Below are 72,089 nucleotides of genomic sequence, written 5' to 3'. Positions count from 1 at the left end.
TTAAACAACCGAAATCTGTTTCTCACAGTTGTGGAGGTTGGAAGTCCCAGAGGATTTGGTTCCTGGTGAGGGCTCTCTTCCTGGCTTGCAGACAGCCACTTTTTCTCTGTGTTCTCTTGCTGTGTCTCACATGAGAGACCCCCCCCCCCTCTTTTCCTATAAGGCCACAGTTCTATCAGATTATCTCCCTACCACCCCTTATTATCTCATGTAACTTTAATTACTTCCTAAAGACCCTATCTCCACATATAGTCATGCTGGGGCTAGGACTTCAACATACAAATATGGGGGGGGGTGGGGACACAATTCAGTCCATAGAAAGTATGCCTAGGAGAGATCAGCCTGGATTCTAACATACCTTGTGTTTTAGTGAATTCACTTTGGTCCAAGGACTTCAGGTCATCGGGTCCTCAGATAAGCTCAGTCTTGTATATGCTCCAGATGTGATCAGATATTGGTTGCTGACACACCTTACCCAAATACAAAGTTACACATTTCTTAAGGTAAACCAATTGTATTACAATCAAATTTTGCAGCCTTAAGAAGTGGCAACTTTATCTCCAATATCATCTAGTAAGTGTTGATTTGTATTTACTCTCAGAACTATTTTATTTCTGTTTCTTATGGAACATTTCACTGTCACTTCCATGCATCACTTATATGGACCAAGAGCCGTATGTTCACTCTTAGTTAAGCTCGATTTTTCCTCTCTTTGTTCCAGTTCTCCTAGCATTTTTGAGGATCTCATTGATGTCCATGGACTCTTCATTTCTTATGTCAAAGAAGACATGCTATGCCTTACCTTCTGCATTATGTTAATGTAAGGTTCTTGCTTATTGTTTCCATGAAAAGTCAGACTCAACAACCTCTTATTTCCATTTTAATTTAATAACAATTTTTGGGGGAGACTTAATTCTGGAAACAGAAGGAGCCTAACACAGTGGTAGCTTTCTTAATATACATTTCTCCAAACTCTGCCTGAAATTCTCACTTTGTTTTTCTTATATTGCCTGTAAACCTACTGATTTCAGATTCTACTTTGAAAAATGTGAAACTGATACAGGCCAAATATAAGGGCGTCTCACTATAGAAAATCTTTTAAGTTTTCTTTCTTTCGTGTTTTAACTCCATTAGTTTCTTAATCATAAATAATAGATTGTTTTTAACCTGAATCATAGAAATCTCCTACCCCCTCCTTTAGATAATTACTCTGAAACTTGTGATTTGTGCTTGTTGATTGTAATCATTGAAACCTAGTGTTCTCTCCTACCCGTTCCAGGCCTAACTCCTGGACAATTAACGACCCCTGAATAACCGGTTAAGTGGCCACAGGCCCTAGAGAACTGACAGATTTTCCATCATGTAGCCACCTCACATTAATAGCTTGGAGCTCTGCTCTTTATGCCAACACTTTTAAATTTATTAATTAAAATCTATTTTTCCTCATTCAGGGGTATTAGGGATACAGATGATAGCACAACAAGATTACCAGTCCCAGCCAAAGAAGCCAATGTGGTCTTCTAGGTGGATCTCAAAACCCCTTCCTCTCATCTGAGATCAGATAGGGCAAGAGTTCCGTGAATCCCTCAATAGGTAGGGACAGCTCTACGCCCCTACCCAGCAAGAAGCAGATACAGAAGAAAAAACCTCCTGTCTCTCAACTGCCCATAGAGATTTTAAGGGGATCACGTCTCTCAAGAGGAAAACAAGGCAGGCAGTTAGAGATAGACATCGGGTCTCTACATTCTTGTACATCCAACAAAACTCATAGAATGTGACTGCCCAAAAGACATCCCCTCTCTGCCCAAAACTTTCCCTTTTCACTGTAATTATCTACCTCTATGAGGAAACAAATGGGTACAAAATACCCAACTAGATTAAACAGGCCACTCATACCTTCTCAGTAAAGGCCACAACGACTTTAATTTCTCCTGGACCTCATTATACCATATTATAATATCACACATATGCCCAGAAGTTCATTAATATCATTATAACAGACTGAATTCTGGGAAGGAACATGCACAGTCTAAAGAAAGGAGGTAATGGCCCTTTGTCAATCACAGGTGTCAATCAAGTGGTCCCACGCCTGGAGAAGAACAGCCCATTCTAGAGAAAAAAAGGGATAAAAACTCCAAGTCCTCACCAGGGCCTTTTGAGCCCCTTCTTTTGCTTGGCCTGCCAGCTCCAAACTCTTTGGAGTGTACTTTTTCTCCTAATAATGCCACCTTTGGCCCTTGAGCTATTCTCTGCTGCTCGGGCCCACTTCTATTTTTTTGGAGTGTACTATCTCTTCTAAAAAACTACTCTTTCACCTCTTTATTTCTGTGCCTCATTCAATTCTTTGCTTGAGATGCCTGGAACCTGGACACCGTACCGAGAAGGGCCCACCCTTCGGTAACAAAACTGATTGAATCAGTTATTTGTTCATTAATTCATTAAACATTTGTTGAACACTCTATGTGCCTAACACTGTGCTTTGTTTGCTTTGTGTATGCTGAGGCAAGGAAAATCTTTGTCCTGTGAAAATGTAGGCTAATGTGGGAGCCAGACAAATGAACAGCTGCTACAACAGTGTGAAAAATGCTACGATAAGCATTGTGCAAAGTAGCCTAGAAACATTTGGGGATATAGATGGGATGCACTATTCACTAAGATGAGGGATGTAAGAAGAGGATCATGTTTCCCACGCCAAAGGTGGGGATGGACGAGTAGCTCAGTTTTGACAAACTGAGTTTGCAAGTGCTAATAAAAATGTTCAATAGACTATCAGTTATGTGGCTCTTCCTGAATTTAGGAGAAAGTTATGGATGGAGCTAGAGATTCAGGAAGCATTAGCTTATACGTGGCAGTTAAAGGTGTGGGTGTAGATAAGGTCACTTAGGAGGAGTATGTAATATGAAAAGAGAAGAGGGGAGAACTGGGAGAAGGTACGTAGTCCACACCGAGGAAGTGTTGGAGACAGTAGACGTAGGTGAAGAGGCAGGGGCATGAAGAGACTGAGCATGGAGTCTGGGTGGGAAAGCCTGAAGGGAACACTAAATGGGTTTGACAGGCTGGAGAGGGTGGGTGGGATTCAGAACTGGAGGTGCCAGTCTGGTTGAATTGTGGCTATATTGTGGTGATCTGGAAAAATAAGATGTGGTCAGGAGGTGGGTATTTGAGTCTGAGATTTCAGAGACGGAGCAATTGTAGGGAGTAAAGTCAAGGTGTGGTCTTGAGACATCAAGCACTATGAGACTGGTAGCTTATGGATAGTCTTCTGCATGGAGATTAAAGTTCTCCAGGAGAAAATGGTGATACAAGTGCCTGAGTTTGAGAATGAATGTGTAGTGAGGTGAAAATGACGATGAGGTACTTAAGGAAATATTAATGATTTTGGAAGTGGAAATGCGAGAGGTCTGCACACAGCAGAGCTTGAAAATACAGAACAGCTTCTATGCCAGATGACTGCAGAAAATGGTAGCCTCAGGGAGAGTGAACTTTCCCTCTCTGCAGGGAAAGTAGAGGACATAGAGGGCAGGGAAGCTCTTTGAACAGGTTGAGAATAATAAAGGGGTTTGTTTACCATCAAATGGGGAATAACAACCAACAGTAAGTCTTCAGAAGGAGGAGAATAGTGGGAAATTGGATTTGATGAGCACATCAGGAAAGAGGATAGATGATCAGAGGGGTTTGCAATGTTGATAAAGTCCAAAGTTGGCAGTGGGATTGCTGGAACTAGGACGAAAGTTGGGTTAACATCGATGCTTCAGGCCTGGTCATTGTCCATGCACAATGGCCTTTGCAATTGTTTGTCCTTCCATTGTGCAAAAGTGAAGTCAACTGGGAGCAGGAAACTGGGACTTTCATTTCCTCCCAAGGCAGTAGTTTTACACTTTCATCTAAAGAAGCAATAGTCTCATAGTGCTTGATGTCTCAAGACCACACCTTGACTTTACTCCCTACAATTGCTCCGTCTCTGAAATCTCAGACTCATACCCACCTCCTGACCACATCTTATTTTTCCAGATCACCACAATATAGCCACAATTCAACCAGACTGGCGCCTCCAGTTCTGAATCCCACCCACCCTCTCCAGCCTGTCAAACCCATTTAGTGTTCCCTTCAGGCTTTCCCACCCAGACTCCATGCTCAGTCTCTTCATGCCCCTGCGTCTTCACCTACGTCTGCTGTCTCCAACGCTTCCTCTGTGCGGACTACTTACCTTCTCCCAGTTCTCTCTTCTTCTCTTTTCACATTACACTCTTCCTGAGTGAACTTATCAACTCCCACAGCTTCTTCTAATAGGAATTTCCACCAAGAAGTATTAAGTGTGAATCTGAAAATTTAATACCATATCCATTTTAAACATTAAGCACTTCTCAACTGTTTGTCTTTGCTACAATCTATAACTGAGGTCAGGTACAAATGTGTTTCTGTGAAAATGGTTTTCTGAAGAGTTTTTATTAAATGTGAGTGTGTGTATATATATATATATATATATATATATATATACACACTTATCTATCTAAACATTTTTTTTCTAAAAAACATATGTATAGTAGTCTCACGACAAGGAGAAAGAATTTTGTCAGTGTGAACATAGGGCTTATTTGATCTAAGTTGGCAAATCGACAGAGAACATTTTTCCATGCTAGAGGATTAGGAAAGACTTAAAATAGTTATCAAAATTGTCAAGTCAGGAACATTTTTGTGCAGCATAAAAGGTTCATTAGCCTACGCACAATGATTTTCACATAGTCTTCTCTTTGTCATCCAGACCTACTCCTATATCAGCAGGTGAAGAGAAGTCAGAAATCCTTTGCAGAAAACCCCAATTCTCTCACAAAAGATAAGAGGCTGCTGTCCAGAGAAAAAGAGCTGAGGATTCCTGAGCTAATGACTAAGTCCCCGAGGCCACTTCTAGTTTGTTAATTCTGACCCCTAGGGGTTGGTTTCTGCAAATACATCTGCATGCTAGGGCTGGAAATCCATGACTATGAGGACTGACAATTAAGTTCGCGAACTTGTTGCAATGATGATGCTAATTTTTATTTGTATCACAGGGATTCTTCATTATGAATTTGTACCACTGGACAGTTAACCAAGTTTACTATTTGGAAGTGCCGAAAAGGCTGCGTGAAAAAGTTGAATGACCTGAACTTTACTCCAACAATTCATGGCTCTTGCATCACCACAATGTCCCAGCTCACAGGGCACTGTCTGTGAGGGAGTTTTTAGCCAGTAAACAAGTAACTGTACTGGAACACCCTCCCTACTCACTTGATCTGGCCCCCAATGACTTTTTTCTTTACCCAAAGATAAAAGAAATATTGGAAGGAAGACATTTTGATGACATTCAGGACATCAAGGGTAATACAACGACAGCTCTGATGGCCATTCCAGAAACAGTTCCAAAATTTCTTTGAAGGATGGACTTGGTGCTGGCTTAGTGCATAGCTTCCCAAGGGGAGTACTTCAGAGGTGACCGTAGGGATATTCAGCAATGAGGTATGTAGCACTTTTTCTAGGATGTGTTCGCGAACTTAATTGTCAGAACTTCGTATACACTTTGTCTGGCACTGCCTTTAAAAGAACCTTCATTGAACTGGAGCAAGATTGTGGAGCCATCTATTACCAAACTGAAGAGAAAAAGGGTATTAAAAACCACCTAAATGCAAAAGTGAATGCATTAAAAAATAAAACAAAATAATGGACTTTGAAACTATAATTGCCCTGAAACAGATGCATTATTTACAAAATCATGAAAATGTCACTGTCCATATTCTTCATAAAAACAAAATGACTGGTATTAACAGTACTTTCTTCATTAAAGTTGTTTTTGTTTCTTTTGGGGGTGAGGGCATATATATGTGAATTTAGTGTATGATAAAAATATTTCAAATTAGTGAAGAAAAGATATAGTATTAAATTATTAATTATTTTTGGAACAACTTGGCAGCTACTTGGAAAAATAAAATAAAACAAAATCACTAACTTACTTCTTACAGCAAAATAAATTCTAGGTAGGTTAAAGATTTAAATCTATAGAATGAATGTAATAGAAGAAAACTATGGATGAATATTTTTATAATAGGGGATTCAGATCAATTTATATTTACCTCATTCTGCATGAATCCCATATCATTTTACTTAAAGTGGCTTTATTTTCTTTGTTTTCATATGGTAGGGCTAGTCATGCCTGATTACTTTAAATTTTCAGCTTATTACACATACATTGTTACACATGCATTCTTATGGAAGATTTTTGAATAGAAGACAACTATTCAAAACAGTAATGATGTTGATGATGACAGTACATTTATTCTATGCCTATTAAGGGCCAGACCCTATTCTAAGTGTTTTAATATTACTGGTCAACTCAATCTCTGCTGTGTTGTAAAGGCTTTTATTACAATTCCTATTATGGACTTGAGAAATGGAGAGAGTTAGGTGCTTATCCTCTCATCATCTTAATATTTATCAGTTTAAATTTCCAAGATAAGGTCTCATTAACTTTCCACATCAAGATACTTCTTAGGTTACTAGCCAAGCTATAGATTGGCTCCTATTCATCTGTCCTCGGTGAGGTCACAGCATCTCAGAAGAAAGCAGAGCTCCCTAGCATGGACTGTGGGGGGGCAGATACCATGGCTGATGTATTTGGTGCCTCCCCTGAATTACACATGTGGGCAGTACTTTCTCTGTTTTCTTTAATGTCTGCTCTTGGAGAAAAAACCCCACATCTACTTAGGGGTTCTGAATATGAGCAAATGAACTGCATCAAAATTCCTTGGGGGAAGACTCAATCGGTCATTTGAAACACAGGTGAATTCATATGGGATCAAAGCAGTGCAGCTAAGAATAGTTAATAAGTTCACTAGATTTGCTGGGCAAACTTACCAGTGAGTTTTATCTGGTTGGCCTATCAAAGACTAAACTTTCAGGTTTAGTAAGTAGTTGGTGTGATCTTAGGGTAAGCAGTTGAAGCATTAGAGAAAAATGAGAAAATATAATGGATATGACATATACTGAAAATAGATGGCATTCACACCCTGAGAAAGAAGTCTTTATAATTATCTTTGAAAAGGAAATGTATTTCTGTAACTTTGCCAAAGAGAAACCTCATTGTTTGCTTTAAGAGAACACTCCATTAATTCTGCAGTGTGGAAAGGGAGTTGGAGTTTTGCATTTGTCTGTGAATGTCTCAAATATTTATGCATAACACTGGCAGATTTTAAGGTGTTATTATTAAATGTATTTTTTTGTGAGAGCTAGCTAAAGAAAAATCCAACCGTGAGGGAATCTAAGAACACCTGGATCTTTTAAGATCATAAAGAAATAAATGGTTTCCACCACAGTCTCTGGCTTACTTTTGAAAGCTTCCTTTGCTTTTCTGGTTTGTCATTGTTATTTCTTTTAGAAGATACAAACCTCTCACTGAAAATAGTTCTAAATGTTAGCACATTAGAGGGCTTGAATGTTGTTTTTACCAGGACAGCAAACTGGAAGCAATGTTGTATAACAGGAAGTAGAGGGCCTCATATTTGGGTGATTGTTTAATATTTGTATTTTATTCAAATTCTTAGGAGCTACTGTGAATTAAACATGGAAGGGAAGCTTTGGGAAATCATCAACTAAATACTGATGCTGATGGACAACACCTGTTATGTTCTGTCTTGTATCAAAGTTCTCTGTGCTCTTTATCCCCTCATTAGACTCTAGGATCGTTGAGAGTTGTAGCTAAGTCATCTTAAACCCCACACTGCTTCATATGGTATTTAATACTCATTGTGCCGAAATTGAATTTTATTTAAAGACAAAAATTTCACTATTTTAAGGAAACTAGGATCCCATCAGCATAGGACTTTGAAAAAAGCACAAATTAAACACAACATAATCTGGGGAAAAGCCTGTCTTAGTGTGGCAAGCTCTTATTGCATTAAAAAAACATATAGTTCTTCCAGTATCCATTATTGAACTTTTCTAGATGAGGAATATCTCAGCCAGAACTCTCTAGGAGAGCTTTGGAGACAATCTAATATGAAGTATAACCTAACAGCTGGTTACCATCTTAAAATGCAGGGTAGAAGAGAGAAAAACTGATAGATCGCCAAATGAGAAGCCTCATATAGTTTTTACCTGCCATTTCTTCTCTTCCTCCTTTCTGCCTTTTTGGAGAGCTCCTCTCTCCCAAGAATAATTCTTTGCAGCCCTTTTCCTCACACTATCCAGTCACTGGTTTCAGATTTTCAGAAGGCTGTGGTATTTTAAAATCTGCTGATACTAAATTGTCTAAGGCATCAATCAGGAAATGAGAAGTTAATAACCTTAAATTAAGACACTTAAAAGCACCCGTGGAAAGAAGAAAAGGATCTTTGGGGTTTGGAAAAACTGTAAAATAGTAATCAATATCATTTTTTAAAAAATGATGCTATTGCTATTTGGTATTCTTTTCTATCATTCTCTTGCATATGACTTATTTGTCACACACTATCCATGAAATTGATAGGGTTAGAAACCTCATTTTAGAAATAACAACAGGGAGAAATGAAAGCAGGGAAAAACTAACTCATTTGTGCAGCATCACTTTTGTCTTAAATTATAGTAAGATATGAGGTTTTTAAAATCAGCATTTGCAATAAAGAACCAAGCCTGAGATTACTACCAGAGTCTTCGTTCAAGAATAGAAAATGAAACACCCAGAAAAACAGGAAACAGTAATTACTGTATTGATTCTTTTCTCCTCAAAGGAAATTAATCTTAGCTTAAAATCTAACACATGGTTGGTCTTAGGGAAGACTCTGTTGATTCATGGAGTTGTTGTCAGAACTAGAATAGTTTATTGAAGTACCTGATGGATGCTCCTTTTGTTAAGGGCCAAAAAACAGAACAGATTTTCACCTGGTGTTATTACAAAGAGATTGTACCTAAAAGAAAGATAGGTAAGTCGACTTAATAAATTCTTGTTCACTCTTCTGATATTAAGGTTCAAGGTTAGGAGAATTGATGTTTCCTGGTATTGTCTCTGATACTTTTTTTAATATAAAAGTTTTATTGAGATATAATTCATATACTGTACAATTCACCCATTGAAAGTATACAGTGTTAATACATTCACAGAGTTCTATAAGCATTATCACAATCAGTTTTACTACATTTTCATCACCTCAAAAAGAAACCCCATAACCATTAATAGTCACTCCCCATTTCTTACCTACCATTCCCCACCCCAGGCCTAAATAACTACTAATCTACTTTCTGTCTTTATAGATTTGCCAAATCTGGACATCTGATATAAATGAGATCATGCAATGGGTATCTTTTGTGACTGGCCTCCTTCACACAAACTTAGCATAATGTTTTCAAGGTTCATTCATGTTGTAGCACATATTAGTACTTCATTCTTTTTGTTGATGAATAATGTTTCATTGTGTACCACATTTTAATCCATTAATTAATTGGTCTTGTGTTGTTTCCAATTTTTGTTTATTATGAGTAATGCTGCTACAAACATTTTGTACTAGTTTTTATATGGATATAGGTTTTATTTATCTTGGTATATACCTAAGAGTGGAGTTACTGGGTCATATGGTAACTCAATGTTTAATATTTTGAGGAACTGCCAGACTGTTTCACATAGCAGCTGTGCCATTTTACATTCCCACCAGGAGTGCATAAGGGTTCCAATTTCTCCACATTTTTGCCAACACTCATTATTCTGTCTTTGATTATAGCCATCCTAGTGGGTAGGAAGTAGTATTTTATTGTACATTTCATTTACATTTCCCTGATGTTCAGTGATGTTGAGCATCTTTTTTATTGACTATTTAATATTTACTATGGAGAAATGTCTGTTCAGATCCTTTGCTCATTTTTAAATTGGACTTTTAATTCTAGTCCTTTGATCTATGTCTGTTCTTATGCCGGAAGCACATGGTCATGGTTACTGTACCTTTGTTCATATTAAGGTTTGAACTCTGTGAGTCCTCTAACTTTGTTCTTCTTTGAAATCCTTTCAGTTATTCTGGGCCCCTTGCGCTTCCATACTTGGATCAGTTTGTCAATTTCTACAATGAGGAAGCCGGCTGGGATTTTAATGATGATTGTGTTGATCTGGTAGATCAATTTGGGGAGTACTGCCATCTTAACACTACTGTCTTCTGACCCATGGACATGGGTGCTTCTCCATTTATTTAGTTCTTTCTTTCCATGTTTTGTACTTTCAGAAAATAAGTTTTGTACTTCTTTTGTTAAATTTATTCCTAAGTATTTTATTATTCTTTTGGATGTTATTGTAAATGGGATTTTTTCTTTATTTCATTTCCAGACTGTTTATTGAAAGTGTATCGAAATGTAATTGAATTTTATATATTTCATTTACTTTTGCTCTAAGATATCACTTATTCTGGTAACAGAAAACAACTACAAGAAATACTGTTTGTTCTAAATAGATTATGCTAATGAAATAGCACATGATAGCCCAAGGATTGGCTTTGTTTTGTTCTGAGGACTGAAATATACCATCAAAAATCAGACGCATAACGCAAAGGCATTTAAACATCCCATAGATGGCTTTGGATGCTCAAATATCTTGGGAACAGGTGAATAGCATTGTCTATTCTTTATATACTTAACTTTCTCCAGCAACAGCTAATAATTAACTAGTGGCAGCTTAATTCTCTTCCTTTAGGTCTTAACATGATGTCAATTCTCAGAAGGTCTTTCCTGACCCATCTATGGATGGCTGCCCTCTTGCATTTATTTGGTAATACATCACCTACTTTATTTCCTTAATCATACATTACAATATATAATCATCTCACTTGTTACTATCTCCACCACATAGTATAAGTCCATGAAAACAATGACTTTCCTTGTATTTGTTTACTACAGAATCCCCAATAACTAATAAATACTAATTTTTGGTGCACAAGTGAATAAATGGATCTCTCAACTACAAAAGCATGACAGACAACTACTAAACATGTGAAGCAATAAACAAATGACACTGACATCATACTTGTGTATGCTTTTGATGTATACTTAAACGAATTGTAGAGAGATGAATATTGATGGGTCAGAAATAATCCCTCATTTACTAAATGCCTCAACTCCTTACATGCATCTCAAAGCTTGGATTCAAAGTTGGTTTCCTACAAAAAATGATCAGTTAGTACATATCATTGTAACCAGTGTTGGGGTCCTTGGGTTTCCCAAGATAGAAATCAAGAGGAAACCCCAGAAAAATTTCCAGACAAATTTTATTAAGCCTATGCTAGAGCACAAGGGAAGCAGCACAGAGGAGAGAAGGCCCTCTGAACGGACTCAGGGGCCAGCTCTGCTTGGCTGCTTTTATAAGCTGGGGACAAAGTGGGCTTGTGCATAAAGGTGGGCCTTTTGAATGTGAAGGGCTTTTTGAAAAGGCAGGCTTTCTTCACTGGCTACGTTGCCTGGTAACTATGTTCCCACCTGCACTCCGGGGCAAGATGGTCAACTGCTCATTATCACCACCCCAACAAGGTCATACAGAGGTCAAACCTTGATCAACTGTGCATGTGGAACAGTGGTTTCAACTTGTATAGAAATAAATGGTTAGAAGGGAGATAATGATCAGCTATTTCTACATTTTTAGGTACAGGGTGATGGGGCGGTGGCATTCTTGTGGTCAGCTTATCCGGCATTCCTCCTGGCCATCCCGCCTTCCTTCGGCCCTGAGCCCAAGTACCTATGCTGTCTCACTATGAACCTTCAGAGGTGCCCTTCAGTAGTTGAACTCCTGGATGCTAGATCTGCAAGTGTCCACAGTATACTGTGTGGTTGTCTCAGGAAAATTCATGAAAGGACTTTTTAAATATCTGAGTATATTTAGATCCTAGTAATTTAGTTGTCACAATATCAGTCATTTGATGATTTAGTCCAATGAATTATACACTCTAAAATCTCATTCTATTCTGCAGTTTTTATAGCTAGATCTGTGTAACTTCAAAATATTCTCAAGTCAATTGACATACTTGGTAAAGACAAAATATTCCAGGAGTTCAAAATATACTTATATATTTCACTAAGTATAAAATTTTAAAAGAGCTCTAGAATTTTTGAGGAAAAGGGAATGCAGCTTTTAGTTATAAATCATCAGTATATTTCACTTGCAATTTACAGAAACAGAGGGTTGAATTTACAGGGCAGGGCCAATAACAAAATGATGAACCTTTATTGAATTTTGTAGGCAAGCTGATGGCAATTCTTGCTTACACAAATTCTATGTTAATTTGGATTGCTGGCTACATTTTCCCTCAAAGAGCAAAGGCCAGGAAGGATTTATTAGATTGCTGATTCATCAGCAATCATTCCTCAGTGATAAACATTTGAAGAATTTAAATTGCTTTAGAAAATTAAAAAAGCCAAGTTGATTCAAGAAAGTTTTTCCTAAACACAACATGACTTTTCTCTAAAAGTGAGCCAGGAAAAAGTACCGGCAGGAAATTTATTTATTCCGTCTCTGAAGGAATTCTGAATTCCAAAGATTTCACATGGTTCCTGGCACATAATTGTTTGATAATCACATTGAAAGAGAAAGGACATTATCTTGAAAGTAAGTTAGTTTCTTTCAGCATTGACCTCATGGCATGCTAAATATTGAGGATGTCGTCACATGGAAATGGGACACTTTTGGAGGCCTTGCTCTGTAAGGGAATCTGGAGTAAGGCTGGTTAATATTTCTATTAATATTTCTAACCAGTAAGTAAGTAACCAGTGAGTAACTGGTTAATATTTCTAACCAGTAAGTGCTGGTTAATAAATTAACCAGAACCAGTAAGTTCTGGTTAATATTTCTTTTGTCTATCCAAGACTAGTCAATATTATAGTTGTACTGCCTGTCCTAACCTATTAAATAGTCATGCAGTTTCTTCCATATCTTACAATGATACCCTCTTTTCCTATGTGTTTCATTTGATTTTTATTTGATCTATTGATATTGGACATGGGGGAGGACCTTGAAACCAAGATATTGAACTGATGCCTTAAAATGTCAAGAGTTTCCAAGGAAGAAATAACCTGTACCTCCCAAAATAAACATCCCTAAATTAGAATAAAGGCTGAAGAGGCAGGCTGATTTCTTCTTGATTAATAACCCTGGTTGTTATGGAGATGGAAAGGGGGAACAGGCAGAGGATTGTGAATGTTGCAATGGAAGAAGGGCACACTTATATAAGTCTAGCAGCTCATAATACTGTGTTTCCCCGAATAAGACCTAGCTGGACAATCATCTCTAATGTGTCCTTTGGAGCAAAAATTAATATAAGACCCGGTATTATATTATACAAGACGTGGTATTATATCATATTATGTTATATTATGTCATGTCATGTCGTATCGTATTGTATCATATCATATTATATTATAAAGACCCAGTCTTATATTGTAATAAAATAAGATTGGGTCTTATATTAATTTTTGATCCAAAAAAAGCATTAGAGCTGATTGTCCGGCTAGGTCTTATTTTCAGGGAAACACGGTATATATCCCTTTAAGCCAGGTGGGAATCATTCTCAACATAGGTCCCATGGCACTTTGGAAATCAAAGTAATTTCCTCAAATTCTGCAAACCTGATGATTTTCTTTTCTTTGCTTTGTTTTGTTTAGTAACCTTACCCTAAAACTGTTAAGATCACAGCTATTGAAAGAGATCCTAGAATTGCACAAATACGCATGGCCCTTTTCCAGGTTATTTTTATTCTAATTGAAACACAAGTTGAGGGGGGGGAGGGGGGGTGACAGGCAGGGTCTCAGCTCCTGCTCCCCACATAAGAACGCAGGACATGATGAGGCCAAAAAGGAACACCCACGGAGCCATAGGTAGGGGAGTCACATCACTATAGTCTCACTGACTACTGGGTTGGAGACACAGGTAGCAGGAGCCACACTGTTCGCAACCCTCACTGCACCGCTTGCAGGCTCAGCCACCATCTTCTTGCTAGCCCCCATTTTCTGCTAGCGTAGCCACGGCAGTTATATTAGTGGCCAATGGCTCACTGGTTACAGCTGACGGTCAACTAGCCACAGCTGATGGCCATCCAATCAGAGTTGATGGCCATTTACTACCTGAGCCAGCACCTTTCCATGTGAGGCCAAGAGCCTGGAAACTGCTTTCTGGGGCTCTGTCCCCACACAAGTGCATTGAGAATTCATATTCAAATAACTAATAGTAATCAGTAAGCTATCTCCCCTTATTCCTTGAGGAACCCCCATCACCCATTCTGATATAGGATTTCTTCCACAAACTTTGATAGCCAGAACTTGCAAATGCTTCAAAAGATGACAAAATTACCTGGGCATATTTACTCACAGAACCACAGAGAATTGATACTCAGTAATCGTAAACCAAATAAGCCCAGTAGCGGCTCCCAGAGCTATAGCTGAGGAGCCCTGGCCTTCACACTTTAATGGATGGCCTGGAACTGGGAAGAATCCCCAGGCTGCAGCGCTGGCTTCTTGAGAAGGCACATGTGCAAATTTCTTTAGAAAAGGTTTCCAGGGAAACCATATAACTTCTATTCCTTTTTTCTTAAAGGTATTAAGCACTAAACGTGCCTGCTAGTTCTTGAAGCTCTTATTAGAAAGAGCTGCTGAGGAAGAGTATTTGTATGAAACACACCCACATTTCTGTATGAAGCACAGAAATCATTAAGTGCTTCCTTCACTAAATGTCAGCATGCTCAGCTGGGGAGAACTAAATGACCTGGGTTCATTTGTGGGGTGAAAGATAGGGACAGCTAACTCCACGCGGTTGAACTGCTTTTTTCCCATGTTATTGGTGATGGTTACTAATGAACGACAGTGATGTTCAGATTGAGCACTGAGATCCTATACATTCTAGACCATGTAGAAAACGTGAATACCACAGAATGTCTTTGTGTATTTTTTTAATATACGGATAAATATTTGAGGGAGAAAAATCACTGAAAATTTGGCCAAAATGTTCTTATACCTGCCCATCTCCATTCATAGCCAAAGACTTGCAGAAGCTTGGCCTCTTGCCTTGCCCGTTTCCAGCGTAGTAAGGGTAAATCCTGGCACCACGTTTTCACTGTCTGACTCTGCCTCCCTAATCCTAACAGACGGATCTTGATTTGAACACCTGACCAGAGAGCTGAGCTAATCACAACCTTCAATGCAGTTTAACTGGAACGCAAAGATGCTGGCCATTTGAACTAGACTATCAATCCAGAGAAAAGCTGGGGGCAGCCCTGTGTAGTTTCTGCCTAACCAACACGAGAACAGTTGTTATGCAGGGAGACATTGAAGCACACACAAAAGAAAAGTCAGAGAGAAGAGACAGAGATTGGAAGGACTTTTGGTGGCTTTTTAGTTCCTGGTTCTTCGTCTGGGAGGCTTGCTGTACTTCTTGATCCAAGGTTTTATGAGATAGATTTATATCCTTAAAATAAATCCCATTATGTTCTTAAGTTAGAGTGGTTTTCTGTTGCTTCCAATCAAAAGGCTCCTCATAAAACACCCAGCTTTGTTAGAATCGGTTTTTACCACATTTCTTTCCAACTGGTCCAGGTTTGTTGGCTGTTGGTCTTGTTGTTTCTGACCTGCTCCGGGGCTGTGGCTGATGCCCTCTGTGGTACCACAAGGATGCTGACCTCCTGCACGGGCCATTTGAGGGCTCTCTGTAGACTTGCTCTTCACACTGGATGTAGTTGGGTGATCCACACAGAAACGCTGCTCCATCATTATGTGCTGGTTGTGGTGGAATTGTCAGTGAGGCTTTTTATAGAACTATAGCAGGCTGACTGGAGGAGATTCAGAACTTTCCCTGGGAGGGAGACTCCTACGTATGGGGGGGCTTCTGGGTTTAGAATCATAAACTGGTAGATACGGAAGGAAACTCATGCAGAGTCCAGCTCCACCTCTTCTGCGTCCAGATGAGAATCATGAAGCTGGGAAGGCTGACTAGTTTGCGCTGAGGGGGGAGCCAAGACTCCCACCTCCAGAACAGCGTTCTTGCCCCAACCCCATTCTGCCTCTAGAACTTTCTTAATGAAAGGAGGGTTTAGATTTCTGTTTAGGGGAGGAAAAAAATTCTCCTCTTCCCTTTTAGGATCACTGGCTGGGCCTAGGAATTAAACTGGAACAGATTAACAGAAGAAAAGCATACAAGTTTTATTGAGATTTTACATGTACATGGGGACGTTTGCAAGAGAATAAAGACCCAAAGAAGTGACCGGAACAGAAGCCTTTTGTACCTGTTAGACAAAGAAACAATAGGTTTTTGAAGAAATGACAAGACAAAGGGGTTAGGATTAGGGGCAGTGATTGTGAGGAAGTGACTAGAAGATATGTGGGGGAGGGAAGCTAGTGGAAGATGAGGGCTATTTTAGTGTGTTTGTACAGACCCATTTCAGCAGCATTTCTCAGTCTCTGGTGATAAGGATGTTCTCTTCCTGGTACAAAGAGCACCTCTCTCATGGGAAATTTTATGGCTTGTTTTTAGGTAGAAAACGGGAGGTCAGAGAACTCTTCCCACGTCTGCTATTTCTCAAGTGCTTTCAGCGTAAAATAATCAGTATGCCAAAGCGGCATATTTTGGAGTGGCATGTCCTGAACTTCACCTGGGTTCTCCCTTCTGCACTGTATTTGGAATATTCATAATAAGATACCAATACCACACATATGACTAAGGATTTTATGGTCTTGTGATGATATTAAGTATATTTATTTTATTTTTAAAGCAAATTGAAGAATATGAGTCCATAAGTAATGTGAACGAGTAAATGTTTTTCAGTGGACCCATATGTCTGGTGTTCCTCTAACTTTAAGCTACGTTATTTTAGGCTGTGCATGTTCTGATATCAAATTAACCATGAAAACATACCAAGGTCACCTAAACTTATTTAACATGGGTAGAAACAAGATATAAAAGATGAATCTAAGTTTTGACTTTGCACCACAGGCCCCCTTAAATCCTATTCATTACACAGATGATTCCCAAATTTTCTTCTTAAAATGTCTCTTCTCTCTTGACCCCGGATACTCTGTGTGAGGTATCTCACAACTGTCTAACAAACAACTGCTCTGTTCATGTTACACTCATGTCACACTCATGGCCCATGATATCTGCCCTGGTTCCATTTTATCTTTTGCCCCGTCTGTTGTAGAGGTTTTCTTGCTTCTGGGGAATCTCTCTCTCCTCCAACAGACTGCCTCTAGAATGGATAGTTTTAAAATTTTACGTATGTATGTATGTATGTATGTATATACTAGGTGTGACCAAACAATAAGGTGAATGTTTAAATTAAAAAAAAAATTATCACAGTAAAAGACACATTGCCATTAATCCCCATCAAAATACTCCCCCTTGCTTCAAACACACTTATCCCATCATTCTTGCCACTTTCTGAAGTGGTTCTAGAAGTCCTCTTCCGTGAGTGTCTTCAGTTGTGCTGCCATAGCCACCTTGGTGTCTTGAATCAATTCAAAATGTTGACCCTTCATGGTCATTTTGAAGTCACAGAGTGCCAGATCAGGTGAATAAGGTGGATGAGGACAAACTGTAATGTTTTTATTCGACAGAAATTGCCATGCCAGAAGCAGTGTGTGACATGAAGCCTTTCCGTTGTGATAAAAAAATACGGTGAATGTTGCCGCTGAGTGCCATCCAATGGAAAGGCAGGGATCTTCAATATGGGAGGTAGAACATTGAACCTTAGTAACAGTGTGTGACATGTTTCAGCTTGTTCAGTGCAGTCAGTTGGGTGTGAGCTACAGTTGAGAGAAAGTGTGTTTTAAAGTGTGGTGTAAATCATCCATCATGACAATGTTCTGTGTCACACATTGCTTCTGGTATATGGCAATTTCTGTCAAATAAAAACATTGTGGTGTGTCCTCATCCACTTTATTCACCAGATCTGGCACCGTGTGACTTCTGGCTCTTCCCCAAAGTCAAAATGATTCAGGACATCGAGGCAGCCAGAACTGCTTCAGAAAGTGGCAAGAATGATGGGATAAATGTGTTCGAATCAAAGCAAGGGGGAGTATTTTGAGGAGGATTAATGTCAATGTGTCTTTTCTGTAATAATTTTTTTATTTAAACATTGACTGTATTGTTTGATCACATCTTGTACATCTACACAGCAAGAAATGACTAACACGCAGCCTTTATAAAGTCAGGTCCTGTGTCTTTTACTTGACTTGTAGAGAAGAAACTTGGTATTGGAGAGCCGTGTTAGTTCCTTGTTTTATGAGTATCTATGAGTTTGTTTCTCTTTTATTTGTTTGTTTGTTTTTGTTCTTTAGATTCCACATATAAGTGAAATCACATTGCATCTGTCTTTCTGTGTCTGACAACCACTCAGCACAACACCCTCCAGGTCCGTCCATGCTGCTGCAGATGGCAAGAACCCATTCCCTTCCCTGGCCGAGCAGTATTCCATTGTACACATGTACCACCTTCTCTTTACCTATTCATCCATTCATGGACACCCAGGCTGCCTCCACATCTTGGCTACTGTAAACAATGCTGCTGTGACATATGGATGCCCATGTCCTCTCGAAGTAGCATTTGAGTTTCTTTGGATGAATACCCTGAAGTGGGATTACTGGTATTATTTTACTATAATACTGGGTCTATGATATAATATAATATAATATAATATAATATAATATAATATAATATAATATAACATAATATAATACTGGGTCTTATATTAATTTTTGCTCCAAAGGACGCATTAAAGCTGATTGTCCGGCTAGGTCTTACTTTCGGGGGAACTTTTCTGAGGCCCAGGACCCAGGGACTAATTTGCATTGATAAGATAACTCATCAGAGAAGGATGCTATTTAAAAGATTTCTAGTATCTCATGTTGACACTGAATGGAAATTATTTCTCCTTTGATGTCCTGCTGGGAAGACACCATACTTAAAAGTTGTTAAGATTTCCATCATTTAAAGTATTCCTAAAAGGCACACTTGAAGGATGATGCTATTGAACTTTTCGTTTTGATTTCACAAGATTCTTCAGCATTTCTTCAAAAGGAACATAGAAGTGGTAGTTTCCATTTATTGAGCAATAACTGCAGGCCAGACTTTCTACTTAATGCTTCATTTACATTAGTTCATTTAATCTGCAGAGCAATTCTGCAAATGAGGTACGCCCGTCCAGTTTACAGAGGAGAGAGCTGAAGCTTGGAGAGATGAAGCAGCTTTTTCAAATGATCATACTTGAAGTTGGGACAATGAAATGCTCAAACCGTTCACCTACTGTCTTGTACAGCCTTACTTACTCTAAATCGCTCCTGTAAAATCTCATTCAGACTCTCACATAAATTATCCCTAAGTTCCTGGCTAACAGTCCACCCTTTATCCACATCCATATATGCTTACTATGTATTTCCACCAGGATCTCTCAAGTCCAGACTCCTTTAAGTCTAATAAATTAAATAGACAAACCACATATCTGCCTACTAGAAGCCCGCAGAATGTCGTCTGCCACTGTAATCAATTACTTCCTATGGAAAGAGTTGCTTCCAAAATGAGGAATTGTCTTGCCTGGTTTCCAGAACCATTAGCTTGGAGAGAGGAGAGGCTGGGAAAAGTCAGGGATTGGCAGTGGTTTGTGGCCGGAGGACTTCCCCGTTGGAAACCCTCAGTAGTCACGGGGCTGGTTGTTTTGTAGCACAGGTGCTTGGTGATGATGCAGGAAAGGTGCAAGTGGGAGGTGCAAGGGACCAGTATGGCTTTGATCACCAAACACGTCTGGTGATTGGAGGTGCTCTTCAGCCACAAACCTTGCACGTGGCCAGAACTGGTAGGAAAACTGGTGAGTGCATCTCTGCAGACATTAGGCACCCATCTTAACTCTGAAGTGTAATTAAAAGAATTCTGAGTATGATTCTCTGAGTAAAAAACTTTTTAGATGGCTGTTCGTCTGCTGTGAGTTAAGAGAAGTGCTGCTGAAATGCTACAAATGGATTCCTTGGTATGTCCCCATCCGCATTGCTCCCTCTAAGTCACATGAGAAGTGCATTATGAAAATAGACTCAGAGCCCAGCTCTCAAAAGGGAAAATTCTTACCAAAGCAGCAAGCAGTGAGATTTAATCCGTACTAATGAGTGAATGCTTAGAAAAAAACTCCGACTTTCATGAGAAGTGAAAATGAGGCAGTTTGTACCTCCGATCGGGATCCTAACTGAATAGGGAGCCAGCATGGCCACATGGGCTGTGTGAGGTTTGCAGAATGAGAGCTGGGCCGGGCAATGCATCCCTCACTGACTTGAATAGACAGCATCCCAGGAGGCCCTCTTCCAAAAGCATCATCATCTGAGGGGATAGATCAGGCCAGCCTAGGCATATAACAGATCACAATCAGGTAGGTCAGCTGACGCAGGAAGCTTTGAATAGTCATTTTATACCAGAAGTTCCAACAACAGCTTTGATGCCAGTGCCTGAAAATTACTGACTTCACATGATTATTTTCTGTTTGAGAAAATTTTCTGAGTTTTAATGAGGCTTGATGGAAGCTAAAGAATAGTTATCATGCAGACTGCATTTTTTCCCAAAATGAAGAGACTTATTTTTTTCCCTTGTTGAGAAATTCAAATAATAGAAAGTCAAGTTCCCCAAAACCCAAGAGAAAAAATAAATGCAAAGTAAGAAAATAACTATTAACAGTTTGGTGAGTGTATCCTCCCAGCCTTTTAATACATATGCAAACCTACATTTTATTTTATTTCTTTTTACTTTCTAAAATTTGTTACAGTTGACATTCAATATTATTTTATATTAGTTTCAGGTGTACAGCATAGTGGTCAGACATTTATATAATTTATGCAGTGATCCATCCAATTAGTCTAGTACCCACCTGGCACTATATATACTGTGTTTACCCGAAAATAAGACCTAGCTGGACAATCAGCTCTAATGCATCTTTTGGAGCACAAATTAATATAAGACCTGGTATATATTATATTATTATATTATGTTATATATTATATTATATTATATTATATTATATTATATTATATTATATTATATTATATTACACTATACTAGACCTGGTCTTATATAAGACCTGCTCTTATATTATAGTAAAATAAGACCAGGTCTTATATTAATTTTTGCTTCAAAAGATGCATTAGTGCTGTTATCCGGCTAGGCCTTATTTTCGGGGAAACACGGTAGTTGTTGCAGCATTATGTACTATATTCTCTATGCTGTGCTTTACATTCCTGTGACTATTTTGTAACTATCAATTTCGTATTTCTTAATCCCTTCACCTTTTTCAACCAGCTCCCCATCCCCCCTTCCCTCTGGCAATCATCAGTTTGTTCTCTGTATCTACGAGTCTGTTTCTGTTTTGTTTGTATGTTTTTTCTTCAGATTCCACTGAGAACATATGGTATTAGTCTTTCTCAATCTGACTTATTTCACTTAGCATAATATCCTTTAGGCCCATCCACGTTTTCTCAAATGGTAAGATTTCATTCTTTTGTAGGCTGAGTAATATTCCATTATATATACAGAGGGTGCCAAAAAATGTATACACATTTTAAGAAAGGAAAAAAACTGTATTCAAATTGTAATACTCAATATATACTGTTAACAACAGATGAATACAAATCATGTGTATACATTTTTTGGTACCTGGTATTGCTTCTGTTCAAATCGAAATACCTCATTTCTGTGGCTGTGCATTAGGTCCTACAACACTGGCCCATTGCTTTTGGATGAGAACTATGGCCACTAAAAGTAAAACATTGCAGATATTTTAGACTTCGTCCCGCATTTGACTGGCTTTGGTGAAAGTAGGCAGAAGTGGAGATATTAGAGATAAAATATATCAACTCTTAGAGAAAGTTCTTGACTTCAAAAAATTAATTTTATTAAATATGTATTTTGATCTGGGCACTTTATCTGCACTCATACAGATATTGTCTAAATGTAAAACAGCACCAAAGCCCTTCTTCAGATACATGCAAAGCCAGCTTCATGGGCTTGTGACCTGTGCGACCCACTCTCAGAAGGGGCCATGTGCTTGATTTAATGTTCTTCTGTTGCCATTTTGAATTTCTTAATCATTTTTGAATGACAGGCCTGGCATTTTCATTTTGCACTGAGTTCTGAAAATTATGTAGCCAATTCTAAATACACGTAAAAATTGTTTTGACCTGAGTCATTTGACTCGTGATCTCTGTTTTCATTTGGCATTGAAGATAGAGTTGTGGGTAGTTTCCCAACATTTCCTCTCAATAGCGAGATGACCCTAATTCTAGGACATTTTCAAAGTCATAAAAGTTGTAGATCATGTGATTCACTGGGAACAATGAAGGAAGGAAACACACAAAGATGATTTTGTTTATCTGCAAGTGTATAGAGTTAAAATTATACCTTCATTGGAATATAGAAGAATCATGCCCAATGTGAGATATATATATGTGTGTGTATATACATACATACATATGAGTGTGTGTGTGTGTGTGTATACAGAGGGTGCCAAAAGAATGTATACACATTTTAAGAAAGGAAAACTGTATTAAAATTGTAATACTCAATACATACCAATAACAAAAGATGAATACAAGTATATTTGACTTCTGCAATTATAAGAGGTACTCAATCAAAGTACCATCAGCTTAATTTTAATACAGTTTTTTTTCCTTTCTTAAAATGTGTATACATTTTTTGGCACCCTCTGTATATATATCAGCATAATGAAAGAACCTGTTCATCTGAAGAGTAAATTTGTATGCACATGTGCCAATAAGCTAAATATAAATACATTCCTCTGTAATTCTTCTATCATGAAGATGATTATTTCAGCAATTCAAATAAAAAGTAGAATTTGTGCAAGGTCTGAGTTTGGCTATTCTCTATAAGAATAATGAAAACACCCTCTTCTGAACTGGAAAGCATAATTCTTCCTACTCTTCTTTAAAAGAATGGTAGGGAACAGTTGGTCTAAAAATACCATAAGATGTCTATCCTCCATTATCACTGAGGAATAAACATTTCATTATAGGGCATGGTCTTCTGTACAGGGAGACAGAACATGATTTTAAAAGACGAATTGCCAAGGAAGAGGAGTTCTTTCTGGATACGTTATGAGCTATGGGGAAGGCTCAGCAGGCAAGGAAACAGTGTTACCTCTACCTTCCAAGGTCAGGCAGGACTTCTGAATCCTGTTTGCTAGATTCACCCAGGGTACTTTGAAAAACACTGATGTCTGGGCATAATCCCAAACTCATTAATTTATAACCTGAGATTGGTGCTCAGGCAGGGTGTTTTTAAGTATCCCTGGTAATTCTTATTTGCAGCCAGGGTTAAGCACCACGGGGCTTTTGCATACACACACACACACAAAAAGGTTTGGGCTACACCAAAGTCAAACAGGTATCTATTTAGAAAATTTTAAATTTAATCTACATTTATATCTGATATACTTAAATATACACACTGTTAACAGATAATCCTATGTAAAGTATTAAGTGTAGGTAATTTAAAAATATTTTATAAATAGTTTAATGATATTTCTCTAAGGTTAAACAACACTTTCAATAAATAGCAAAATATTTAAGAGGTGAAAATAATTTTTAAAGAAGACATTTCAATAATTTTAAGAAATCTGAAGAATGTGTCAAAGTTTAAAAGTCCTTTATACTGATAGGTGGGTAGGCAAATAGTGTTCTTTTTAACTTGGATACTTTCTTAGATATCTAACATCATTTTCCATTAAAAAAGAAAGAAAAAGCTTCTCAAAACAAAATTTAAAATTAACACATTTGGATTAACACATATGGATTAACACATATGGATTAACACTAATCCGTAATTTATAGAATGTCTCCTTTAATAATATACTTTAAACAAAACAAATCAAAAAACTCCTCCAATCATCTTTACAAATAAGTGTTTAAAATTCTAGTAAGCCTAGAGGAGAAATTTCTTTTCAACTAATTTTTGAATCCAGGGTAAAAGGGTTCTTGAAGATTTCACAACTCTGGGTAAAGAGTTGTGGGAGGGTGGCAATTGAGGAAGAAGGGAGGCAGGAAGGAAGGCAGGGAGGAAAATATAAAGGCCAAAAAAAAAAAAAAAAAAAGAGTGCCTTTAGTTACTTCCTATTTCTATGCTGGAGAACGCTATACTACTGTATTTCCCCGAAAACCGGGTCTTACATTAATTTTTGCTCCAAAAGACGCATTAGGGAGTATTTTCAGGGGATGTCTTATTTTTTCATGTGCAACAATCTATATTCATTCAAATACAGGCATGTCATCTTCTTCTGGAACATCGTCATAACGTACTAAATGCGTCCATCTGGCTGACGATCTTAACTGGGGCTTATTTTCGGGGTAGGTCTTGTTTTCAGAGAAACACGGTAGTAGTTGTACTTGATTGTACTTGGTAATTAACTCTGTACTCAGAGTGGAGACAAATAGCCTCATCTCTCTTTTTCCTATTCATAACCTGGAACCAGAGAAGCAGAGAAGGGCCAGGGCACAAAGGTTCATATTTTCCACTTTGCATCTGTGCATCTCAGTTGTATACTGTAAAAGAACCTGATTGCAAAAGACACTGAAAAGATGAACTTGCTTTCTGTGCTTGTCGCACATCACTAACATCTGAGGGGATGTTTGGATTAGCGCTTAAGGAATGAGACAAAGGTTACAATGATGACGCCTTTTTCTGTAAAGAGCTGGAGGAAGACAGGGATAACCAGAATTGAGAGTAAACCCAGATGAAAATAGATGTCACCAATTATTCTAGAGAATTTCCAGAAGCATTCAATAATGCGACAGTCAAAACATCAGGCACAATGAGGAAATGATTAGTCTGTTTAAACTTAGAACTCCAAAATCACTGAGATAAATGAGAAAAAAACAAACCTGCAAATAGCCTAGAATTGAACATGACTTAAACAGTCAGATATGCCAATATTTTTTTCCAGTGAAGAGTTCAGCGGGAAAAGAGCTATATTTTTGAAGTGCCAGCTTTCCTAACGTCCCATTACATTTTAAATCCATGGCTGATGATTGACATGCTCATTTACAGCTCTGGAACATTAACTTGTTTTTAATTCTAGCCCCAAATATTAGGCTGAATGTTTCTCTCCTTGTTTGATGCCAAGAACAAGATGTAGGAACCAGTTAAACTGCACAGTCCATCCTTTGTCTCTGCAAACTTCAATCTGATCAAGAAAGTACTTTTTAGCATCTTCCTCATTTTTGCCCACTGTGAGGGCATCCCGAATATATTCGATGTCTTCTTTGCTTGTTAGCTGCGGCATTCCTGTCATCAGCATCATGGAGAACAGGATGATCAGTAGGTTTGTGTGATGACGAAGGGCTAGATAAGCCTTAGCGCAGACGTCCTGGAAAGAAGAAAAGGCTGTCACTGTTGTTCCAGTAACTAAGTCGGGTGGAGACGACTGGGCTGTATTGGAATTTACATGACATTACTCCGTTTGTGAGAAGAAACCGTCACAAACACAGTTAGGTCCCCTGCCTCAGATGAAAAGCTTGATGAGAACAGAAACTGTTTTTGTAATCTCTTAAGTACTCCAGTGTACTGCATATATCCAGGGTGTGCTCAAGGAAAACTAGTTAAGGTTCTTCCTCTACCTTTTTACTTCAGTTCTTTCCTAGGAAAGGGAGGGTGGAAATTTCTGTTGTCTCTGAACAGGAATGAATCAGTTTTTGAACACTATACTGGAATCAATACACTTTATGTAAGCATAAATAAGCTTTGCCAAGAGCTAATGGAATCCAAAGAAATGATGAAAATGTGGTGTCTTTATTTTACAATTTGCCCTATTCTAAGAAAACAGATGAATTAGCTTTTCGTTGTCTGACTCCCAAAACTGTTGAATGAACTTTAGAATTTTAATACAAATTCTGAATATTGAGTAAGACAGAGGCTTTTGAAAAAAATGCTATAGCTGGTGTCTCCTCCAAAAGCCTTGGAGCAGATGATACAGGTGAGTTAAATTCACTTATTAGGCAACAGGCATGTTTATAACAATTAAGTAGTTTCAAAGGATAGACAAATATACAAGATTCCCAATTGCATAACATGAGAATAAGTCAACATTAATATCATAACTTGGCAAAGATAGCATATTAAAAAAACTGAAGGTAATAATTACGGATATAAATATTTCAAATAAAGTATTGAGTAAAATGTTAAAAGAATAACACACCATAGCCAAATACAATTTATTCCAAAATTGCAAAAGTAGTTCATCACAAATTACTGTATTAAAATCACTTTTGAGTTTTATAAAACTAATATGCAACTTAATATGTAACTAAAGTATAATAGGTGAAACATTATCTGAAATTAGCATGCACAGTCATTGTGAATAATGAGTACAGGAAAAAGAAATAAAGAAATAAAATCAAAAAAATGAAGGAAAAATCGTTAATATTTACAAATAACTTAATTATCTTCTTGGAATACCAAAGGGAAAAAAACTAAATACTATTTTAACTAGTTTTTTAAACAAGCTTTTTATAAAATTAATAAATAGGATGCTACAAATGGGAGCCACAAGTTAGAAAGTATATTGAAAAGACAGATGTATGCATAATAGTAACAAAAAGACCATGATTCCTGGGGTAAACACATACACACAACATGCATAACCCATATTTCAAAACTAAAAATTACTGCAGCATATAAAAGAAAATTTGAACATGTGGAGCCACTAGCATGTTCCTCAGTGATGATTGTTTATTATCAAGATGGAATTTCTTCTCAGATTAATCTATAAATATAATGAACTCTCAATAAAAGTTCCTATTGAATATTTCAACTCAGATATGGTTTAATTTCATCTGGAATAATTAGGGCCGGAGAGAAATTTTGAAAAAGTGTAGTAATAAAAAACACTGCTTGCCATACTAGATATAAAACATATTATAAAACTGCAATATTATAAACTGTGTAGAATAGCACCTATTCTTTTCCAAAAAAGATAAGAAATTTTGTGGAACAGAATGGAAAGTTTAGACATATAGCTAAGTACATATTAAATATAAGATATGATAAAGGTGACTTATAATTAGTGGGGGAAAGATCTGTTATTTGATAAATGGGGCTGGTACAATTGGGCTCATCATTTAGGGGAAAAATAAAGTTTATCCCATGTAATATACCAGCATAAGTTCCAGAAGAATTAAAGATTTAAATGTAAAAAGGGAAAATATTTAAATAATCATGAAGTGGGAAAGGACTTTATGAAGATAACTTCCAAAGTGGAATCCATGAGGAAAAGATGGAGAGATTACGGAAAGTTCAAATTTTTGAGAAAAGAAAAAGCCATAAATTATTAAGAGAGGCACATGACAAGAGAAACCTACTTGCAACATTATAGATCACTTCTTCACCTTAATCCTCCAATAGCTCTCACAAATCGATAAGAAAGAGGAAAACAGTTGGCTAGAATACAGGTTAAGGATATAAATAAGAATTCATGTAAGACATAAAAACAGATAAACATATGAAAAAGTATACAACCTCATTAGTAATCAAATAAATATAACTTAAAATGAGGTGGAAACATTCACTTACTAAATTGGAAAGTGTTTTAAAAAAATTTTTTTAAAGGTTAATACTCAGTGTTCACTTTTCATAGGATGATGGTAGATAGGAATAGGTATGATTTTACTAGAAAATAATTTGATAACATGCATCAAAAGCTTTAAAATACTTATAAGTGTTATATGAATTAATTGTGGTGGTGGCTACATGACTGATACATTTGCCTAAAAAGGCCCAATTATGCTGTATGTGAATTATGCCTCAATAAACTTGACTTTAAAGATGTCTATATCCTTTTGCCCAGAGATTTCCATGCTAGGAAATTTACCTTTTTAAAAAAACTGGGTAATTTTGTACTGATTTATCTACAAGAATGTTAATTAGAACACTGTTTAAAATTGTGGAAACTTGAAAGCAAACCTCAATATCCTACAATTGGGACTGATAAAAAGAGTTTATGAAAATACCTAACATTGTATGCTCTACAACTACTAGAATGATACCGTAGAAAAATATATAGTAAACATGTAAAAGTATTTGAATTAAAAAGCTGGTATGAGACAACACATAGTATACTCCCATTTTGGTAACTGAACTTAAAATATTTAGATAAAAAAAGGAATATAAATTTATAGGCCAAAACATTAATAGCGATTTTTTTTTTTTTTTGCTTTTAGATGATCTTTTCGGTGTCATTTGCATGTGACAGGGTGACTGCAGTGACGATGAGGGCCATGCCTGTGTCATTGTGGGTGCCAAGACGAGACTGTATGTGTCGTGCTGTCCGAGGACAAAGATCCACGGCTATTCTGGCATTTCTAAAGTGAGACAATACGTATAAAATGCCTGGCCCAGAGGACGGATGGTACAGGCTTCAGTAAATGTGAGTCCTCTCCCTTCCTGACCTGGAAATCCGAGGGAGACTCCACAGGCCCAGAAGACTGAGCAGTTCCTGCCGCAGCCCAGGTACCTCTTGTCCCTGGAAGTGGCCCCAGTGCATTAGTGCCCTTGCATTCTTGGTGATTCCACTTATGTCCAGAAATCATTTTCTTTTGCTCACCCACAGGACCCACTGAGGTCTCTCTCATTTCTTGCTAATCACAAGGCTAAGGGCAGACTTCATCCCAGGCAATAGTCTCATTAATTTGCCAACTCACACAATTTTCACAAAGGCATAGATGGGGATGCCTTCTGATTTTGAACTAGATTACATTCCGATTTTTAATTATTTTCGATTCTTTCTGCACACTGGGGGTTCCAGGTAACACCCCACTGTCTGAACCCATGTGTGGTCAAACCCGTTGATAGATAATTTTTGAGGAGGGAAATTAATCTGGGGCCAAGTTATTATGACACCAATCTGTAGGTGCTCAGTAAGTATTTGTTAAGTGACAACACAGTGATTTACCAATTGCTATAGCCCAAAGAGATGTTAAAGAAAAGGAATGTTTCTCTTGAAGGCCATTTCACCTATGTAAGGAATTTCTGCTGGCTCGAATTTACTCGGTTAGTTCTGATTTTCATATACAGGGGTCACTTCTATGAAAAAGAAGTTTCATTTCCAAATTTAACTGCATGCTCTGTACTTGTCAGAGGCAATGTCTAGATTCTGACTGGCCGTGCAGACTTAGAGACTTGGTGTGGATTTAATTATCTTTGGCTTAAAGGTAGTATGGAACAGTGGTTAAAAGCACAGATTCACGCCTCACTGCCTGGATTCAAAACTTTGCTTTATTACTGAAAAGCTGTTTGTCATCTGAGAAGTTACTTAACTTCTCTGGACCTCAGTTTCCTCATTATAGAATAATAATAATAATAACAATACCCATTTCATATGGTTGTGGTGAGATTTAAGTGCTATGTAAATGGTTGCCTATTATTAATAATAGTGTGAAAAATTGCATTTCTCAACGCTGAGGTCACCTTCCCATCTGGACCACCTGTCCCAAATGTCTCCTTGGACAGTAGAGACCAGATGGTGAGGTGGGAGATCACCTCCCTCCGACCAATGTGGTGAGGGAGCGTAGTCTTGGTGCTGGCCCGCTGGGGGGTAGGAAGATGGGAGCACAGCACGTTTGCTGGGTGCATCTGCAGTGGGCTGTCTGGCTATGAAGGCACTGTGAACGCTCACTCCACCCACTCAAGCCCCAGAGGTTTCATTTCTGCCCTTTGTACTGAGCCACAGGATCTGTGAGAGCGTTCTGACCATGCTGCCGCAGCCCAGAGGCCTGTGGTTTCAGGGACCATGCGGATGTGGCTTGGGGAGCTCAGGGGGAAGCACAGAACACAGAAGTTCCTGGCTGTAGCAACAGAATTTTCCCTTCTGCCAGGGCTGCCCAGAGGTGGCCTCAGATGTCCTCATTCTGGCCTTCTCCACGGCGTGTTGAGTTCTCTGTTACTGAATGGAGGAGAAGGGGCTAGGGAAGAATCTGAATTCTGTGATTTGGGTTAATGAGTGCAAAGCGGGAAACACTGTAGTTTTCTTCATGTCATTAGCTGGAACCCTCTCCTTTGGTAGCTCATAAACAGATTGAGCTTCCATAGTACAGCTGCTCTGAACTTCACAGTTGACTTAAATGCCTTAACTATAGCATCTAGTACCCAACGAATGGATTGCTTGTACAAAACTACCACTCCATACTTCTTGGGAACAAAGGAATTCATTACCATTTTGAGCTCAAAACTTTGACTTGATTTGTAAACTGGCATAACTTATCAGTTCATTAAACTGAAAAGAAACTACTTTCTATGCACAATCTACTAATTTCATAACCACCAATGAGCTGTGGCTGCTTTCAACTGCCCACGGTCATGTGAAATAGGCCTACTTTTTTTTTTTTTTAAAAAAAACTAAACTCTTCCATTCTCATCTAGAAACAAAGTGGAAGTGAAATATTACTATACATAATGCATAAAAATGAGGAAGTGATTTCAGGATCATAAAACAGAAACTCGGAAAAGAATGTAGGCAGAGGAGAGAGAGAAGAAAAACTCACAAATATTCATCAATAAAGAAATGTTCTCACCCACTTTTCCTAAAAAGTCAGGTTGATTCTGTCTGCTAGAGGAAGGAGTGAGTGGAGAAAAGTAGTATTTCAGTCAAAGACAGAGGATTTTATTTTTTATAAAAATCAATGAATTGGCAAGGTAATGTGTTTAGAAGTTATTTTGGCAAAACAGAGAAAAGGGTGACCAATTAATAAACCTAGTAATGCAGGAAGAAGCACTTTTTGGTAAATCTGAAAGAAGAGTGTGTTTGACACTTAGCTATGCATTTGTTGAGTTTGAAATAGTAGTCTTACCTCTAAGGTATTCTTAAAAATGATTCTCAGACTAGCTCTGTCTACCAGGGGCAGGGCTAAACTGTCATCTTCTCAAATATTTACCGTGTTTCCCTGAAAATAAGACCTAGCCGGACCATCAACTCTAATGCCTCTTTTGGAGCAAAAATTAATACAAGACCAGGTCTTATATTACACTAAAATAAGACCCGGTCTTGTATTAATTTTTGCTCCCAAAGACGCGTTAGAGCTGATGGTCCGGCTAGGTCTTATTTTCGGGGAAACACTGTAGCTAGAAGTGCATTATAAAAGTAAAGGTTAGAATTAAACTACTCTACTTTAGTCAACTATTCTAAATAGACTGTATGTAGAGGTGAGTGTGAGTATGTGTGTGTATGTGTGTGTGTATTTATCTTCGAGCCTTGTTCCAAAAAGGACTGAAGGTAGATTATTTGGATACACAAAAGTCATTAACGAGAAATGAGTAGATAAAGGAAAGGGACCAACAAAGGAAATGACCCCACAGTGAGTTTGGTAAAGAGACGAATCCTACATGTCACAAATACTGGCTATGGCGGTCTTCAAATATATCTGCAGCCCAAAGGAAAATCGAATGCATTATTTCATCCAATGTTCAGAAGATTAAAACCAAAAACCAAAAACCAAAAAAGTGTTTAGGAGAAACACAGCTTTTCTAGAGACTAAGACCTGAGAGACTTTGCGAGAGGATCTTTATGAAGAGTACACTTTGCAACATGAGGGATAGTGTCTTTGATAATATTCTTATGGTAGACAAAACAAATCTCTAAGCGGCGCTGAACATTGAGAGGATGAAGCCATTTGGAAAGTTATTCCTGATAAATATTTAAAAGTAACGGTCTAGGAGGCACTGGGTGGTACTGCATGCTGGTAGATTAACACATAAGCAATCCAAGGCCGCCTGTCAGTTTTGTGTTCATGTCTTTTCCAGAGAACTGATGAGATTCAGCAAGCTTATCCGTATCCGAACAATTCTACAGCCCCAGGGAAGTCTGTATCTGGGGCAGATGTCACACCAACATATTTTTACTCCTCCAAATGGCCGATGCTGGTCCTTGTCTGAACACCCCTCCCAGTGGGTAGCAAAGGCAGCTAGTGAAGAACTGAGAGCCTCAGACTTGGGCAGAAGAGGCTAACCTTGGCCTCGTTAGTGGGCCAGGGAGCAAGTCTTCACAGAGAATTCTTTCCCAACTCAGCACATTTTGGGCAATTTGATAGATAACTCGTCATCTCCCTGTTGACCTTGATAATAGGCCTTCATTATAGTAATTTGTGATGAATCAATTGAGTTTTAAATGACTTGCTTTGTTCTCTACCCCCTGGTCTAGCCCTCAAATTCACATTGCTCAAACTTGGACCCACATTTCCTTTCTTGACTCAAATTCCACTACACACTCCCATGTATACCTATGTTCTACCCATATTGACAACTCTACTTTTGTTCCTAAGTACTGATACCAAATACCAACGTCATGCCCTTGCTCTTGTTATTCTTTCTGCCTGCATGTTCCTTCCCCTCTTTCTTTACTCGCTCCACAGCCCTTTTCTATCCCCAGGATTTAATTGCTGCCTCTGCAAACCGTTGTTGAAATCCTCACAGACCTCTCCATGTCTCTCTTCTGCTGTACCCTGGGGCTGTGCCTCTGCTCTGTGTGTCACCTGTGCCCAGCAGTGTCTGGCACCATAGATAATACGCAGAATCCTTTGTATGCAGAAGCCAAGTTCAATCAATGTTGGCAAGATTCATTGCTTTAAAATCCAGATGAATTGGGGAATAATCGTATTTGAAGGGGATTAAGATGTAACGACATCTTGCCTCCCCAAGAGCAGTGCTTGAGGCTTCTCGGCCCCTGAAATGTAGTAGGTAGTTAGTGAGTGTGCACTGAATAAGAGTGTTCTCTTGGATACGGGAAGGACAGGGCCTGGTGACACCATAGGATGGAGCAGGAGGATGCGAAAGCCCCGCCTGGCAGGTCACAGGCACAGACAGTTATAGGTGGAGATAAGCACACAAGAAAGGGGAGTCAGAGAGCAGGAATGTGGAATAACGGTGAGAGTCAGATGGTCTCTGACCGCTGGGGCCTGCGGCTGGGCTGAGGGAGAGTAGGTGAGTCTCCAGGCAGAGAGATGGCAGGTGAGAGGAGGGTCCCAGTATTACAAGCAGGTTAACAAGCAGGGCACTGGTGGAGGACCTGAGGCAGAAGGAGTTAAAACCACCTGGGATCTGACATGACAGCTAAGTGGCAGCAGAGATGGATTTGAAATAAAGGTTCTGAAAAACCCACATCAGGACTCAGCATAGAGGCTGGGCCCAGCGCTGGGTCTGAGGTCGAGGGGCCTGGGATACCACTGCCAGGAGTGGAAACCGGCCGGCCAGATAAAACTGGCTTCCTAGCCTAAAATAACAAACACACAGCCAACGGTTCCCACTGCTCTCCTGTGACGCTTCTTAAGAGTGACATCTAGGGGCAAGTGCCTTGTAAGGCTGCTCACCAGGCTATCTTCTCTGTCCAGATGGGCATGGGAAGGTGCTCTGTGGCTGCCCTTACTTCTCGGCTTTACCTGACACACACTTGCTCAGTGTCTACTGTGTGCAAAGAACACCTTCAAAATGCTTGTCTATACAAGGCCAAACGGTCCATGCGTCCTGAAAACTATCCTATACTGAATGTGCAGGTATGCACTGCAAGTCCTATTCTTGTTGTATGGACTGCTGCTCTCACTGGGGAACACAGGAAATGTTTGTCAGTAAGGAAATCATCACAAAAATGTGACTACACCTCGTATGACACATATTTGTATTATTTAATAAAATATTAGATTTCATAATTAGGTTTACTTCCTCTTCTGATATATAGATATTTAACCTGTACCCTGAAGGCTTATCGATGTCCAGGGGATGGTAGTTTTCAATCTGTGCTATTACTACTTCGTAACCTCATAGAACACAGTGTATTATGGGGAAGGAAGAAAGCCACGGGGGTAGCTGGTCTCATGCACCTCCTACCGATGCAGGCGTTGCCCCTCCACCTTTCACTCCTTCACTCCCCAATACCTCCTGAGTGCTTGTCTCAGGCCCCACACGAGGGATGCAGGCCAGACACTGCCCCGCTGCACAGAGCTTACTCTGGGAAGGGAGAGACAAACAGACTAGCACAAATAGTTACACGCTGTGACAGATGCTGTGAAGTCAGCATGCAGGGGGCTGTGGCAAAGAACGCAAAGGTCCTGGTGCATTTAAGCGGGGACCTAACGGGCACTGAAGGGCGTTCCAGGGAGAGGGGCTGGGCGGTGGCACAACTGGAATGGGGCAGATGTGAGGATGGCCACCGTGACCTGAGTGAGAGAACGTAGGGAGAGTGCCATGGGACGGGGGGCGGGAGGGGGGGACAGGGCTCCACGGCACAGGGCCTGTAAGGCAAGATTAGACACGTAGATTTTAGTACAGATGATATGACAAGACGCCACTGAACAGTGTCAAGTAAGGGAGCAACACTGTTTCTGTTTCTTAAATTCACTTTTGAACGAAGCTCTGATTAATTTACAATTTTCTAAAAGACCAGATACTTCATAGAATTGAAAAAACAAAAAGCGACAAACATGAAAATGTTGACTGTTATTTTTGGAAGATGGGATAATGGGTTTTTTAGACCTTCCTGATATTTTGCTGGCTTTTTCTTTTTTAAAAAAGCACTTACTACTTTTAAAATTAGGGGAAAACCCCACATTCTTATATAAAAATAAATAGGAAGTCAAATTTAATTTGCCAGTGATATAGTGTATTTATATGTAATATGGGTTCTATAACTGTTCAGTGAAATTTAAAACAAAGTGGTTCGAAAATAAATCACCAGTGGGCAAAACACTGTTTTTCTTTTTTCATCTCTTCAGGAAGGGGGAGATTTTTCTAAGGAAAATTGATTTATTGAAATTGTCCTCATTGAAATATATTTGTTTGGCAGCCTGTGTGCCAGATGCTGCTCAGAAGCTAATGGACATTCTTGGGTACAAATGGTAGGCCTTGGTTTGGTGTCTCTGTCTGATTATAGTTTGCTCCTGAACTCTCCCTATTCTCGAAATCATTTATGAATATGACCCTGGGCTAAACTAGCTACCCTGGAAAGAAAGGTAAAATAAAGGACTGCTTCAGTTCCCCCAACTTGCATCCTCCGGCCACTCCCTGATTTTTAAGTCTTTTCTGGAGAACGTTCCTCTCATCCTGAACAAAAACTGGGTCAGCATTTTCCACCCTTCCTAACAGGTATTCAAATGTGCTGCATGCATTAATTAATCATATCAATTCAAAACTAGCGATTCACGGGAAATGAGAACACCTTTAATTCAAAATGTAAATATATACAACATTTCCCTGCTTACCTAAAAATGGCAGCTTTATTTTACAAGATCCGGAGGTGCTATTTAGAGAGTTTAGAGATGTGTTCCCTGAGCTTGAAGGAGTTCATCTCAAAAAGGGAACACAGAACTAAGAAACAGAAAAATCCTGTTGAAGACTTAGTAGGATGTAAAAAAGTTTTGTTATAAGGTCTGAGTTAAATGATGAAGAAAACTTGCCACTCATCTTTGTCAAGCTAGAAACTTTAGAAATTCCACATATGTATAACTGTACACATATATGTATAAGTGTTTAGCTTTTTTCCTGTTGTGAGTGAGGGTGGGGACAGTGCAGAGAGGATGAGCAGACAAGGGGGCAAGTAGAACTCGGATCCCACTTGCTCTTTCACCAGAACAATGTCACTTTTCCATGTTTTACATGTTACATGTTGTGCTGGAGATGTCATTTCAGAATGAACTTCTCAACTGAAAAGTTTTCCAAGTGTGAAGACCAATTGTGATGTATCTAACAAAGGGCTCTACTGTCTATTGAGTTTCTGCTATGGTCTGGGCACTGGGCTAAACATTCTACATATTTAATTTAAATGATCCCTAAAAAAACACATGAAGTAGGTCTTAGTATTCCCACTTTATAGACGAGGAGACTGAGGTTCTGAAAGGATAAATAATTTGTATCACATACACAGCAATTAAGTAGCAGGGCCAGGATTCAAACTCAAGTTTGTCTGCTCCAGAGCCCATCCTTCCTTCCAACCACAATGCCATGCTGGATCTGTTTAATGCTCAAAGCGCATATATGCACAGGCACTTAAATAGTATGCAATACTCCAAAATGTAGGTCTCTCTATATAAGTATAATAAAATTTATAAAGGTGTGTTTCTAGTGGTGTACACTGCCCAGATGTCACTTTAGTGAAAGAGGTTTTAATGGCTTAAGACACCAGCTTTGGTCACAAAGGAAGGAGAAATACTCCCAGACTGAGAGGACAGCTTGTACAAAGTCTCCCTGCAAAGATTTCTTGCTTTGGGTGGAAGCTGCTGGAGGGGAGGTAACCTCTGCTTGGCCTCCCCACACCCCAAATCTTTTCACTAAAGAATGTTCTGAAACTTAAAACAACAACAAAGAACACTAAAGGCAAAGTATTCCTGAGATTTTAGGGGTGACATGGCACTCTGGGTCTTTGGGAATGCTGTCAGCAGCAGGACAGATGGGCCATCAGTCTGGGGAAAACCACCAGCACAAAGGAGGGGAACATACACACAGAAACAAGGAGAACCTATTAGTGAAGCCAAATGCCTTGTGTCTCAGATTCCTTAAATGACAGTATTGCTGCTGTTTGTTCATAGCTAGTCAGATAAGCCCCACCTCTAGGAGAGGAGAACTGATCATTTTCCCTCCTTTAAATGGTGAAATTCTTCCAGGTGTGTGTGTGTGTGTGTGTGTGTGTGTGTGTATGTGTGTGTAACATGGTGAAATTCTTCCAGGTGTGTGTGTGTGTGTGTGTGTGTGTGTGTGTGTGTGTGTGTAACAATTGTTCCCTTCCAGGAAGTTGTCAAAACATATGATTTTTAACTTTAAAGGAAACCAGGACTGAAATGTGTCAAATCCCTGGAAATAGTCTGAGACCCGGTGCAGTTTACACAGAAAAATACACACTGAAAATGCTAAGACCGTCTGGCCACAGAAATCTCAGTTTCTCTGACAACATTCCTGGAACTGTGGGAGGGTGTCCTGTAATCACCACAGCGAAAATCAGCCAGGAGAATAAACAAGGTTTCAAAACAATACAGTCTAGTTCCTGTTCCACTGAACTTCAGAAACCATATTGCCTCCTCAGGGTAACACAGACTCAAGAAGAGACTCAGGTAAAAGTCTTGTTCCTGAAATGCTGAGTGCAAATCAAGCCATGCTAAAGGAGGGGGCTATAAGGCAAAGGGACTTATAAAGTAATCACTCGTTCCCTCTATTGAAGTGCTTTGTGTTTGTATAGCTATAAAACCGTATATCACAGTAGTAATTACAACTTCTCAGAGTTACTTTCATTCACAGTTATTAAATTTGCAAGTGTGAAAATTTTTACTCATTGGGTATTTGAAATACTTGATAGCCAACAGTGGATGTAGACCAGGAAGGGATGAAAAAAAAGATAGAATGTGAAGCTCCCAGGGAGCTGGGCAGATGCATGGAGGAGCGTTACAGGTCAGCAGTACAAGGCGCTGCTCTTTGAAGGACCTGTAGTCAAGCTGACAAGAGTTCAAATGAGACAAGGGACTCTCTTTTGCAAAAATGAAACAAGCCCACAGTGGTCTAACAAGAATTCCTATTTTAGTAATTTGATAACTACACACCTGTAGCAAAAATCAAGAGAAGTTCACAATTATTTAAGAGTCCTGAAAACAGATGTAAACCTTAGATCTTCTAGGCAACGTCTTAGATAGATAAATACTCAGAGGCTACACCTGCTTGCCAGGCACTCTTTCTTAAAGCTCCCTCTTCTGTGTCAGTGTCATCCTGACGTTCTAGATTTGCCAGGCCCACAGATTGCGGAAGACTTTTACTTGCTGTTTGGTTTTTAGTGGAAGGATTTCTGAGAAGCCTCATTTTGCACTTGGGGAAGGAATGGAGGAGATGGGGAGGAGGTGGGGTGGTCATGCCAGACGGGGTGGGCAGAGGTGAGAAGAGCCTCAAAGTGGAGGAGAGGTGGGGGCAGCTGTGAGCTGCAGGTACCATCTGGCTATTGTTCACAGTAGGTGATCAAAAGGGAGGCCAATTACCTGAAATTTCTGGAAGTGGAGGCTCATCTTCTTTCCAGAAGTTCCCATCACAAACAGGAAGTCTGGGGTTAGCACAAATGGCACTCTCTCTTTATTAATGCCCAGGAAACTTTTGTAATTCCCAAGAATGTGCCCAAAGTCAATATGAAATAGATTTCCTTAAAAGAAGAAAATGTCTGACATCATTACACTGACGTAAGTGCTCGTAACAATACTCTTGTTTGTTTATTTCTTGAAACATTTTTTTAAGTTGGCTGAAAATGAGCTATCTTGGGCGAGAGAGCTATTTTTACACTGTTTTATCAGCTTGTGCTATTTTTCGTCTTAGCAGGTGTGTGTAGTAGTAGCCACAAAGCACTCTTTGAACCAAGTATGTATTTTTATCCTTCCGGTGTTCTTTAAATGACAGCCAAATGCCATTAAAAAATTCTCATCTCAGAATTATTCATAGAAATATAAATCAAAACTCTCTGGCTAATATGTCATTATAATGCCCAAGAGTCTCATGCCCTTTGTGTAACTCAGGATTGACTGATGTTTCACTCTGTTTGGGGGAGGGTCATTCACCTTTTCCTTTTGAGTAGCATGATAAAAATCAATCATTTTGAATCTCCTTTGGGTCGATTTCTACCACTGTCACCATCACCACCACAATTACCATAATCTCTTCTCATTTGTATAGCCCTTTATCACATGTATGATCCTCAAGTGCATTGTCTCTTTTGATTCTCATGGAGAATAAGTGATTTTTTCCAATATGGTACTTTTTCCAAACTCTACTCTTACATTGGTCCAATTTTTTTGGGAAAAACTCATGGCATGATAGCCAACACTAATCACTGTGACCAGTGAGGTGAGGTAGGTAAGGAAGGGACAGCATTTTAGATTTAAGGATATCTACGAGTTCTTTTGGTTACTTCTTTGCAACATCTGATACAGTTGATCACGCCCACCTTTACTAGCTTCTAAGGTATGACCCTATGGTAGCTTTCCATCTACTCTGACTTTTCCTTTTTAAGTCTCATTTCCTGCATCTTCTACCATTATTCACTCCTGGGTGATCTAGGGTGATCACAACTTCTGTGTCCCTACACAGACACACACACACACACACACACACACACACAATAATAATAATGACTTCTAGATATGTACTGCAACCTTGGACTCCATTTAAAAATTACTCTATGCTGGGAGGAGGTATGGGGAGTTAGTGTTCCATGGGTACAGGGTATCAGTTGGGGAGCTGACAAAGTTCTGGAGATGGATGGTGGTGATGGTTGCAAAGCAATGTGAACACACTTAATGCCACTAAACTATACACTTATAATTCATTAAAATGGTAAATTTTATGTTATCCATATTTACCACAATCAAAAAGAAATGACAATAGATAAACTTACCTGTCTCTGTGATCATAATGTTGTCATTGTGCCGGTCTCCTATTCCAAGAACAAAGGTTGCCACACAGTAGCCGGCACAGGAATACACAAATCTCTCCACTGCTGCCTGAAACTAATTAAAATGCATCTGAATATTAGTTGTGTTTTAACTACAAATTGCAGCATGAATCTATTACAGATGACTTCCAAAAAGACAATATTCTGGGAACCATTTTCAGAGAGCAAGTGAGTTGTGCCTGATTTCATTAACATTCTCTCTATGAAGTGTCAACTTCTTATTGCTCTACTTACTGTAGGTTTTAGGTGAAGATTCAAGGAATCACAAAAGCACAAGCAGGAAACAACAGTTAAAGGGCAATAGTAATTTAGTCAAAGGGTTCACTTCCTCTTTACACATCACTTGCCAACAGTTATCCAGAAGCCATGAAAATTTCTCCGTGATTGGTGAACATTTGTTTTGCTCGTGACCACTTAAAAGGATACATGGGGTCACGAATCCACATATATAACAGATTAATAATTGCTACTAATTACATTTCCTCCCCCAAAGGCTGCTAATCATGCAAACAAGAAATGCTAATCCTGTGCGGCAGAACTTTAAATGACAGCTAGACAGCCTACCACACAGCTTGTGAATGATTCAGCAGATGTACTTCCGAGGAATGGTGAAACCGACAATTTCAGCATCCATAATTTACCATTCAGATCAGAGTGCAGTGGTAAGTTAGAAATTACTTTATGGGATATGTGGTATTTCCCAGGTAGGAAACAATTTATATATCGTAACTAATTTCTTTTTGGCTGAACAACAAAAATAGACCATTATAGAAAGTGCTAACAAATTATTCCACAGAACTGAATTTTATGCAAAGCATGCCTGATCATCAATAGAGAAGCAAATTTTCATGGAGTTCTGAACAGAGTGCCTGCCTCTGTTTTATACAGATATGTGAAGCCCCCACGGTGGGCCGCATGAGTAAAGGGGTTTCACCAAAAGCCGCAGGAGCTCACCTTTTCTTCAATAGGGCATTTTTCTCTGAGCCAGTGATTCAGGACTTCATCTTTAAATGCGCCCGTGTTGCCCACTGTGCTTTGCTGAATTTTGGCAATAGTTGTGGCATCTTTCACGATCTCGATCATTCCTACAGGGGGAGGCACACAGTTTGATGCAGACTGGGGACTAGGGCCTGACCAGGAGAAAGGATGGCTATGTCTTTGCTGAGTGGAGGGCAGAAAGCTATTTTTCATGTTCATGCTGTTGGTTTTCTTAGGAGCAAGAGAAACAAAAGGAGAAGGATATGGAAATTGTGTGGGACACGCTTTCAATATCCCTGATGAAAAAAGGAAAAGGGTTGGTTTCGAAAGGTAATAAGGAAGAGCTTTTTTTACGTACTGAGTATATCCTTCCTTACTTGGCAACCTGTGCCTTTTCCTTTTTTAAATTACAGGGTCAAATGTAAATGGCTTTGTACACTTCTCAAATCGGAAACTTGAATAAAAATATGTTTGACTGAAATTAAAATGTTAAATGTTTGTAAAAGCACCTAAGAGGAGAATATGCAATAGCTATGATAATGTGAATTCTGGGATATTAAAATAAGTGACAGATCTTTCTATTTTTAAATGTTATTTGCGAGGGAAAAGTTTAATGTGCAATGAAAAAAGTTCAAGTTTAGAGGTGGAAAAGTAAAGAGGAGGGAACAAGTTCTTACTAACATCATTTCCATGTATAGTCTCAAGGTTTGAATCATGCATTCATGTATCTTCAACATATCCATATTAAATTGAGAGTCACATCACCAGCCTTGGAACACGTTCTTCCTTTTTATATGGATTATGATTTTAAGGTTTTAGTTACTAAATGCCTACACTGAAGGAATTATGATCCTTTAAAACTAGCTGAGTGGTATATCCATCTCCTGAGGTAACCACATACCTATTTTGTCACCAGTTGAAATGCAACCATATGGCAAGAGGCACAGATCCAAAGATTCAGTCTCCCAAATAGACTCCATGATTCGTAGGATCTGGGCATCAAAACACAAAAATATTTCCATTATAAATGTATATATTTCTTCTCCTTTAAAAAAACAATTGTCTTAGCTGGTAAGACAAAATATATAAGGAAACATAAAATACATAATTAACAATTGTACTTTTATTTATCACCCTGGTAGGCTAAAGATTCCCTTCCTTGGGAGGCTGTTAATTTTGGTCCCTGAGATGTACCTGGGGGGAATAAATAAATGGATTTCTTTTGAGGTCTTTAGCCATGATTAATTTATTCAAATGTTCCACTCTAGTTATGTATATTGTATGACAATAAAAAACAGTTCCACTCTAACACTTCTATATGTTTTTATCCATAAGGCACTCTTGGGCTACACCCAAGACAACAGTAACGATGATGACAGCTAACATTTACTGAATGCTATTTTATTTATTTAAAACATTTTTTTAATTAAAATTTATTGCAGTGACGATGGTTAGTAAAATCGCATAGGTTTCAAGTGTAGAACATCTATATGGAAGATGCTCAAAAAACATACATACATTTTAAGAAGGGAAAAAACTATTAAAATTATAATAATATATACCAATAACAAAAGATGAATACAAGTTGTGTGTATACATTTTTTTGGCACCCGCTGTATATCACATTGTGTGTTTACCACCCACAGTCAGTTCTTCCAGCACCATATATTTGACCCCATTTACGCTCCTCTACCATGCCTGAATGCTGTATTATGTTGATTATTTGCATTAACCCTATAATATGGATGTGATAATTATTTCCATTCTGCAGATGAAGAGACTAAGGCCTAGAGAGCTTCAATAACTTGTCCATATCTGCCAAGCAAAGTGCCTTAACAACAAAACAAAGTACATAAAGGTCAAGTGCAAACTTTCCCTCAAAATGAGAGGAAAAGAGTTATGTTTTGTGTTTTTGAAGTGCCCATCTTCGAAAAATTCAAAAGAACCTGTAGATTTATTGGAAATTTAATAAACTTTCAAAGGTTTGAAGGACTTATTTTTCTCTTTTTATAAAATACTATTTCCAGGACAATACACATACCATTCTTGAAAAGAGAGCAAAGGGTATTATTGTTTTCGTGTTAGAAATAAGTAAAAACAGAAACATAGAGGGAATTGAGAACATAACCAGTTTTTAAGTACTCTACATTTAAACCATTGCGGTTTGCCTATTTTAAACAAGTCATATTAAATATTAGAAATTATGTTACCTCTACAATGTTGAACAACTAGAATATAGAGAATATTACTTATGGATTTATGAAGCTGAAGTTCATCCAGAAATGTTAGAAAATATAAAATTGATTAACATTGATACCTTCACCATTCACCTGGTCTAGTAATCTGTTCACTCTTATTACCTAACTGCGTGATATCTCCAATCACCCATCTATTCATCTTCTCCCTCCTTCCTATCAAATCATTCACTTGAGTTTATGTGGGTGTGTATCAAAGGTGACCTGTCTAAGGAGAGAGCACCTGGGGGAGGGGGAACAATGTGTATGAATAGGAATCAGGTAGATGCGAGGGGGTAAATGTGTTTATATTCCATGTTACCATGCCAGGAATGGGGTGCATAACAAAGGCTAGGTGAGCGAAGTATATGTGGCTGTTTGGGAATGCTGGGCAGGCATCTTCTCAGGAATGGACAGAACTGTGATGCTCACTAGATTGTGTGGCTAATGGCCCACGACCATATGTCCCCCGTGAAAACTATTATGTCATCTTTGATCACTGTTCAGCACACAAGATAAGAGAATGGGAATAGGGTAATTAGAAAGCATTTTTTTAGCTCTAATATAGAAGTACTTTTTCAGATAATTAAAAAACAATTCCTTCACAGTAGCATACCTGTAAAATAAGCATGTCTTGGCGCAGATCATCACCATGTTTAAAGATAATTCCAATTGTTTCATTTGATAGAGCTGTAGGGTCAGCACATTTAAACTCAAGCCACAGGGGCTTTTTCTTGGAGGCCATCACTTTACACTTTTCAACCTGTAAGGAAACAGTCAAATGTTTTCTATACACAATAAATACACATTGTGGGGACATACATCCTCTTGCAAAGTATCACTATAAACAACCATGATGAAGTCCTAGTTGGAAAATGATTTTTAGTGATTTGGGTAAAAAATACAGAAAATGTTCTCACAAAACCTGAAAATGCTAGTGAGAGCAATTGAGAACGCTTAAACCAGTGGTTCTCAAAGTGTGTTCCAAGGAACCCTAAGAGTCTGTAAAGGTGCTTGAGAGGTGTGGCAGATCTTATCCTCTGCATGCTCCACTCCCATAGGACTCTGGTACTCCTCCGTCTCTTTAATATAGCTTTGTATTAAAGTTGACCTCCTTCTAAGATTTAATTTGGAAAAAAGAATTCTACTGCTACCACAGTATCGAAACACTATTATTGTAAAACCAGAAGCAATAGGCCAAATATAAGATGAAATTTAAGAGCAGTAAATGGAAATCCAACACTCAGGTACACCTGCACTCTCCAAAAAGAACCCACATATCTAAATAAATTCAAGGAAATTTGGGGAAAATGTGGCTTAGCATTCACTCACTTCAAAAAAAAAAAAAAATCTTAGTTTTAGCCAAAAGTGAATTCACCATGGATCAAAATGTGATGTGGTCTTTTTAAAAACCAAACACAATTTGAAGCTGTACTAATATATTATTATTCCTGTCAATCCCTTAAGTGCGTAAGGACAGTGGGTAGTGTGTACTTTGGCTATAGGGCCAGTTTACTGCTAATTGGATATACAGTGGTACCTCGGTTTTCGAACATAATCCGTTCTGGAAGACCGTTCAAGTTCTGAAATGTTCAAAAACTGAGGCATGGTTTCCCTATAGAAAGTAATGCAAAATGGATTAATCCATTGCAGACCTAGAAAATCAACCCTTAAAACTGAAAATTTAGCATGAATTTTACTATCTAATGATACTATAGATTCATAAAATTTACGGTGTTCATAAACCGAAATGTTCTTCAGCGGAGACGTTCGAAAAACGAGGTACCACTATAAAATTAAACGTGAAGGGAGGTACTTACCTTTCTATCCAGGGGAATCATCTTCCAAAAGTGAGGTGGAATAAAGAGTTTTACAGACAAACAAAATATGACAGAATTTCTTGCCAGAAGACCTGCACTATAATAATATTAAATGCTGAAGGAAAATTATGCCACATGGAAACATGGCATACAAAGTAATGAGGAGTATCAATAATGGTAAATAGGTGGGTTAATATAAAAAAAGTTTCACCTATTAAATCTGTTAAATGTATTTTTAACTGTTTAAAGCAAAAAGAATAACAACATATTATGTTTATAATATACTATGCAGAAATTAAAAGCATAACAAAAATAGTATAAGTGGTGGGGCAGGTTAATGGAAGCATACTGCTGTAAGATTCTTATACACACATGAAATGGTTTATTATTTAAATGTAATCAAGAGCATGTGGTATTGATGTAAGAATAGATATTTAGATCAATGGAATGGAATAGAGAATCTAAATACATGCGTAGACCCACATAGGTATATATGGTTAGTTGATATTTGACAGAAATAGTGCCAACATATTTAAATAGGACAAGGACAGTCTTTTCAACAAATGGTGCTAAAAAAATGGATATTCAGGAAAAAAAAAATGAAACCTGATCTTTACCTCACACCATACACAAAAACTAATTCAAAATGGATCAAAGACTTAAATATGAGTTAAAACTATAAAATGTCAAAGAAAAGTATTTATTACACTGAATGAGGCAGTATTTCTCAACTTGGGCACTGTTGACATTTTGGGCTGAATCATTTTTTGTTGTGGGATATAACAAAGTATCCCATGCATTTTAGGATATTTAGCAGCATGCTTGGCCTCGACTCACTAGATGCTAGTAGCATTCTCCCAGTTGTAAGAATTAAAAATATCTCCAGATATTGCCAAATGTCCCTTGGGGGGGGTGTGGGTGTATGTGGGAGGGGGTGGTCACCTGGGTTGAAAATTACTGGATTAAGCAAATATTTCTTAGGACACAAAATGCATGAGTCATAAAAGAAAAAGTAATAAATTGGTCTTAACCAAAATTAAAACCTTCTGCTCTTTGAAATACACTACTAAGAAAATGAAAAGGCAAGCCACAGACTGGGAGAAAAATAAGATAAGGATTTGTATAGATAAAAGATTTGTATTCAGAATATATAAATTACTCATAAATAAAAATAAGAAGGAAACACATTAAACAACAACAGATGAGAACAGAAACATCTCAAGAGAAGATGGAAAACAGGCACAGGAGAAGATGTGCAACATCATTAGAGACATGCAAATAAAAACAACAATGAAATACCACTTCATAGCCATTTCAATGGCTAATATTAGAGACTGATGATAACAGTGTTGGCTAGGATATGGAAAAACTGGAACTTGCGTACACTGCTGGTGGGAATGTAGAAAGGTACAGCCACTTTGGGAAAACAGTTTACTCAGAAAGGCGAATGAAAAACAAACTGTGGCACAGCCATACTCGGTCATCAAAAGGAATAGATTGATACATACAGCAATATGGATGGATCTTAAAAGCATTATGCTAAGTAAATGAATCCAGATACAAAAACTACATACTGTTTGACTCCACTTCATGAAATTCTAAAAAAAGGTAAAATTACGTGATAGAAAGCAGATCTGTTGTCGGAATGGGACATGGAAGGAGGAAAGTACTAACTATAAAGGGATATGGAAGAACTTTTTCTATAACACTTCTATGGAAATGTTGTATATCTTGATTGTAGTGATAGTTATATTGTTGTATACATTTGTCAAAACTCATTGAACTGTATACTTAAAATGGACAAATTTTATTATGTGGACACGTTCCTCATGAAACCTGATTTAAAATAAAATGGGTGAGAGACTGCCTGGTGTTGAGATTTCTAGCAGCGGGTGTTTAGAGAAGGGTTTGACAGGTATCTTAAAGACATAAAGACCACGGGGAGACAGCAACGTGATACCTACCACTAGCGCTCCTGCTTTCAGTCCAGGGTCATATGGAACTCTAAAGCTCTTGGGCAGGTTCGAATTCTGTAGGTTTTCAAGCTTTTGCTTAAGTTGTAAAACAACTGTAATTGTCAAAAGCACATAAGAATTATGTGAGTTCAAGAAGTTACCAATATTACCTAGAACATTTCCTGAGGCCACCTCTGTTCACCAACTTCTATACATTTGGGCTTGTGTGGAATAGGAGAAAGGTATGCTTCTGTCTTTGAGGACCTAACCATCTGAGGTGGCAAGATAAGCGAGGCCTATTGTCAGCAAAACAACCTTATTCATGCGTACTATAACAGGAGACAGAAATGGGGAATAGATATGCGATACCGAGACAATCAGACAGAGAAGGATATTTTAAGGGTAATGCTAAGGAATCGATAATGCTAAGGAACTGAATTTCTTTCCAATATGTGAAATTTCAAACTGCCATGTGATTTGAGGAACAGACCATATTAAATGGATTTTGGTTAGGGTCCTGTAAATTCTTTTCAAAAGAGGAAGTTAGGCTGTGTGGAGAGGATGTGACAACCTCAAAATTCTAAAGGCAAATACATAAATTAAAAATTACTCCCTGGAACTGACTCTGGGTGGTGAGCACACACTGTGATATACAGATGATGTATTATAGAATTGTACACCTGAAACCTATGTCATTTTACTAACCATTGTCACCCCGATAAATTTAATTAAAAAAAAATACTCCCTGGATAACAGATAGACTGGAGGCCAGTACAAATGTTCCCCTTTCTTATGTAGAATAAGAATAAAAATGAGTAAGATTATTATTACCATTATTTTTTGGAAAGAGCATTATTGGTGTATTGGAAAAGAATCAAAGGGAAAAAGTGGAAATTTGAAATATTCAGAAGTTTAAAATACTGGCTGTGTATCTTAGTGAGTGTGTCTTATGGGCCATAGTGCTGGGTCTAGGTATACAAACATGAATAAGAGATACTCCCTAGATTCAAGACTCATATAGTTTACCAGACCGGAAAGATGACTATAATTTAATGCAGCATCAACCAAAACCTATGGAAATACAGAGAAAGAGTGACTAATTTTCCTAGGGCAGGGACAGGATTTCTTAGGGATTGAAGGTAACATTGGAAATGGCTTTAAGAGGAGGTGATATATATTTTTTATATGAAGCACTCTGAGATATATATGTATATATATTCATACATAATACATATGGAGATATATATATCTCAAAGATTTTAAATAGCTTTAATAATTCATTACTTTAAAAGACTGAAATTTGAAAAGTATATGTATATATTGAAAAATAGGGAGAAAATGTATATGTTTGAAAACTAATCTTTTTGTGTGTACACAATTATTTCTAAAAAATACATCTTACGTCTGCATAATGCTTTATAAATTTTTCAGAGTTTAATATCTATCATAAGCTCATCATTAAACATATATAATTAAAAATATATATATTAATTTGTGAAGAAAGGGCTTTAATTTGCTTGCTCCATGAAGACAGACAATTAAATAATTTGCTCTTCGCTGCCTTTAGGAGGGTACAAATTGCGTTCCAGAAGGAAAGAGAATCGCAGGGACAATGGCATTTGAAGATGAAAGCATTTGGAAGGAGAACCAAGGAAATACAGCTACAATACCTTGGGAACTGACATCATACTTTTCAGCAGAGAGTGATTTAATATCAATGGTGACTTTTTGTAACATCTCAATTACTCGGACTTGTTGGGTAAAGTCGTGCAGCATGGCTGTGCCACAGCCCCTCAGGTAGGCTTCCAGGATCACAGCAAACCTCTGCTGGTAGTGTCTGGACTGGGCTATCTCACTTCTCAAGAACCAAAACAAGAAGTGACCGATTCTTTTGTTCTGAGGGTGAGAACGAGAAGGTTGAAATTATTATGACTGAGGCTCGAGATCTATCAGCTAATTCTCAACAACTTTTAAAATGTCATGCTATTATCAAACTGGAAATACTTACTCTTAAACCGCGCTTCAGCAGAAATCTGGCCAGGGCACTGTCATGGTAAGGTTCAAATTTCACAGCCTAAAGGAAGAACACATTTGTAGGACAGCAGTCTGTGTTGGTTAATAAGGGAAAAGCAAATGGAGAAAAACTGGTGCTCTGTCTCAGTGTTTTTATGGTGAGGGTGTTAAGGATCTTCCCTGTCACTTAACTTCAATCCTTTCTTTTCAAGGACACTTTGGACCACTTGCTTAAGGACCGAGAGTAGAAGTGAACCACTTGCTTAAGGACCGAGAGTAGAAGCCAGAACACTTGACTCACAGTCATGTGCTTTTAATAACTTCAAAAGCAAAGACGGGAGGGAGGGCTTTTGCTCCCATTAAAGGCTCACTTGATTTACTGGAAGGATAGAAGGGAAAGATGGAGGCGGCTATAACACATTTATAGAAGTCGACGGTAAGGGAGGCTGTTGGCAAGAACACCGACAGTGCAGACAGAGTACATGCAAGGAGAATAATATTTGTTAGATGTGAAGATCCTAAAAATCCTATTGCTTCTCTTAAGATGTCTGTCTGGCATCTCACTGGCAAGTCACTGGGCTGCCTCGTGGGTTCTTTACTGAAAGTAAACAGCAGGCCTGGATCAGTCAGTCGATACAGAGCAATTACTACTGCCTGTCACGCTGCGGTCTATACAGAGTTTTTTGTCTGAAAATCTCTCATTTCATATGCTTCCTCAGGTTTTGTAGTGTTTAGTTTTCATATCACTTGGTTAATATAGAGATATCGACTTAGATGACAGCTCTATGGCTGTAGAAAAAGAACCAATAAAATGTGAAAAACAATTAAATCCTGGTGGGTGCGTGATATTTGGTATATCATTCTCTGTACTTTTCTGTGTCTGCAACAGTCCATAATTTTAAAAGCAGTCAGACTAACAAATATTGTTTGATTATTATAGATACATATATAAAGATTATAGGGCAGATGTCATATATAAATATAGAGAGAGGCTCAAATATCTCAGAGTATTTTCTTTATAAATAGACATGGTCTATTAGTTTTTCAGAAGGAACAGAAGAAATTCCCAACCTACTTTGTTTTAGGGTCTGGGGGCTTTTAGTGTGATTTACAATTCTTACTCTGGTTTTCCAGTTTGGAAATGATCAACAATGTCCTGATAGTATTTCAATTATCCCCATACTTTCCATAGGTGTGGTCAAATAAGATCTCAATTCTGAGAATATGGTTATTTCCCCACCAGTACTTCCTTCAGAGTGTTTTAATATTCTAACCTGAATGTGAGTCTTTTTGACCTTCTTTGTGTTTCACTTCTGTAAAGACAAGCAGATCTCAGCAAGGAGACCATTTTAATCAGGAATGAGTCATTTGGCCATCTGAAGATGTCTCAAATAGTTTTACAAATGACTACTCTTTTTCAAATTTACGACCACAGATTTAATGCTAATATTACTTGCTGACCTCTTTCATTGAAGCCCTTCCAAGAACTCTACTCATTTTCCAGTTCTTCAAAGTTTACTTTTGAAAATGATAATGTAAAATAATTCATGGTGGTCTTGAGATTTGGAACAGATTTCACGCAAATTTGTTTTATTTGTTATGGAGAGCTAGAAAGCTGAAGATACTTGGATTATTCTAAAGTTTTCATTAGTGTTATGCCAGTATCTGCACTCAGGGGCAGAGAAAAATATTGGATATATTTAACAGATGAAGGCAAAGGTCATGATTCAAGTATCTGCCTAATGGGAAGGTGAAAATTCAGAGTTACAGATGAGAGCATCCAAAATGCTCATCAGAAAACTCTGGGGCCTTCCTATCAATACAGATAATGATTAAACAGTTTAGTATCTAACACTTAGCCTGGCTAATCGTAATGATCTCAGGTCAAATATCACCTACACAGAACTGTCCCTAGCTTCTTCAATCTAAATTAAGTGTCCCAGGACTCCTATTTTCTCATAATACTCTGTAGTTTTTTCCCAAAGCATTCGTCACAATTTGTCACCAAATATCTGCTTGTATGTGTATCATTTAATGTTAGTCTTCTCCACGTACCACAAGTTACACCAGGGCAGAGACAGGCCCTGTTTTGATCACTGCTCCATATCCAGCATCCAGAACAGAACTCCTTGAATTAATGAGCAGTCTGCTCTTTAAAACAGCATCTCTATTCTAATTCCTTAACTTCCTCTTCCTTGTCAAGCAGCACCATCTAATTTGAGATTGGCAGAATGACCCCTCTTTAACTTCCTAAGAGAACCTTAGGCAAAGGACTTAGCCTCTCTTGGCCCGCAGGGTAAGGCATGAGAATAGGAGTAGAAACACAGTACTGAACCTGTCTAAAGAGAGGCTTTCAAGGTCCCATCCAGATCTGAGTTGTTTTTCATGGAGTGTGATAAACACGGTCAGACCTTTTCTCTCTACAACACACAATCCTGATACTGGATTAATGCAGGGTATCGGGAGGCAGCAAAAAGTGCAGGGCCTTGAGTCAGACCTCCTGGGTTTGAACTCCGGTCTTTCAAAGTACATTACTTAGCTTCTCTGTGCCTCAGTTTCCTTTTATATAAAATTAACTTGACCTCCATTGTAGTTATTGGGACAGTTAAATGGGATAATACACGCAAAGCATGTAAATCACTTGGCGCTTTGGCACAGGGAGCATTCCTTAAGTTGAATCTATCGTTAGTAGAGTAAATGAGAGCTAAGTATTCCCACAGGACCAGTTCTCCTAAAAAGAGGAAATATTAACATCTTCAAAATGCTTGTCAGCAAACCCTCAAGGACCATAAAAAAGCAAATGGAACAGTTTACTACTTTTTGAGGTGGCCTCATCAGATCTGCTTTGACTAATCATGATGTTCTGGACAAAGGGCATTTGATGACAACTGAATGGGGTGCCTGTGCACATGCAAATAAATTCCTGAGAAGAGTGCTCTGTTGATAACACAGGCATCCCCTACCTGCACCAGCTGTAGCAGGTAATGCAGAACGTCATCGTCCTCCAAACTCTCCAGTTTCTGAACTGCAATGGCTCTTACATTTTCATCAGAAAAATTGCAGTCCAGGAGTTGCATGGTTAGCCCAACATCCAAAGCACTTTGATCCCAGACCTCCCTTTTGGCTAATAGTTGGTATGTTTTGGCCACAATTTCTTGCTTTCCCCATTTCACTGAGCTAAATAGCTTAGGATATGCTTTTGGATGCTTAAGGCTTTCATATCTGAAATGCCAGAGCAATTCTTTGTCTTCTGCTGTGAGAGGGTTAAGTGGATCGGTGGCTATGATTGCCTCCAGTTGCTTCCGGAGCTGGTTGGGCATTTCGGCTCGAACCCGGTCCCCTTCCGGGTCAGAGGTGGGCCGATGCTTAGGCAAGGCTATTGGGTGACAGTAATTGTCCAGAAGAATGGAGATGGACATCGAGTTCTCTTTGTCGGGGTTGGTTGCAGACGTGAGCTTGTCTGCATTGAAGCTCCCTTGGTCTTCTCCTTTCCCGGATATCTGCCACATGTGCAGCACATATTCCCCGTGACGCAGGAGGAACCGGTGGTCTATCAGCAGCAGGTTCACGTAATAGAGAAGCTGAGCTTTGCCTTTGGACTCAGAACTGGGAGTCTCCGCGGAGGCCTTGCCAGATAGCGCGGGAGCTTTGCCACAGTAGATCTGGAGGTTCAGTAGCGCCCCTTTCGGTAGGTCTTTGATTTGGATGCTGAACTCCAGCCACACATTCCAGAGCACCTCCTCTGCGAAGGGCTTGGGGCTGGTTCTCCTCTGGCAAAGGACTTGCTGCCCGTGCTGGATGTTTGCCTCCACAAACACCGTGAGGTCAGCGTTCCGGGGCAGGACAGGGATATCAATGCCTCTGATTTTGACCCTGAACTTCCGGTCACAGTCCCACAAGGACACGGTGAACACGCTCTCATGGTCCTTCCCGTGGATGGTCAGCTGCTCATGGTAGCCTGTGACTCCTGTACAGTCATCCACCAGTGGCCACTCTTCTTTCCTTACCTCGTCCTGGGCTGGGTCCGGAGGCGTGTCAAGCACCAGGTGAATCTCCTCCCCATTCTTGAGGCAATGCCTCACCCACTGGAAGTTTTTGATGGGCGTTTCGCCCACCAGATACTCATCCCGGCCACAGACGCGCAGCACAAAGTCCTGTTCGTTTTGGCTTTCGGGGATATCCATCAGAGACTTCTTCTTGGCCATCTTGGTGAAGAAGCTCTGGAGGATGGTGCCTGGGGTGTCATCAGCCGAGACCTTGATGGTCTGGCTGGTGGTGCCGCGGTGAATGATGATGAAGATGCAGTTGTTGGTAATCTTCTTCAACAAGTACTCCGGGAGGGGCTTGGACGTCACCCAGGGGTGCATGGCATAGAGCCTGGGGTCGCGGCCCGCCACCTCTGCCATGCGCGGGGTGACCAGGCGGCGGCGTGTGAACTCGAGCTCGTCGTCGTGCACGTTGCTGACGTCGGTGACGTCGTAGCCGATGAGGGCGGTGAGCTGCCGCTGGAAGGCCAGCGTGTCCTCGGAGGGCGAGTGCCGCGGCACCACGTGGATCTGGCCGGGGCTCCGGCGCAGCACCGCCCAGTAGCGCAGGCAGTCCAGGGTCTGCACCACCTGGTACTTGTCGTAGATCTCGTACCACTGCCCCTTCTTCTGGTACAGCAGCAGGAAGTGGTCCGGGCCGAGCCGGTGGTAGAAGTCGGCCGCCACGCTGGTCTCCAGCGCGCGCAGCCACACCTGCGCCTTCATCTGCTCCACGTTGCCGTGGCTGGCCACGTGCAGCAGCGCCGTCTCCGGCGTCTTGCTGGTGCGCTGGCTGGTGGGCAGCACGAACTCAATGGGGACGAGCTCCATGGAGGACAGGCTGGCCGCCGAGCCGCGCGGCTTCATCCTGCGGCGCCGTCGGCGATTGTCCTCTCTCAGAACCACGGGCTGCTCATCGTTCTCCAGCTCCATGCCCGGCGTGACCTGGGAGCGGAGAAACACAGGGCTCTGTCACGGGGAAGGCACTTTTCTGTGAGATGGCAGAAGGCGTCACCGTAATGACGGTGACGTGCGCATGAGGATTCAGGGGCTTGGGTCGGGGCCCATGAATCCTGACCCCGCCACTTAGTATATGCTGACTTGAGACAGTAAAATGGTCTCTGAGCCTGTTTCCCATCTGTCAAATGGAGTACTAACTCAGAAGATGGCGGTGAGAACGAAGTAAGGTGCATAAGGGTGATGGTTAGATGGAGTTCAGTAATCATTCTCTCTACTTTTGTTATGTTTGGAAATTTAATTTTTGTAAAGGAGATATGTAAAGCACTCGTCTAGCACGGTGTCTGACATATTGTAATGGCTCAAAGTCAAAGTGGTCATTGCTCTTAAGCATACTGAAATGCATGGACAAGTAAAATAATCTAGTTAAAGGATGCAGTTCCAGTTTGCAAGGCGCACTGTGAGATGCTAAAACACCCACTTTGAACACAGGCCTTTGACTTATTTCCTCTTTGTTTAGTCTCACACTTCTCCTTGGAACCCAGACACCTTACCCAACCTCGCTTCACATACTCTATTTTCAAACTGTCTTGTGCAGGTAACTCTGGCCTAGTGCACTTCCTGCCATTCTTTTTTCTTTTCATTTTTTTTCTTTCTAGTTTAGGAAAGGTAGTCATTTCATTGATAAAACTCAGAAATATCAGAATTGGTAAAGTTGCAACCAAGAACGTTTGCAGATATTTAATATTTTGAATTATGAAATGTGTAAACATTCTGGCTGTCATTACTATATAAGGGCAGTGTCTTGGGGGAGTCACCCAAGGCTGCACTCTCCTAACAGGAGCATTCCGGTAATTTTAACGTTGTCCCATTTCATCCCATCTTTCTCTGCGTTAGACAGATGAAAGGAAGGATTTCTGGGTTCCAGTGACCTGCTGTTTGGATCCCAATCAATTATTTAACTTCTTTTTTGCTCTGATATTTTCATCTTTATAACGAGAATTCACAAGTTTCTTCTCAACAACTTATCCACTCTTTCCACAAATATTTAATAAGTACCTATCCTGCACAAAGCATTTAAGTATAAATGTGGCATACTGTAGTAAGAAACGTGTCAAATAATGATTAAAGTGCTAAAAATATTAAAATTGAAATATAAATAAGATTTTTATTTTAATATTTAGTATCACTACATTATAAATAATAAATTATTGACACAAAAATTAATGTTTCAGAAAATATCATTTACTTTCATAAGGGATTAATGTTAGTGAGACTCATAACTATTTATTTCCTTAAGAAATAGTGGAGCACTTGCTATATACCAAAAAGAAAAGCTTGATTAAAAGATAAGAAAGACAAGTTTCATTAGATTCAAACTTCTGTTCAAATCCTGGCTTAAAATTACTTTTAAACACAATATTCCTTCTTGTAAAATATTACAAAGTTCTACTTAGTAAATATATGAAACCAGCTGTCCCATACAACTGTCTCTTGCAGCTTAAAACATTCACTATTTGGTGTGTCACTACATTACAGAATAACTAACAGAGAAGAGAACTGTAAGATATATTAATATTGACACTATCTTGAAATAAAACAGGTCTGAATTTAGGCAACATACGAATGAATACACAGCAATAACTCTGCCTCAGTGACCTCAAAGAATCTTATAAGAGACAAGATGCAGAAGAAAACAGGCGGACTAAATACTCACTGCTTTCCGTCATGGCTGAGGCAATGAAGCGTTCTCCTCTTATGAGATGTTAGAAACACCGTTAAGTACAATGATGGCTAAGCATGCACTGGTAAGAACGCAAAGCCTGGCTGACACAGGCTCCTGTGCCCTCCTCCCTCTTCCTCCCAAACAAAAACAAAAAGAGACTGATGCACCTGCCAAGCTGTTGCCGGAACCTTGTGGACATCCACACATGTAGTTTGGACTAGGCAATGAAACAGACCTTCAGTGGCAGTGTCAGCTCAAGACCAGACAACAGGTCCAGATAAAAAAATATGCTAGCTAAGAAGGAAGTGTCACTCTTCCAAGTCAGACCCAACAAAGGGCCAAAAATAGAAAGGACAAAATATACCTGATAAAGCAGTGGAGATGATGATACTGAAGGATCATTTGTTTAATTTTTGAAGACAAAACAAATTCAAACCTACCCAGTGTGCCTCTAAACTCTTCCGCTTTTCTGGGTCCCCCTTCGTATCCAGATGCAGAGGAAGTGTTGCACTTACCAGGAAGGAAGTTTTAACCAAGTCGATTATATATGTGTGATTGCTCATTTGAAAAGTGTCAGAAATGCATTTCCTGTTAATAGCACAGAGAGTGAGGCATGAAAGTGAGCAATGTTTACCATATATGTTTTAAACTCTTTAAACTGGTTTTTAAAAATAATTGTGAGAGACTGAAATGAATTAACATTACATAGATCCAAAGAAAACTACAAATTCATGAGACATAAACGCATGAACTATTTTCTAGGTAGTTTTAAACAGAAGAAAAGGCTTAAAAGTCATAATATGAGAGAAACAGCCTGATAGGAAGCCAAATTAAACACATTAGTCCTGCAAAGCCCATTCAGTTAATTTTCCCTCACAGTAATTCAAATGATGGCTTGTTTATATGCTGTAACTGAGGGATGGGGAAGAGAAACCTAGTGATCCAGGGGCCTGAGTTACCAAGCTGAACATTTGTAAAGACAAGGCCTGGGAGCTTACTTCCTTAGCTTGGTGAGATAGTTCCTTGTTTTTTCATAGCATTCAGGGTCCAAAGTATCACTGGCTCAAACTGAAAGTACTGTGTGTGTGTGTGTGTGTGTGTGTGTGTGTGTGTGTGTGTGTGTGTGTGTGTGTAGAGAGAGAGAGAGAGAGAGAGAGAGAGAGAGAATGAGAGTTGAGGTGGAGGTTTACTGTCGGCAATGATTACAGACAAAATAGGAGGTTTTTTGTTTCAGGGGGGATAGACCGTCACCGGGATGTGGCTCCTGGCTGTCCTGGGAGTGGAGACCATAGAAAAGCATTCTAAATCATTTTGAGAGCAGCTCTGGATCTTCCAGGTGACCTCAATTCCTTCCAGAACCCCTAGGCACACTCAGATCTTGAACCAGTGCCCCGTCTCCTCCATTCCAGGGTTTTCTAGACTGGAGTTCGTCCTCCAACCTGGGCTCTCATGGGCAACAGCTGAGCCCCAAGGGCAACAGGTAGAATATCATTGGCCTCACAGTTTTCTTGGTGGTATATAATTTAAAGTTCTCTGATCTGTCTCCTTTCACGTAGGCCTCTTGGGTCTTAGCTTTCTAGCTGGCATCAGTAGTTAAACCATTAAATTCAAAGGGTTTATCCCAAATACTTAAAGGAGGCTTATCAGCACCCCAACATATATTTTTATGTAGGACTACTCCCTAGGAGGCTGGCAGCTTTAGAAACCTCCAAGCTGGACCTCTTGGTTGGTTCTGAGGGAGGGACTAAGGAGTCAGACTGCAGGAGCTTGCTAAGCTGTGCTTCTCCCAGTGTGTGGGACGGCTTGTGGGGGGGTGAGTGGGCTGGGTGGGGGTTTGTGTTGGTAGGGCTGACCACAGAGGGAACGTGAGCTTGGCCAGCTCTGTTTTCCAGACCATTCAGTAGGTTTCTTCCCTCAACAGATTCTTTCTCTGCCCTGGTTCAGTTACACCTAGGAGACCAAGTTCCAACCTGACGCCGCGTGTGCACACACATACATTATTTCGAACTACAGCTAAGTCGAATTATGCAAAGGTTGTCTGTTCTATGACTAAACTTGCAAATATGTCAGGCTTTATTGGTGGTTTCAGAATAGAAGTACCCTCCTCTTCCCCAAATCCTAATATAGCCACTAAAATTTGAATCTATGTAGTAAATATTCCAAGGAAGAAGTAGTGGCCAGTGTCTCCTTCCTCTGTGAAGATACTTCCTCTATGTAGAGGAAACTTTACTAGTTGGGGCCTCTTTTGTCTCCAGATTTTTAGGTCAGAAGACCCCTAGACTTCATCATTACGCTGTTTTTGTCAATACGTTTCTCTGTTGTCTTCTTTTTTAATCTTTTGTGAATCTCCATGCATCTAGCACCGTGCTTTGCATGTAGTATTCATACATTACATTTTAGTTGGAAAAAATACTGTCGAATAGTTGGACTTTCTACATCATATCCAACCATCACAGGAACGAGAAGATAGAACAGGTTAGAAAATAAGAACACAGAAAGATGTGTCAATGGTCAATAAACAGATTAAGAATGAATTATTTACTGTGAGAAAGACTCTTTGTGATGGCCTTCAAAGAGATTATTTGTGGTCTTAGAGAGACAAGGTACACAGATGAAAAAGTAAGATGTGCAACATGATAGGAAGTATATAGGCCAAGTAGTTGAAATGTATTAGATAACATTCATTATATACTCGTACTATAACACTTTACTGGAGGAGGTCACTTTGGGTGGGATATAAAAAGCTTCAAATATGCAGGGAGAGGCTTAGGATTTAAGGCAAGAGGAATCACAGGAAAGGTCTTCAAGCCAAAATGTGAACAAACAAAACCGTGAATGGATCAGTTTGCTGAAATGGAGAGTTTGTGAAAGACAACAGTGGGAGATATGGGAATGACATGGAGACAGAGGCATGTGCTTCCCAAACTTATTTCATGTCTTAGTACATGCAAATAGTAATAACATTTGCATGGCACACTGGGTGCAATGGACAGCTTGGGTTCCCCCAAAATTCATATATTGAAATCCTAACTCCCAATGTAGTGACATTAGTAGGCGGGCCTTTGGAGTGACATTAGTAGGCAGGCCTACTAGGTCAGGAGGGTGAAACCCTTATGAGTAGAATTTGTGCCTTCATAAAAGGGACCCCAGAGCGCTCCCTTGCTCACTGTGCCACATAAGGGTACAAAGAGAGTAGTCTGCAACCTGAAAGAGGGCCCTCACTGGAACATGACCGTGCTGGTGTCCTGAGCTCGGACTTCCAGGCTTCCGAACTATGAGAAATAAGTTTCTGTTGTTGATTAGCCATTCAGTCTGTGGTACTGTGTTATAGCGTCCGCACCAACTCTGATATCGGGCTAAAGTGAAAAGTCTCCTTGAAGCCTGAGGCAATGCCTGCTTCCCTAAGGGCCTGAACCCCTATGGGCCACACTGGTTGGGAAGCTGTGTTATTGGTTATTGTTCCTGGGTGGAGTAGTTACCTGACCCAGACGGGTGTATCTCTCAGCTTGAAAAGCTGAATCCATCTTTTCATATATTTTTTATTTTTTAGTTCAGTCTCAGATAGCTTATACAATATGAACAAAAATGCAAAGAGGCATTTTAATCTACTCTAACAATTTACTTGACCTCATGCCTTGCTTTGTTGTCTGGGCGTGAATGCCAATATTTCTGACTCTTTCTGGTCTATGTCTGGTATGATGTAAGAGAAGCATCTTGGTGTTGTAAAAGCACTGGCAATCATGAGAGCTGGGTTTAGCCCTGCTCATCTCCAGGCCTAATATATGCTCATTCATCTCTCTCAGCTCCTTAATCTACCAAAGGGATAACAACCATCCTACTTGTCTCACAGGAAGTTGTCATAAATCTGCAATTTTCAATGGAATATAAACTTACCCAACTATACTATGCAAGTCATTGTGCTGGATACTCTAGAGGACATGCGATGCCAGGTGTCACATATAACACAACACAACACACAGAGGAGGAAGACGCATATCAGCCAGTGTGTTTCTTTTCCAGACGGAAAGGAAAACTTTCTCAGAAGTTTCTGGGATCCCTCATGTCTCTGACCAGAATGGTGGCAAGTGCCCAGCCCTCAGCCAACGACTAGCATAAGTGATAGAATTTCATGAGTGGTGTGAGTTAATCTGGATTCCCCCACTGAGTTCCTGGGTGGCAGACAAGGGTGGGCACCAGAACAAAATGTCAAGGCTCTGACAGTAAGGACAAAGGGGTACCAGGGAGAAGAGTTTGTCACAGCCTTGAATGTTGTTAGGGAGGTAGACTATTAGGCCAAGTCGGTAGAGGGGAGCCACTCCAGGTTCAGAGAAAAGAAACTATAGGAAAGAAGTCACAGTCAATACACCTCAGGGGTCTACAGCCAGATCCAGGCCTATGGGCCATTCCACACATTCTGCATATTCTAATCAGAAACTGGCCGCTGAGGTCACTTTTCTCAATTTCCTTGTTTAGCTAAACTTTGCTTACAAAGCACTTCACAGATTTCTGGGAAAAAAATTCTGTCAATTCATTTTTAAACATCTAAATCCCCTAGCATGATACAGCAGACCCTTTATGGTCTATATCTATGGTCTATCCTTAACCCTCTGCCTCCTCTTCCAAATCGCCTCCATATTTGAATCAAAGTGTTTTCTGCTGTCAAACCTCTGTGTGGCCCAATGCTGCTTCCTCTGCTCCATCCCTTCCCCTTGTTCTTTTCTCTCCTCTCCCCCATTCCTTTCTCCCCCTCAGCCATTTGACCAACTCCTCTTCTCCCCAGTTTGTGTGACTTCCACTGGGAGGGCTTTGTGGCTTAGGAAAGCACGGGGTTGGGGAGGCTTTTCTCCATGAGTCACCCCCACCACACTACCAGGGTGTCTCCACGACCAAGAACAAACTCTCCCATAGCACCTCCTGGGTGTCTTACATTGTTCTAAGCACTTTGATACATTAATTCATTTAATCTCCACACGTCCCAAGGAGAGGGGCACTACTGTTATACCCATGTACAGGTGGTGAAGATGAGGCACAGTGAAGTTAGGTGGCTTGCCCCAGGTCCCACAGCTGGTAAGTGGGACCATAGTGCTTCTCCCAGGGAAGGACAGCAGTTTACTAGGCTGCCTTCTCCACCAGACTGTAAGTGCTTAGGGACAGTCACTGCTCTGTTCATCCCTGAATTCCCCAAGGCTACCACCATGCTTGGCACAGACAGAACAAGGGCTTCAATAAGTATTTGTAGAATGGAGAGTTGGTATAGAGTATCTGCTTTAAAAAAAAAAAATCAGTGGAGTCCTTTGGATTTATAGTAAGCAGCAGGAATATTGGGTGACAGTTCTGAAGAACCAGATCAACGCAAACCTAGGCATCCCCTCCCTCCCATCTAACCACCTAACCCCAAGTCCTGCAATCTGCCTCCTCCTGAAACCTCAGAACAGGAAACTTGGAAATAAAATGGTGTCGGGTGTGGACCTTGAGAAGGAACCCAGTTTGGTTAATATTACAAGGAACCATTAATGCTTTAGAAATAACCTTTTTGTAGTCCCTCTGCCTGACACAATTTATTAGTTTTCTTTGTTGTTTCTTATTAATATCGACTGAAATATGAGACCAAACTGTCTGTACCACTTCCTTGGGATGAAGAACTCCTCCCATATAATGGATACTCAGACCCTTCCCTGAGACTGTGCCTTTAGAATGAGCTATAGACTGTCAACTTTTTTTATGTGTCTATCTACATGCCTATTTAATCATCTACCTGTCTCTATCTACATCTTACATAGCATGATCCTGACACAGACAAAGCTGTTTGTAATAGGGAGTTTCCAAATCAAAGATGGTTCCTTCATTCATGGGATTTTTCCTGTTCAAGGGCATAGCAGGGGGTCTTAGGAGGCAGGGAGCCTTAGAATCTTGAATGGAGCCTGCTCTCAGGGCCATGGTCCTGAGGCCCTGGGGGTGAACAGAAACTGCCTCTTAGGTCTTTATATGGAACATTGTTCCTTCCAAAGCCCTGAGTTCTCAGCTTATAGTCTGGCAGGTCCTGCTGGATAGAAGCCAAGAGGACCTACCTCTCCAAGTTCAGAAAAAGGGAGCAGAAGTGTGGGCTGGAGGTAGGAAGAGGAGCGGGGGTGCTGGCCCTGAACCAGGCTCTTCCCTGGCGTTGGATGCAGGAAGGCCACAGCCCAGCATGGCCTTTTGTTATAGCCTGAGGGAACCTCACTGGTGGAGGAGCCAGGCCTCCTTGCCCGCCTCCCTGCGGGATCAGCCCGCTGGTTCCCTGAGGAGCAGAGGGGGATGGAGGGTACTGAGCAAGGTCAGGACCAGCTACATGTGGCCACCACTGTACCCACCTTTCTCTGTACCTCAGAGGAACCCTTTTCTCCTCCAAAGCCGGGTCCACATTTTCTGCAATACCCATTTTGCGGGTCTGTTTTTTTTTTAAATTAAAGTATAGTTGACACACAATATTATATTATGTTTCAGGTGTACAACATAGTGATTTGACATTTATATTTCTTACAATATGATCACCACAATAAATCTAGTAATCATTTGTCACCATACAAAGTTATTATAATAATATTGACTTTTCCCTATGCTGTACATTACATCCCCGGGAATTGGAATTTCATGCCTATTATTCCCTGCACCTGAGAATTAGTTGAGAATTAGTTGCAGATGGGGGGAAAGCCCTGATGAGTGTGTCTCAACAAAGGCAAATTCCCCTGGAGCATACCCCTTCCTTTGCCATCTCCAGAAGCATTCCATGGCAGTTGTTAAACAATTAAGAAGAACCAGATTGAACAGGGTGGGGTGGGGTTAGAGTACATCTTTAGGGCTGGACTTTCTTTTTTAATTTAACAGCTTTATTGAGATATACTTTATACCAGGGTTGTCAAAAAAATGTATACAAGTGGACACTTAGATCAATGTTGCCCAAGCAGTAGTTTCTCTTAATCAGAAGTGTCTGGATGCTGATGGTAACCACTTTGAGCACCTCTTGTAATTGCAGAAGTCAAATATGACTTGTATTCATCTTTTGTTATTAGTATATATTGAGTATTACATTTTTTTAAATTAAATTTATTGGGGTGACAATTGTTAGTAAATTTACATAGATTTCAGGTGTACAATTCTGTATTACATCGTCTATAAATCCCATTGTGTGTTCACCATCCAGAGTCAGTTCTCCTTCCATCACCATATATTTGATCCTCTTTACCCTCATCACCCACCCCCCACCCCCTTACCCTCTGGTAACCACTAAATTATTGTCTGTGTCTATGAGTTTTTGTTTCTCATTTGTTTGTCTTGTTCTTTTTGGTTTATATGAGTATTACATTTTTAATACAGTTTTCCTTTCTTAAAATCTGTATAAATCGTCCCCTGTGGCAGTTATTAAACAATTAGGAAGAGCCAGGTTGTATATTGTCTCCTGTAGCAGTTGTTAAACAATTAGGAGGAGCCAGATTGAACATGGTGGGGTGGAATTAGAGGTGGGGTTAGAGTACAGCTTTAGGGCTGGACTTTCTTTTTTAATTTAACAGTCTTATTAAGGTATACTTTACATATCGTCCTCTTCAGTTTTAACCTTTCATATAATTCTCTGAGGCAAATACAACTGTCCTAATGTATTCATTAGAGCATGCTAACTGTTCATCACTATAATGAAATCTCAGTGGTTTATATCTTTCTCACATTATAGTCCCAAGCCAGTTGGGTAGGGTGGCACTGTTCTAAGCATTCCTTCAGGACCCAGCTCCTTTCCACTAGTGTTTTTGCTCTCTCCTTGGGCCTTGAGTTCTCCATTGAGTCTCACATCTTAGAGATGTGAGAATGGCTCACATCTCTTGTGCCCACATTCCATTGGCCAGAACTCTGTCATATGACCCATCAAATGCCAAAGGTGGCTGGAAAATACAGCCATCCTGTGTGCCCATAGGGGAAAAGAAAGGTTTGGCAAAGCCATAGCATTATGTTTGCCACAACATATTACAGAGGATAGGGTTTTGATGAACATGATAAAATTTAAGTACTATCACATATCTAATTTCATGTGTTATGAATTATTTCTATCATGAGACACTTAGAATATGGCCTGTCAGACTGAGGCAGTCATTGATGTTGTAATTATACCTTGTCCCTACATTAAGTGGTTAGTGATAAGGAAAGGGTTTTACAAAACTGGAAGCTGACAGTCCTCCCTGTTGCCTTCTCCAAACTCTTCTGCAATAATGCAGTTCTTCCTTCACTTGCTGGGAAATTCTCTTCCAATCAGGCAGTGCAGTTGTCTACAGAATGCACATAAGAGAATGGAGAGAGATTAGTACATAGCTAAGGAATTACGTTAGTTGTGTTTGCCATTGTCAAGGCCAACCAAAATGTTTTTAAAAATTTGCACTTTTGGAGTGTTTTGTCAATTTATTATACTAACCCATCACTATGAAAGCTTATTTATCCTAATAAAAGTTTATTTTTATAAACTTTAAAAAAAGCTATTTTTAATAAAAAGTTTATATGTATCATCAGAAAGGTAGACGATTAGTGGAAGGTCTGGGTCATATAGTCATTTGGAGACCAGGCTGACAGAGGCTCTGTCATCTTCAACATGTGGCTTTCTAGGTTGCCTCAGGCATTAACAACCAGCAGAAGATGTGAGTGAGGAGAGATTTTTATGGGCTGGGCCTGAAAGTGATGAATAGCACTTCCATCTACATTACATTGGCCAGAACTTAGCATACAACCACACCTATTGCAAGGATCTGAGAAATAGCTCCAGTTGCAACTTAGCAACAATTCTGCTCTATGGTGGTGGTAGGGAGGGTCATCAGGCTTTGGTGAATAGCTAGTTATCTCTGCCACAGTGGGACTACCAAGTTCACTCTTCTTTAGATTTACATACAGTATCCTGGCTCTGCCAAAATGAGATGTACTGAGGATGTTGGTTTTAAGAAAAAAAGATCTTGCTCTAATATAATGGTTTTAAAAGAATGAAATTTTTTGTTGTTATTGAATTAATAGTTTAAGTTTGTTGGATTGATAATATGAGTTCTATATGGGAAGATATATAGTGTAGATCGTTATGTGGTGCCAAGGTCCAAAGAAGATAAAAAGCAAAAGCAGATGTGATGGTCAGTAGGACTGGTGACAAATATTCTAGTTCTCTCCCTAGAAGGCAGTAGTTGGATGACAATTCCCACTCCCTTTGAAATTAGGAGTGATCATTGATTTGTTTTGACCAATGAAACGTGAACAAAAAAGGATCATAGTTGCCATGTTTCCTTCCCTCTGCTGGGGAGAACTTGGAAGCACATGTGAGATGAACCTTGTCAACCTGGCCCCCTAAAGACTGGGATCAGCAAAAATGCCCAGTTCACTCATGTTACGCATATGGGCAGGAAATGCACCTTTGGTGGGTCAAGCTGCTGAAATCCTGGAGTTGTTTGTAACAGCAGTCCAACCTAGTATGCTCTGACTGCTACATCAGGTAAAGGTAGGTACTCCTTGAAAAAATAAATTGACGTAATACTTTGGATTAGATTTTAAAAGGTTGAATTTCACTCTATCGGATTTGAAATATAAAGCTGATTTGGGTGGAAGAATTTGTTGATATCAAGTTTAAGTGGTATAAATCCATCCTATTTATTCATGACAATACAATTTCAATTTAAAAATGCTTCAAAGTGGTGTTATAATCTTCTTTTATAAAAAGTACTGGAGAGGGGCTGGCCGGGTGGCTCAGGCAGTTGGAGCTCCGTGCTCTTAAGTCCGAAGGCTGTGGGTTCGATTCCCACATGGGCCAGTGGGCTCTCAACCACAAGGTTGCTGGTTCAACTCCTCAAGTCCCGCAAGGAATGTTGGGCTCTGCTCCCTGCAACTAAGATTGAACACGGCACCTTGAGCTGAGCTGAGCTGCCTCCTGGATGGCTCAGTTGGTTGGAGCATGGCTCTCAACCACAAGGTTGCCAGTTCAATTCCTCGAGTCCCACAAGGGATGGTGGGCTGTGCTCCCTGCAACTAGCAATGGCAACTGGGCCTGGAGCTGAGCTGTGCCCTCCACAACTATGACTGAAAGGGACAACAACTTGAAGCTGAACAGCACCCTCCACAACTAAGATTGAAAGGACAACAACTTGACTTGGAAAAAAGTCCTGGAAGTACACACTGTTCCCCAATAAAGTCCTGGAAAAAAAAAAGTACTGGAGAAACAGCAAATATTACATCTAATGTTTAAGATACACAATTACAGAAAAATAATAAGTAATTTCTTTTCCCAACATTTAAAAAATGAGGTATAATTTTCAGTTTCAGATGTAAATTTTAGGAAAAATAAATCATATATAATTCTTTTTGTCTTTCTTCACAAAGATTGTTCCCCTCAGGGATTTTGTGTGGCTTTTCTCGGAACCTCCTGCGTCTTAATGGTATTGAAATAACTGGAATTAGTGACAGAGGACCTTTTTCTCTTTCTGTCTCTTTAGTTCTGCTTTAAAAATTCTGATGACTGTATTTTAATGGCAATATCAGTATATTTGCCACCTGTGCCAAGATTCACTGTGGATGCCTTATATCCTCTGCCCCAATATGCCTCATACTGAATAAAGATGATATATAGCTCAATGGGAGACAATAGGTCATGAGTCTTTCCCCTTTTACTATATAGTAGGAAGTTCAAAGCTATCCTAGTGTGTCCCAAATGCCAGGCTTTGGCCTGGCTACATTAGAACCCTTGGGGTGAGTTGTTAAACACAGGGTCTTAGTTTCACTCCCTTCTCTCTGAATCAAAAGAACCCGGGACTCTGCATTTCCAAAAATCTCTCCAGTTGATTTTGTAAGTGACAGCTTGGTCCATGTCCGCAAAGGCCACAGAGGACACCCAGAGGACATCACATGGGGCCACATGCCTCCTCATCCTTCCTCAGTTGTGAGGTTTTGTGTACCTGCCTGTGCCTGTAGGCCACCTTGGGATATGAGATGGTGATCCCTTTGAGCGGGAGAACTCTCTGACTGGGAGATTGAAGTTTGAGTAAATATTTACTCAAAAGAGACTTTTTACAATTGATTAGATGGAAGGACTTTTAATTAGCAAGCTAATTTTTCCCTATTGTTAGGAATAGAGGCTCAAGAGCAAGGTAAGTTGGCTATAGAAAGTAGATACATTTTCTTTTACCCTCTACTCTTTCAGCAACCCAGCATTTCCAAAATTTATTTGACATTAAAATGTTTTCTCAAGTAAAATTTATTAAAATTCTGTGGAAACTAATGTTCCCCAGAGTATATACATTTCAGGATGTGTTGCCCCAGCTGCTGCTGCTGCTGATATTCTTCTTCCTCCTCCTTCCTCTTGTTAATCCTCTTTCACTCTCTTGTCCTCTCTCATCCTCTCTCTCTCTCTCTCTCTCTCTCTCTCTCGTTCTCTCTCTCTCTCTCTCTCTCTCTCGTTCTCTCTCTCTCTCTCTCTCTCTCTCTCTCTCTCTCTCTCTATATATATATATATATATATATATATATATATATATATATATATATATATCTGGGCCTCTTGCCCTCCCCCCCACCATGAGTATCTGTGCACTCTTACAGGGTTGTCATGCGCAATTGGTAACTTTCCCGAATGGCACACTCAAAGCATTGACTGTTAGATGGCTGCTATGGGGAGTACGATGCCATGTTGATTTGAAGATTGCAGCTTTAGAAACTGAACCAACTTGGAATGAAAAGTTCAGTGTCTCAGTCTATGTTCCTGTAAAACATCAGTCTCCAAAACTAAGACAAGGATTTGGGTCAAGTAGTTTATTTGGGAGATGATCCTAGGAAGCATAGTGAAGAGTGAGATGGGGAAACAGAAGCAGGGAGGCCAATAAAGGCTGTATGGATGACCACTGGGGGCACGGAGGCTCCATCCCTCTGAGAGGCTCCCAGAAAGTGTGTGAAACGTGCCCGGAACCATCCTACCGATGGGGGAGGAACTTGACCATTTATCCCCCATCAGTTGAGGGTTGCTCCTGACCACAGAAGTCCTTCAGCACTTCTGACCTGGGGTTGGGCTGAGCATGGCCTTGGGCAGAGACACAGGGGCTTGAAGTTGGAAGCTGCTGGTGTGTGTGGGAACTGTTTCCTGAAGACCTCTGGGGGCCAAGGGGATATGAAGAGGTTATTGACAGCATCTGCTATATCCAATTTCACACCATCTTTTTAAAAAATTTTATTGGGGAATATCGGGGAACAGTGTGTTTCTCTAGGGCCCATCAGCTCCAAGTCATTGTCCTTCAGTCTGGTTATGGAGGGTGCAGTTGCCACATTCAATCTTTAGTTGCAGGGGGCGTAGCCCACCATCCCATGCAGGAATTGAACCAGCAACCTTGTTTTTGAGAGCTTGTGCTCTAACCAACTGAGCCATCTGGTCACCCCTCCAGAAGATCAGCGGCAGCTCACTGTCTTCAATCTAGTTGTGGAGGGCGCAGCTCACTGGCCCATGTGGGAATTGAACTGGCAACCCTGTTGTTCAGAGCTTGCCGTCTAACCAACTGAGCCATCTGGCCACCCCACAGCCATCTTTTAAAGGCATTGTTTTTTCTGCTCCTATTGGCAAAAAATTATCACTTATTCTGAGGTTGTGTTGGAAATGCCTATTTTAACCAACTATATGATCAGTAGTAGCACATGATGCATTTTTAAAGGCTTGTCTAGAAATGAATTCTAGAGAAGTATGTTCATCTTGCTTTGTAGGAAACAGTGTTCAGTAAAATCTGACCTGTAGGTGACTTAAAGTCTAAGTAAAGGATGAAGTGTAGAAGAGATGGCCACATCAGTTCTTGTGATTAGAACCCATCACCAGTGACCTGTGACAATGGTCTCTGTCAAATCTAGTCCACACACTTATAATCTCTGACAGACCATCATGACAATGAAACTGAAATTAACTGAAAAGTAGTTGATTCATTTTAACAAACATTTAATGAGTCCTATTGTGTCTTATAATAAAGAGCATACTAAGTGAAGGTGATTTTAAATCATAGAATTTTAGAGCTGCTGGGAATTATGCAATATGTATTATGAGTCTGTTTAGTGTAATGGTTAGCAATGTTACTCAGGAACCAGATCGCTTGGGTCCAAATCCTGGTTCCATTGCTTGCAAGCCTGCCTTGGGCAAGTTACTGCATAATTCTGTGTCTTAGTTTATTCTCTATAACAGTATCTACCTCATGTAATATTAAGTGAAAGAATATATACAAGGCTTGTAGAATAGTGTTTGGTACATGGTAAGCAGTGAATAAATTTTAGCCATTAACTAGCTTTATCCTGTTTTATAGATGCAGAGACTCCAGCTCAGAGATGTTTGGTGACCTTCCCAAGGAAATGCCCTTAACTCATAGCAGAGTTGAGACTGGAACTCATGTTCTCTAATTTCTAGAGCAAAATGGGTCTTAAGTACTAATTGCAGAACGATGGCAGACAATCTCTAAAGGTGAAATCTTTATTATTATTTGACAGACAAGGTTGATACCATTTTGAGAGCAATTTAAAATCATCAAGCATACCATAGCACATGCTATCTATCTATGAACATTAAAAGTAGCAGGAATTAAAAGTCATGGGTAGAGATTATGATGGCATCAAATATTATTATAGAAGCTTCCTGAAAGAGAAGAGTTTTGTGCCTACTGCCTTTAGGAAGCATTGGATGGCTGGGAAGAAAAAATGGGAAAGACTTTCCTGGTGGGGAAAAAACTTGCACTGTGGAAGCAAGACCAGGTGCACATGAAATACTTTCTCCTGAGGAAATGAGGAGACAAGCTGGATTATAGGAAATGGAGGTTACAAACTTGTGGCTTGCAGTTGGAATCTGGGTTCATGTATGTGTTTTGTATGACCTACAGAGTTTCACAAAAACTTGAGTTGGTTACTTTTATCTGTCAGGGTTCTTCAGAGAAACAGAACCAAGAGTGTGTGTGTGTGTGTGTGTGTGTGTGTGTGTGTGTGTGTGTGTGTGTGTGTGTGTGTGTGGCATATAATATATACAGTGTTCCCTCGGTATTCACAGGGGATTGATCCCAGGACAGTCCCACCCCAACTCCTCCCTCGCCACACACATGGAAACCAAAATCTGTGGATGCTTGTTTCATATAAAATGGCAGAATGTTTGTATATAACCTACACACATCCTCCTGTATACTTTAAATCATCTCAAGATTTCTTATAATACCTAATGCAAAGTAAATGTTCTGTAAATAATTGTTATACTGTATTGTTTAGGGAATAATGACAAGAAAAAAATCTGTAGATGTTCAATACAGATGGAGCCATGATAAGCTTAACTACTTAGTACACATCAGGAAAAATGTAACTTTTTTTCTGAATATTTTCAATGTGGGATTGGTTGAATTCATGGATACAGAATCTATGGATACAGAGGGTTGACTGTACATGTGTGTTTGTGTACGTGTGTTTGTGTTTGTATCTAGATATATAGAAATTGATTGAGTGATTGATTGATTTTTAAGGAATTGGTTCATGTGATTGTGGGGATTGGCAAGTCTGAAATCTGGAGGACAGGATGGCTGACAGAAAATTCAGGTAGGATTTCTATGTTACATTTTTGAGGCAGAATTTCTTATTCTTTCTTTTTCAGATTTTTGCTCTTAGGGCCTTCAACTGACTGGATAAGGCCCTCCCACATTATCTAGGGTAATCTCCTTAGCTTGAAGTAAACTGTAGATACTAACCACATCTACAAAGTCTTTTCACAGCAACACTTATATTAATGTTTGATTCAATAACAGAGTTCTAGCCCAGCCATGTTGACACATAAATTAACCATCACAGCGACTAACACTAAAAAATCGCTAGATTTTAAAAAGAAGAGCCAGATTTCAATCTTCTTTTGAAAAGAGGAAAGATCTGGCAACTCCAGACCTATAAGCCCTTAGATGAAGGATGGACTTCTGGATGGCGTCAGTCTCACTCTCTCCGTAGGCATTTGGGCGTGTGTCCTGAACCCTGAAAGGGAATGGAGAAACCTAAGTTTGGTAAAGGAAGGCAAGACCATTTGATGGAGAACGTTAAATCTAAGTTCAGGAGAGAATGCTAGAGCATTACAGCTGCAAGAAAGGAACTTAGAGATCTTTCAGGTCAGTGATTTATCTGTAAAGACTGCTGGGCAGTGGGGAAGGGGAAGTGGTGGGAGTGGGAGTGTCTGGTTCCTTCGTGTGCTTTAATCTGAGATGCCCTGCTTTAATCTGGTTTATGTATGTTTTGGGCTGCTCAAAAGTTTGCAAACCCCTCCTCAAGACCAGCACAGCCATTTTACAATCGAAGCAACTGAGGTGCAGGTTCCTAATTTGGTTTTCTTGTGACAAATAATAAAAAGCCTTTGAGCATTCTTAAATTTGGGCAGTCACAGAATCATATGAAACATTCAGGTGGTGAGGAGACTGGGACTAGGAGAGACTGGGAGTAGAAGCCATTTCACTCCCCAAGTTGAAATACTCATGGCTTAGAACATGTAGTGGCTCTGAAAATAAGATGAAGATTGGTAACAATTGTAGACAGGCTGGAAATAGGTATGAAAGGAGTGGGCAGAGGCAAAGGAGTCTCTAAAGGGTCAAGCCCGTGGACGAAGGAATTAATGATACTGTTAGCAGAAATTGGAAAGTCGGAAGGAGTACATTTGAAGGCTCGATATCTTTACCATCCCTTATTGTATTGGGGGCTCAAGTTTATTTTTAACTGGGACTGACTTCATCCATTCCTTCATTCTTTTAAGCAAATACATGTTTTACTTTGGCTCAAGGATTTGCTGACAGTCAATGTCAAGATAAACCTAGTATTTAAGAATTACTGAACATTTGGTAATATTTTAAGCGTATAATTTATACTTATATTTTAGATTCTAAAGGATTTGTTTAAAATTTTAGAGTCTTGAAGCTTGCAGACGAAAGATAATCTTTAAACATGTAGCAAAATAAGCATATGTAGTTTTGAATGAATTAAATTCTTATTAAAGAAAATGTGTAAAATAATAATGAACTTTTAACCTTTATGATGAATTCTATTGTAGAAATAGCTTAAATTAGCTTCAGTATGACTGCCTTTTTAATGTATGTAAATTAGCACCTAGCATAGTACCCTGAAGTTAGCTATTCAATTTTAATATAACTTCCTCTCTGAGTTAGTGTTTTCTTTTCTTTTTTGAAATAATTAAAAAAAATTTAAATTATAGTTGACATATAATGTTATATTAGTTTCAGGTATACAGCATATTGATTAGACATTTATGTAACTTATGAAATAGTCACCCTGAAAAATCTAGTACCCATTTGACACCATACATGGTTATTACAATATTATTGACTATATTCCCTGTGCTGTGCTTTACATCCCAGTGATAATTTTGTAACTACCAATTATACTTCTTAATCACTTTCCCTTTTTCACCTATCCCTACAAACCCCCATTCATTTGCCAACCCTCAAAATGTTCTCTGTATCTATGAGTTTGTTTCTGTTTTATTTGTTTGTTTTGTTCTTTAGAGTCCACATATAAGTAACTCATATGGCATCTGTCTTTGTCTGACTCCACTCAGCACAATATCCTCTATGTCCATTCATGTTGTTGCAGATGGCAAGATTCCATTCTTTCTTTATAGATGAGTAATATTCTATTGTATATATGTACCACCTCTTCTTTATTTATTCATATCTTGGTGAATATCCAGATTGCCTCCATATCTTGGCTATTGTAAATAACACTACAATGAAAATATGGATGCCCATGTCCCTTCAAAGAAGTATTTTGGTTTTCTTTGGATAAATACCCAGAAGTGGGATTATTGGGTCTTTCTTTGTCTCTTGTTATAGACTTTTTTAAAAAGTCTATTTTGTCTGGTGTAAGTATCGCTACCTCAGCTTTTTTTGTCTATTCATTTTCATGAAATATCTTTTT

General features: G+C 39.5%; 1 protein-coding gene across 1 annotated transcript; it reads right to left on the bottom strand.

Annotated features, from left to right (window-relative positions):
* Positions 1-23,367: 23,367 nt before the first annotated feature.
* Positions 23,368-55,622, bottom strand: PIK3CG (phosphatidylinositol-4,5-bisphosphate 3-kinase catalytic subunit gamma). Its single transcript, XM_081079500.1, has 11 exons — positions 55,137-55,622; positions 51,401-53,407; positions 48,433-48,498; positions 48,095-48,320; positions 46,434-46,537; positions 43,266-43,412; positions 41,317-41,407; positions 40,392-40,522; positions 39,381-39,492; positions 37,978-38,135; positions 23,368-25,358 (listed from the first exon to the last, which is right to left on the bottom strand). The coding sequence occupies exons 2-11, from the start codon at positions 53,393-53,395 to the stop codon at positions 25,080-25,082; spliced, it is 3,309 nt and encodes a 1,102-aa protein (XP_080935626.1). The 5' UTR covers positions 53,396-53,407; positions 55,137-55,622; the 3' UTR covers positions 23,368-25,079.
* Positions 55,623-72,089: the final 16,467 nt, after the last annotated feature.

Source organism: Rhinolophus hipposideros (genome assembly GCF_964194185.1).
Source record: "Rhinolophus hipposideros genome assembly, chromosome: 18".
In the NCBI taxonomy this organism is placed as follows: domain Eukaryota; kingdom Metazoa; phylum Chordata; class Mammalia; order Chiroptera; family Rhinolophidae; genus Rhinolophus; species Rhinolophus hipposideros.
Note: the sequence above shows the minus strand (reverse complement) of the source record. Positions and strands in the feature narration are given on the sequence as shown.

Coding starts and splice junctions, on each gene's coding strand:
- PIK3CG (XM_081079500.1), bottom strand. CDS start 53,395: ATGGAGCTGGAGAACGATGAGCAGCCCGTGGTTCTGAGAGAGGACAAT. Junction 48,321..48,432: donor TGCTGAAGCGCGGTTTAAGA/GTAAGTATTTCC, acceptor TCTCACCCTCAG/AACAAAAGAATCGGTCACTT. Junction 25,359..37,977: donor TCCACTTCCAGAAATTTCAG/GTAATTGGCCTC, acceptor TCTTCTTTCCAG/GACGTCTGCGCTAAGGCTTA.